Consider the following 72,089-nt stretch of genomic DNA (forward strand, 5'->3'; position numbering starts at 1 on the left):
TGGTTGCAAAGGAAGAGACAACAAGATTCACACGCGGCCTCTCTTCTCGTATCTCTCTTTGCTTAAAAGCTTTTTCTCTCTTGTATATGTTGGCACTTGCACTCGTTTGTATCTTTGGTGGCACGTGGACACTTGTATGTATGGGCGTATAGATGTATGGTGTTACTCACACTCTTTTTGTGTTTTTGGGGCTTTTTCACACACTATGTTAGCGTTAGCCTCGCTTTTGCTATCTTGCCACACGAGTGTTTGCTTGGGTGCTTTACTCAACGCGACACACACACCTCACAATGCGGGGCCACGTGCAATGTCTCGCAACACTAAACAAGCAATGCTCGGGAAGGTTGGATCGCAAAAGGAGTGAAGAGTTGCAAGTTATACCTCGATGTGTCGTAGGCGGTGATGATCACACAACTTGCAATATGGTGGAAGGATCAAGAGTACGTTTGCAAGTCGGGGTGCCGAGAGTGTCGTCGCTTGCGTCGTAGCTGCGGGTTAGATTTACACACAAGGCACTCAAACCAGAACAAGCAAACACAAAGGTTAAGACGTGGTCGAAAAGTGGCTGGTGGGCTTGGCTGGTCTCTGCGGCCGATGCCGGCCTGAATCGGGCGCGATGCCGGCCTGGGCGCGATGCCGGCCTGGATGCGGCAGTGCCGGCCTGGGCGGCGATGCCGGCCTGATGAAGCGGCGGTGCCGGTCCACGACGAACGACTCGAGCTGTTCTTCGCGAAAGCGGCCCAAATTCGACCAAAACGTCAGAAATCGATGGAATTAAGGTCTAGAAAGTGGGGAAAACGTAGATCAACCAGAGGGGCACGAGATCCATGGATCAAAACCACTCAAAACGCAACCAAATCACAGATCGGTCAAAAGGCAATTTGGGGCTATTTTTGGGGATTTTTGGAAAATTTTCTAGGGACGAAATCGGGTGGGTGGAAGGTCAAATCCGCGGTAACCAAGAGCTGCTGATACCATATGATGAGGTCTAAGACCCCGTGTGTGGCCCGATCTCGCGGATTGACTTCGAAACCAAGGGGGGGGAGATGGGAAAACGCGAGGAACACGAAGAACACGGCGATGAACACGAGGAACTCCGAGACTCACGCACACACACACCCCGATACACCCGATGCTTACCTCCGTGGCTCGATGGACCACGCCAATAGAATCACCCGGAAGAGGCACGCGGCGAGAATTCCCGGTGAGAGATTGGGATTGGAGAAGAAGAGCTTGGTGAGGGAGAGAGTATCTTGTACTAGAATCTCACTCAACAAGTTCCAAATCAACAACCAAGGTGCCTTGATTACGGAGGGATGATACCCAAGGGAGACTAAGCTCAAATTTAGGTTTGAGTTCAAAACAAGTCTAACCCTAATGCGGAGGAAGGGGTGAGGTACTTATAGGTCCAGATTCGTACAGGGGTAAAATCGGCATTACATAAATTATCCTGGTCCATAGATGCGAAATCAACGGTTGAGATGAAGTCAACAGGGGTTTGACCGGCAGTGCCGGTGATGGTTGGCCGGCAGTGCCGGTGGGGCCGGCAGTGCCGCTGGTCCGAGGCCGGCAGTGCCGCTGGTCACGTCTACCGCTGGAGGGGCCGGCAGTGCCGGTGTCCTGAGGCCGGCAGTGCCGGTGCGAGTAGGCCGGCAGTGCCGGTTGCTTTGGGGCAGTGCCGGGTGAGCAAGCCGGCGCGGTCTGCCGGTGCCTGGAAGGCCGGCGATGCCGGCCTGAGCGTCCTTCGGCGGCCATTCTTCTCCTCCTCCTTCCTTGTCCATCTCCGGGTCTGCTGCGACGTCCTTCTCTCGAGGTTTATATCTGATAACACAAAGCATATCGGCCTGAGGTAGCAGTCCGTCCAATGGGGTATCAAGATCAAGGGTAGTGAGGAGTGAGTTCACCTTATCATGTAGCGCTTTGACTCGGGCTCGTGTCATCGGTCCACTTGGGAGACTTGTTGGTCTTGGTGTAGCGACGTCGGTGACCGGGGCTACATCAGAAGGCCTCACCCTCTTCCTCGAGAGAGCTCCACGGAGGTGCTCTCCCTCTTCCACTAAGGCACCGGTCGAGGCGGTGATTCCTTCACAAGGTTGGGGCGAGCTCCACACACAAGGATGCTCCCAACACCCTATGGAGCTAGTACATCACCAAGCTAGACTCCATAGCTGCACATCTCCAATGCTCCACCATAGGAACCCATCTCCAATGCTCCACCAAAGGAACCCTTCCAATACTCCACCAATAAGCTCTTCTAGTGCTCCACCAAGAAGCTCTTCCAGTGCTCCACCAAGAAGCTCTTCCAGTGCTCCACCAAGAAGCTCTTCCAGTGCTCCATCAAGAAGCTCTTCCACCAAGGAACCCTAACAACAAGATCCACTAAGGACTACCACGAATTGGTGAACTTTCTCTCGGTAGAATGATAGATCGGGGTCTCCTCCACCACCTCACAAAGTATGAGCAAGATTGGTTGGGTGGATGAGGAGATCCCCTCAATTTTGAGCTCAGCAACAATGGAGGACAGAGAGAGAGAAGAGCTAAGGCTGGCTGGAGAAGAAGGGTCCTTTATATAGTTCCCTCCAAATCCAACCGTTGCTCACTGTTTTTGCCTAAGCGGTACTACCGCTTCTAGAAGCGGTACTACCGCTCTGAGTTCGAATCCCCACTGAACTTGTCCACGTGGACACATTGCGGTACTACCGCTCGCGGTACCGCTTGCGGTACCGCAATAGGGTCCAGACCTTACTGGATCCCAAGCGGTACCAGAGCGGCACTACCGTAACGCGTTACGGTACTTAGCGCGGTACCGTGGGCGGTACTACCGCCCTCAAGCGGTACTACCGCTCAAGGTACCGTGAAGGTACCGCATCGTGTTCTGTGGGACGCTTCCATGTGCAAGCCTCAGAGCGGTATCACGGGCGGTACCAGTAGGGGTAGCGGTACTACCGCTCCTGGTACCGGTAGTACCGCTATGGCTAAAACAGCTTTTCCTCTCTTCCTCTCCTACCATGTTACCTTACGACACACACACAAAACCAGAAACCCTAAGAACTACGCTTCGGTCTTCTGATCATAATGTGCTCAGCGAGGGTACCGTGCATCTTGCAAACCTATCAATGACAAACTTTGTGCACGGTTAGAATTGTTCGAGTGTTGTTATCAAACACACAAAACACGGGATATGGATCTTGCTCTTACAATCTCACCCTTTTTGGTGTTTGATGACAACACACGAATTTGCAATAATTCATAGGATATTATGATAAGATATTTTGGTTTGCAAGTATAGGCAAAGCTCCCCCTAGATGTGTGCACATTTAAAATATGCATTTGTATACAAATGCACACCTCCTAGAGAGAACTCCCCCTAAATTTCACAAACCAAGCACAAGTGCTAAGATGATCATATGACAATATTATGTAGCACAAGTACACTATAGAGGCAAGAAAACTTGTATATAGGGGAGTTTGGGTGAACCTTTTCATACCTTTGCCTTGAGAAAACCCAAACTCACCATAATAATAGGTGCCTCCATAGGAATGATATGGCCAAACAAAGAATAAATAATGGAGACCATTGACCATTAAGCTACGCACGATTAAGTCTTAATACAAACGGGGGGATCGGGAGATCCACGAATAGAGTAGCAAACACACATACGTATAAAGTTCCGAATAACTAGGGAAAAGGTTTGATGCCAAGGCCGAAAGAACCAAAACGAAGCCACCAAGCCCTTGGCATCCCCATGCAAATTCCCGTCCTAATAGACCAACTTCTCCCCCTTTGGCATCGAGACACCAAAAAGGGAGAAGGAGCATACTAGCGTCCCAAGGGAATCACTCGTCGTTGTCATCCTCCTCGTCATCATCATCCTCGTTGTCATCACCTTCATCCTCAATGTCCTCCTCCTCTTCATCATCATACTCATCATCTTGGGCAAGGCCTTTGCCATGAGGTGGCTCGGGGATGGATTCCTCGGAGCTAGACCAAACAAGCTTTGACTTCCACTCAACGGGAGGAGTGATGTTGTCCTCGGAGCCCTCGGAGACCGGGAGTTGCATATGCCTCATCATCTCCTTTTGGCGTTGGCGGATCTTCTTGTTGTCATGATGATCTTGGTACATCCTATCTTCGAGGTCCCTCTTGAAGCAAAAGGACTTCTTGAGGCGAGCGGTGAGCTTGGCGAAGAGGCCCTTTCGCTTGATGGAGTTGGGCACATAGTCGGAGTCGTCGCTGTCGGCTTCGACTTCGTCCTTGTCCTTGGGAGCTCCTTTGCCAAACCTTGGAAGGTCATGGTCCTTGACAAGAGGACTCTTCTCCTTGTGAATGGTGACGTTGGGGCCGCATTGCTCCAGAAGATCTCCGTGGCCTTCTTGATCCCACTTGAGACAAATGAGCCTCATGAGATAGTGAGCGTACTGAGGAAGCTTGCGGAGGAAGGCACAATCACGCATCCCATGCCAAATGCAGTACATGATGTCGAGTTGCTTGCCGCGGCCCCTCAACTCATGTGTGCGCACAAGGAGATTCACAAGGAATCCATGCACCTCATCGTGGTTGGTATGCTTGGGGTTGATGGTGCTGCGGTAGATGCTGTTCATGATATCATAGACAGGTAGGAGTCCCTTGGTGCTTCCACACAACATCCTCCCTCGAATGTAGAGGTCGGCCATCTTCTCCTTGGCCATGGGCTTGGCTTGGAGATGAATGCGGAAGTGGTTGGAGTTGTCTTCGGGAAGCTCATAACCAAGGCATCGAGAAAAGTCTTGCCATGAGGCCTCCATCACATGCTCCTTGGTCATCCACTTCAAAGAGCGATAGCCTCCTTCATCCTCAAGAAAGACCACGGTGACATAGAATTGGCAAATTACCTCCCGGGAGAAATCATGAGAAAAGGTCATTATAGGAATAAGACCTTGTTCTTCACATATCTCAAGTGCTTCTCCAAAGTAGTCGAGGTCGGAGTGGAGCTTGTCCATGCTTATGGAGTATTGGGGGCAACACTTGAACTCTTTGGCCCCATAGACCTCAGTGTAGATCTTCTCTTGATTGATGTGATCAAAGTAGGTATTGGGGCATTGGCGAGCATTTCTTGGGAGCAAATAAGGATTGGCTCCCCGCACCTCCAAGAACTGGCCTTTCTTTACATCGAGCATTGATTTTTGAGGTCCCCTTGCCCCTGCTGCTGCGTCTCTCTGTCTCTTGGTGGTCCTTGTTGGCATGATCTCCTCTTGCTCTTCATCGCGATGACGATGAGAGGATGGCTTGACCTTGCCACCACGGGTCTTTGGTGCACCTGTGAACAGCAGAGGTTTGGGAGGGAATAGGGGATAAGTGCACAAGCCGAGAAATTAGAGATCAAATTGGACACTAACAAGCAACATTGGTGACTCTATACATGGCGGTAGTACCGCAATTTCAACCGGTAGTGCCGCTTTGACCGGTAGTACCGCCCAAGAATGAGCGGTACTACCGCTCAAGCTCGCACAGCCAAATCGAGATTGGGTCATGGCAAGATCGACCCTAGAGTCACACATTGTTGCTAGCTAGTATCCTTACACATGAATAGCTTCCAAGAGAGCTTCTCCACCACAAAACTCCAACAAACCCTAGCATATGCATCTAGGGAGATCAACTCACCCTAGAGAGAGAATTTATGGTTCATACCGGAGGACATGGCGGAGAAGAGGTTGGGGAAGCTTCTCCATGCAGGAGATTGGGCCGATGGCGGCTGGAAAAGGAGATCAGGGCCGATCTCCTCGAGCTCTTGAGCTTGGGGATGCCTTTTGACTTGAGGTGGAAGAGGAGAAGTGGTGAGTTGGGGATGACCCGACCCCAACCGGTACCTCTTGTCAAAAGGAGCAAGCGGTAGTACCGCTCCTAAAAGCGGTAGTACCGCTTTACCGGTACTAGCCCGGTACTTAGAGCGTTAGTACCGTTCTGGGGATAACTTTCAGTTTCGTCACAGAACTGCCCCAGAGCGGTAGTACCGCCCCAAGAAGCGGTAGTACCGTCCACAAATTCAAAAAGAGCTCAGATTTTGGTGTAGACTTGTGCTTTTAGACGGAGTTGGCTCAAGAGGTAGATGATGGCTTAGGATTAGATAACGGAACTGTTAAGGTACTACCCAACCAAGCTTGCAAGAATCAAAGCTAGAAAAACCAAGCTTGGGTGAATCTCCCGAGAAGAAACAAAGAGGAAAGAGGAAACGACAAACAAAAACAAAAAGAGAAAAGAAAACAAAAAGAACAACAACTCCTCGAAGAGGAGGTTTGGTGGCCGAGGCCACCGTGTAAGAGTTTGGTAGTGTGAGGTCGCGTAGAGACCTAGGACTCACGACTACTACTCAACATGAAGCTCATAGTCACTTGATTGACGAACGGCATATGCTTTGTATTTCTTTGTGCATCATGGGGGGAGGGATAGCTCAATAATTTAAACCGCACTCCCCCTATGTTCATGCGTGCTTTACATCTAGACATATGGCACAAGAGTGGTATAGGTATCCACTTATGACACAATGTCCAAATGAGAAGCACAAAGGTAGAGAGGCAAACCTTGACGATAAACGATAGAGAGTGAGTCCATTGTTTTGTTGGGCACATTTGGGAAGAATAGATCCTTGGGATTGCTATACCGTTGGATCCCATCACATCTTGTTCTTGAGAATATCTTGTGCTTTGCTTGGATTATGAAGGAGTCTTGATGCATAAGCACCCCGGCGAGAGAAGATCAAACGGATAGGTTCGTGTGAGATTCCTTGACCATCATCAAGATTTGGGTCCTCGCCTTGACGTCATTGATGTTGATGCCGAACTTGGGGTTGTGGAAGAGATGACTTAGCACTTGGTTGTCCAATGGAAGAGACTTGGCCTTGTGGTGTAGATGGCTCCATATAGATGGAACTTCGTCCTTCCCCGGTACTCATAGAAGGTAGCATTTGAGATTGGCGAGTGCCAACACTCATCCTTCCTATGGTAACCGGGGGAATTACATCTCCTTTCTCACAAGAAGCACTTCGCCTTCTCCCAAGAACTATCATATCCATCGAAAAGTCTCATCACTCAATACCACAAGCCTCTCAATAGACTCATACTCCATCATTATGCTTGAGTGTCGTCTTAGATTTATCTCTTACTTCCGGCAACCCTATGAGGTTAGGGTAAGAGTATGGCTAGGAGCAAAAGGTGGATTCCTTCTTTGCCAATGAAGAAATCCAAGATCTTGAGAACAAACTCCGTTCCATTGTTGCTTCTTCTTGCAAGGATTATGTCATAGAACTTGTATTGAGCTTGTTTCAGAAGCTTCATCATGATTCATTTCCTTTCAACACAATTCCTACAAAACACAATCTCTACACAAAGAAGAAAATTCCATTAGTCCTAGACCGTGGCCTCTTGAAGAGACTAGCTCCACAAGAGGACCACAACATGTTCATAATAGTAGGTACAAAGACCCAAGAGTGTAGAGCAATGAACAAGGAGTACATATGTAAGAGTCTTGACAAGATAGGACTTTGATCACCACCTTGTCAAGGCTCCAATACCTTTAAGCTTGTTTGTGTCGTCGTCATGAGAGAGATAGATATAAGGACTTGATGACAACAACGAATTCCTTGCTTCCGGACATAAGACTTGTGGCTTCAAGATAACCACCAAATAAGCACCTCCGAAAGCAAGGCCCTTCATGGATCAAGAGTTGGAAATAGGAGCCCACTTTTCAACGGGCTCTACCTTCATATTCTTTGCTTCATTGATCCTTCCTTCTCTCTCAATCTTCTTTGGCATAATTGCCACTTCTCCTTCATTGCATAAGTCCTTGTGGGCTTCAATGACTCCTTCCAAGAATTGGACTTGAATTTGGAGACTCTCAATCTCGAACCTCAAGTCATTAGCTTCATCTTCTCGGTCCACTAGAGCTTCCTCAAGGATAGAATTCCTTCTCACGAGTGAATGCTTGTGTCTCTCCAAGGTGGCAATGTCATCCTCATGATTGCGACAAATGTAGTCTTTGCTTGAGCGTTTGTATTCTTCTATGGCTTCATCTTGCATAAGCTTGATCACCATAGGTTTGTCCTTGCTCCTCTTAAGATAAGCAATTTCATCCTCATGGTTACAACAAGTGGCCTTTTCTTTGCTCAAACGGATCCACTCCAACAAGGACTCATTTCGCCTCTCATTCACTTCAACTAGCTTGGCCTTGTGTTTCTTTAGAGTGGCAATCTCTTCCTCATGATCACAACATCGCACCTTCTCTTTACTCAAGTGATAGTATTCATCTAAGGCCTCCTTTTGAGTTGAGATGACATCCAAGAACTTTGCATTGTGTTTTTTCAAGAAGCATACTTCGTCAAGGAGCTTGTCACAACATGAATTAGGACCTTCATCCTCTTTCTTCTTGGCAAAGGTTGCAACATCCTCAATTGACCCTTCATGATCTTCTTCAAGATAATCCTTCTTTGTCTTGAGCTTGTCCAACCAACCAAGAGCATAATCTCGATCCTTGAGTTGGGAGATGAGAGAGTTGTTGTAGTCTTCAAGAATAAGAGCACTAGTTTCAAGAGTCATACGCATGCACACTTCTTCCTCATAAGCTTGGGTGAGAGAGATAAGCTCCGATTCCTTCTTCTTTTCAAGTCCTTCATTTTCCACCATATGGTCTTCATCTTGAAGCATGTTAGTTCTAGGCTTGTCGGTGAAGGATACCTTGGTGATGTGGTTGTTGGGGAGCCGTTTGGGAAGGGGTAGAAACTTGCTCTTACGAATGAGGTATCCACCATATAAGTCCCTTGGCTTGTAGAGACAATCCGCAACGAAGTGACTTTTGTCGCGACTGTAGAAAGGGATGCAACTCACAATGTATTGATTGGGTGCATATGGCATTACATATATAGGCCACGTCCTCGACTATACAAGGAAGGAGACGGGCCCAATAATAAATACAAAGATATGTATCGCTATACATAACTACAGAAGGTACACATCCGGATATGCAAAGATATGTATCTCAACACCCCCCCGCAGTCGAAGCCTCGCCTGGTCGAACACATAGACTGGAACGGAACTCCTCAAATGATGCCGTAGGTAGACCCTTGGTCATGATATCCGCAAATTGTTGGGAGGTGGGCACATGAAGTACTCGAATGTGTCCAAGGGCCACCTGTTCCCGAACAAAGTGGATGTCCAGCTCAATATGCTTGGTGCGGCGATGGTGGACCGGGTTGGCGGAGAGGTAGACGGCGGAGACGTTGTCGCAATAGACCACGGTGGCTTTGGCAACAGGACATGAGAGCTCAACAAGGAGTTGCCGCAGCCAAGAGACCTCGGCAACCGCGTTAGCAACAGCCCGGTACTTCGCTTCGGCGCTGGAGCGAGAGACCGTGGGTTGTCGCTTAGATGACCAGGAGATGAGCGAAGGTCCGAAGTAGACGCAGTAGCCCGACGTGGAGCGACGCGTGTCGGGGCAGCCTGCCCAATCGGCGTCCGAGTAGGCGACGATGTCCGTGGCGATGGAGGCGTGGAGGGAGAGGCCGAAGTCCATGGTGCCACGAATGTAGCGGAGGATCCGCTTGACCGCAGCCCAATGAGGATCCCGCGGAGCATGCATGTGAAGGCACACCTGCTGGACAGCGTACTGCAGCTCGGGGCGAGTTAAGGTGAGGTACTGCAGGGCACCGATGATGGAGCGATAAAATGACGCGTCTGTGGCCAACGAACCATCCGTGGCGGATAGCTTGGACTTCGTGTCGACAGGCGTGGCCGCGGGTTTGCAATTAAGCATACCGGCGCGGTCCAGGAGCTCGTGGGCGTACTTGCGCCGATGAAGGAAGAAGCCATCGGTGCGACGTACGACCTCGATGCCGAGGAAGTAGTGCAGGGGCCCCAAGTCCTTGAGGGCAAACTCAGCGCGAAGACGCTCAGTGATCTGTCGCAGGAGGTCCGTCGAGCTAGCCGTCAAGATGATGTCGTCGACGTAGAGCAGCAGGTACGCGGTGGTGGTGCCATTGTTGTACACAAATAGCGGGGCATCAGAGCGGGTGGAGCGGAAGCCGAGTTGGTGAAGAAACTCTGCGACGCGCTGGTACCAGGCGCGTGGGGCCTGCTTGAGCCCATATAACGAGCGCGAGAGGAGGCACACATGGTCGGGGTGGGCGCTGTCGATGAATCCCGTGGGCTGCTGGCAGAAGACCTGCTCCTCGAGATGGCCGTGAAGGAAGGCGTTGGAGACGTCCATCTGGTGCACGGGCCACGCACGGGAGACCGCGAGCTGAAGGACGGTGCGGATCGTCCCGGGCTTGACAACCGGGGCGAACGTGTCGGTGAAGTCGACGCCGGCACGCTGGCGAAAGCCACGAACCACCCACCGCGCCTTGTGACGGTCGAGAGTACCGTCCGGATGGAACTTGTGCTTGAAGACCCACTTCCCGGTGATGATGTTGGCGTGAGGGGGTCGGGGAACAAGTGTCCATGTCTGGTTCCGCTGCAGGGCATCGAACTCGTCCTGCATGGCCGCAAGCCACTGCGGGTCGCGGAGAGCAGCCCGGGCAGAGGCGGGCAGGGGCGATGGCGTGGATGGTGAAGGCGCGGAAGTCGACGCGGTGCAGACGTACTCGTCCGAGGGGTACCGCGTGCTCGGGACGCGAATCCCTGCACGGGCACGTGTGAGGGGCCCTGTGGCCGGCGGCGGAGGAGGCGGAGCCGGAGGCGAGGCGTCGCCCGGCGAAGACGGCGTGGCGCCCGAGCTGAGGCTCGAGGGAGACACAAGCGGCGTCGAGGCGGATGAACCCGGCGAAGGGGCGTCGCCCGGCGAAGACGGCGCGGCGCCCGAGCTGATGCTCGAGGGCGACGCAGGCAGCGTCGAGGCGGGCGTCGGCGTAGGTGTCGGCGCGGGTGTCGGCATGGGGTCACACGAGACATGGCTCGAGGGTGACCCAGAGGGTGGTGAGGCAGCGCCCGAGCCAGAGCTGAAGGGCGCGGCGGAGAACGACGAGGCAGTGCCCGAGTCCGAGCTCGAGGGCACTGCAGCCGGCGGACCTGCAGGGGGTCGACGCCGGGGACCATCAGTAGTCGAAGGAGGAGTGGCGACCACCTGACTCTGTGCAAAAGGAAAGCAATGCTCATCAAAGTACACATGTCGGGAGGTGATGACGCGGTGAGAGACTGATGGGGATATGCCCATAGGGGGTGGGTCGCCAGTCCCACTCGCCACAAGGACGAAGGCCCAGCAAAGACCGCGCCTAGCCGACTGGACCCGAAGGCGATTGGGCCGAAGACCCAAGGAGATGATCTGCTCGGCTGGATAAGAAGATTACTTGTAGAAGGGTGTTGTATCCCGGATTAATAGCAACTGATACGATTCGGGGTTATCCCCTTGTAACCCTAGGCCGGGGGTGGATATATAAACCCCCGGGCTAAACCTGGGTAAAACCTTGCGTCCCTTGCACCTCGACCCTTAGATGGCGATGTTCCCTTGCCCTCGCATCAACGAAGTGCTACCCCCTGTAGCATCTGCCGTGGTCATATCCACGACAGTGGCGCCCACCGTGGGGCATGGGACATCAAGCCTCCGAGCTACGGCGAGGCCCTACTCGCCAGTACGGTGGCCGGTCACTTCCGGCAGGATGATCGCCACCGGCAATTTCTTCCACATCCAGCCAAGCACCTACCGGCCCGCCTCGTCACCTCTCAAGCACGCCTGGATGGTGCCGATCGGCTCAATCAACCTCTTCGTTGGGCTCGCCGGCGTCAGCGACCCCACCGAGCCCCGCCCCGGTCAATCGCACGACCCCTTCGCGCCGGGTCAACTCCTCACCGCCACTCGCCCAGTTACTGGCGAGGTGTACGCAGAGGCCGAGTCGGCCCTGGAGGACGACGCCGACTCGGCGGCCGTGACGCCGATCGCCAATCCCATCATCACCGCGCCAGCCGTCGACTCCGTCGACATCATCCCAGCCGCTGACTCCGGTATCGCGGCGTTCGACGATGACTCCATCGCCACGGCATCGTTCAAAGACTCCATCTCCTTGGTCTCTCACCTAAGCGACTTCGAGGATGACTCCGTCCTCCCCCTCTTCGGCAGCGACTTCGACTCGGACTCCGTCGAGGCCCCACGCTATCGCTACCCGACCGCCGTCTTCATGGAAGGAGGCGAGGAGGAGCCTCCGGTCGACGCCTTCACCACCCCCCTCCCTGCAACGGCCACCGCGACCGAGATCGAGGCGCACCGGGCGGCCCTCGAAGAGCAGAGGAAAAAGGAGCTCGCCGAATGGCAGAAATTTCGTCTCGAGCAAGACGAAGTGAGAGCGTATCTCACTATCGCCAGCAGCGCAATCGCCTGCGCATGGAGCGTGCCCGCGCGAACGACTTCCCCAGCGCGCGCCTTAACTTCGACGATCCGGATGGAGAAATTCGGATCGCCCGAGTCCAGAACCCCGACGTCCCGGAAGGAAGTCGGGCCGCCGCCGATAGAGCGGCACACGGAGCACCGCCACCACCACCACCCGAAGTTCCTCGGGCGGAAGTTGACGCCAATGGCCTACCATTGCACTCATCTCCAGCCGACAACGTCGCGGCCGCCCAAGCCGTCCTCGCGAGGCTCCCCGAAACGGGAGACGGCGCGATCCTCGTCCAGCACGCCAAGGCCCTGGTTGCCAAGGCATTGGAGCAACAACACGCCGCCGCCGACTCGCAAGGGCGACTTTATTCGCGCACATCCGCCAGTCGCGTGGCGTCGTCGGGCGCGGCAAATCGCGCAGTCGTCAACGCCAACAACGGTCCGCCGCCAGCACCGCGTGCGGCCCACTCGACCAACAACCGAATCGAGCCGCGCCCTGCGCGAGTGATGGTCGCCGCCAACGGACAGCCCGTTGATGCGCGAACCCATATCGTCAACAATCAAGAATGGCGGGCGCGAAACCGGCTGAACGACCGCTACGCTGATGAAGCCCCGCGCCAAAGCGCGTTCACTCGAGTTGGCCCCGCCTGCTTCGGGCCAATGATCAGAGGCGAGCCGTACCCAGCTGGATTCAAGGGGCCCCGCGACATCGAGAAGTACGATACACATATCGACCCCACAGTCTGGATCGATTCGTACGCCATGGCAATGGGGATCCAAGGCCACTCTGAGTTACTCGCGGCACGCTACTTGCCTCTCATGATGGACGGCGTCAATCGCCACTGGTTCAACACCCTCACCGCCAACAGCATCGATTCTTGGGAAGAAGCCCGTGCCGCATTTATCCAGCACTTTGCCAGCGTGTACACTCGCGCGACAACTATAGAAGACCTGGATCGCTGTGTCCAGGGCCCGCGCGAGTCGACTCGTCGGTGGGTGCAGCGCTGGCAAGACATGTGGACAACCTCCAGCGGCATCAGCACGGATACGGCAATCTACTGCTTCCGGCGGTGCTGCCGGTACGAACCGCTAAGCGCCAAGCTCCGTCGCGTCAGCAGAGATAACATCTCAATCTCCGAGCTCTTCGACATCGCCACCCGCTACGCCGACGAAGACCCTACAGTCGACTCGGACGACGAGTACGGCCAGCGACGGAATCGCCGCCCCGTTCACACGGAGCCCCGACGCGGCGACTACCGATTCAGCGGCCGATCTAACAACGGCAAACGTCGCGCCGACGGAGGACACAATGAGCTCGTCGCCAACATCGACTACGAGCAGCGCGAGCCAAAATCCTTCCGACGCGACAACCGTGCGCCACGGGTGGATCAGCCTCAGCCTAAGCGCTTTGACGCCCGCAGCCTCCTAGACGCCCCGTGCATCTATCACAGCAGGGAGGGCAAGCCCTCAACGCACACGACGAGAAACTGCTACTCCCTGAAGCAGATAGAGAAGGCCCGCCGCGCCAAGGAAAACGACGGCGGCAATCAGCACAAAGACCGCGCCAAGGACCCAGACCAGCACAAGGGAGAAGGCTTCGGTCGCAGCGCCGGCTCGCTCCACACCTTCACCGGGGTCGGCGATCGTCGGGACAGGAAGGTCCTCGCAAGGGCAGTGGCAGTACACGCGGTCATCCTTGACGTACACCGGTGGCTCAACTGGTCCGAGCAGAGCATTACCTGGAGCCGCGAAGACCACGCCCCCGCATCGAGTACCCCGGCCGAGTGGCGCTGGTCGTCAGGCCCAAGGTAGCCGACTACTGGCTGCCGAAAACCCTGATGGACGGAGGAAGCTCCATCAACATCCTGTATTACGAAACCTTCCAGCGACTCGGTTTACCAGACTCACGCCTCGAGAACACCAAGGTTACGTTCCATTGCATCGTCCCCGGGCGGAAGGCCTTCCCGATTGGCAAGGTTACGTTGCCAGTCACCTTCGGCACGCCCGTGAACTACCGCACCGAGCGGATAACATTCGAGGTGGTGAACTTCCGCAGCTCCTACCATTGCGTGCTCGGCCGGCAGGCGTTCGCCCGGTTCATGGCGGCACCTCATTACACATACAACATGATGAAGATGCCAGGGCCTCGTGGCGTCATCACCGTCCACGGCGACCCGGAGATGGCACTGGAGTGCGAGGACGTCAGCGCCAAGCTTGCCGACGTCGTCATTGCCGACGAACAAGACAACTCCGCCGAGCTCGCCAAGTACCCAGTCGATCGCAACGACCCCGCCATCCTGGAGAAACCAACCGAGCTCGACTCGTCCGCCGCAACTTTCAAGCCTGCAACCGACACTCGCCAAGTAGATCTTGTAGAGGATGATCCAAGTAGGAAAATTACCATTGGGACGGGCCTGTCCGCCCAATAGGAAAGCGCGCTCATCAAGTTCCTCCGTGAGAATCGAGATATCTTTGCATGGAAACCGTCTGACATGCCGGGTGTCCCGAGAGAACTTGCGGAGCACAAATTACACGTCGACCCCTCCGCACGCCCCGTTAGGCAGGCAATGCGCCCCGTAGGAGAAGAGCGACGGCGTGCAATCGCCGAAGAAGTGAACCGACTGCTCGCTGCCGGTTTCATCATTGAAATCAAGCACCCCAAGTGGCTGGCAAACCCAGTCCTGGTGCTAAAGAAGAACAAGACATGGCGAATGTGTATCGATTACACCAGCCTCAATAGCGCATGCCCCAAGGACCCATTCGTCCTACCGCGAATCGACCAGATTATCGACGCGGTCGCCGGGTCCGAGTCGCTGTGCTTCCTCGATGCTTATTCCGGGTACAATCAAATAAAGATGGCCAAGGAAGACCAAGAGAAGACAGCATTCATCACGCCCTTGGGTGCCTACTTCTACACATCCATGACCTTCGGCCTCAAAAACGCCGGAGCGACATACCAACGGTGCATGAACAGCTTCCTGGAAAGCCAAATCGGCCGCAACGTACATGTCTACATCGACGACGTGGTAGTCAAGTCGACTCACCAGGCCGACCTCATCACTGACCTCGCTGAGACATTCGCCAACTTACGGCGATACAAGATCAAGCTCAATCCTCTGAAGTGCACCTTCGGGGTCCCTTCTGGACAGCTGCTCGGCTACGTCGTCTCCAAACGAGGCATCGAGCCCAACCCAGAGAAGACACTGGCGGTCATGAGAACCAAGCAACCAACCTGCCTGGTCGATGCACAAAAACTCGCCGGCCGGGTCGCAGCCCTCAGTCGCTTCATACCCGGCTCGGTGACAAGGCCATGCCACTCTACCGCCTGCTCAAGAAGTCAGAATCATTCAGGTGGACAGAAGAAGCGCAACGGGCTCTGGAAGAGCTCCAACACGCCCTTCAGAACGCCCCTATCCTCGTGGCCCCGCTACCGAAAGAGACTATGCTATTATATGTCGCCGCGTCGAACCGCGCGATAAGCGCGGTCATGGTCGTCGAACGCAAGGAAGAAGGGAAGGAGCAACTGGTACAGCGCCCGGTCTACTACATCAGCGAAGCCCTAATTGAATCCAAGCAACGGTACCCGCATTATCAAAAGCTGGTGTACACAGTCCTCAGGGCCCAGAGGCGACTGGCCCCCTACTTCCACGAGCACCCCATCAAGGTAGTCGCCTCAACACCACTCGCCGACATCATCCGTAACCGCGATGCAACTGGCCGGATCGCCAAGTGGGCAGTCGAACTTGGCGTCCACAACATCACCTACGAGTCGCGCCACGCCATCAAGTCTCAGGCACTCGCCGACTTCCTCGCCGATTGGGAAGAGGCCCAACAACCGAGCTCCCCCGCGGACCTCAAGCATTGGACACTGCACTTCGACGGTTCCAAGAACCTCGAGGGGGCAGGCGCGGGAGTCATCCTCACATCGCCAAAAGGCGACACCGTGAAATACGTCCTGCAACTCAGGTTCGAGCCCTGCACCAACAACATGGCTGAATACGAGGCGCTCCTACACGGCATGCGAGTAGCAAAAGAGATGGGCGCAACACGGCTGCGCTGTCTCGGTGATTCCGACCTGGTCGCCAGCCAGACTTCCGGCACCTGCGACGCCACCGACGCCAACATGATTGCATACAAGCGCGCGGTCGATCGAGCCGGCGCTAGCTTCGCCGGCCACGTCATCGAATGGGTCGACAGGCGCAAGAATGAGGAAGCTGATGCGCTAGCCAGACTCGGGTCCAAGCGACTCCAACCTCCTCCAGGTGTCGTCCTGGATATCCTCAGCCACCCCTCGGTGCGCGCACCTCGCGAGCTGGACATTGCTGAACCTCCCGCTCCCGACTCCACCCTAGTCGCACTCGCCTCCGACAGCGTCGACTGGACGGAGCCATACCTGAGCTACCTCGAACGCCAGATACTGCCAATGGACGAAGCCAAAGCACGAGCTATCCTACGCAGGTGCAAGTCTTTCACCATTATCAATAAAGAGCTATACAAGCGCAGCGTCTCGGGAGTGTTCCAGCGATGCGTCGCCACCGACGAAGGGCGCAAAATCCTGTGCGACATCCACGCAGGGGACTGCGGCCACCACGCAGGCGCGCGTTCCATAGTCGCCAAAGCTTTCCGTCACGGCTTCTATTGGCCGACAGCCCATGAAGATGCAATCGCGCTCGTCCGCTCGTGCGCCGGATGCCAAAAGTATGCAAGCCAGTCGCACATGCCGGGATCAGCACTGAAGACCATCCCCTTACCTGGCCATTCGCCGTCTGGGGTCTGGACATGGTAGGGAAATTCAAAACGGCCCCCGGCGGGTACACTCACCTCCTGGTCGCGGTGGACAAATTCACCAAATGGGTAGAAGCAAAACCCATCAAGAAGTGCGACGGAAAGACAGCCACAAAGTTCCTACGCGAGCTTATCTATCGATATGGCTACCCTCACAGCATCATAACCGACAATGGCACCAATTTCGCCAAAGGGGAGATGGCCGACTTCTGCGAGGAAAAAGGCATCCGACTCGACCTCGCGTTAGTCGCACACCCCGAGTCGAACGGCCAAGCAGAAAGAGCGAACCAGAGCATCCTCCACGGACTCAAGCCGCGCCTGGTCGTGCCCCTGGAACGCGCAGCCGGTTGCTGGGCAGACGAGCTCCCCTCAGTGTTGTGGGGCATCCGCACAACACCAAAAAGATCGACCGGCTTCACGCCTTTCTTCCTGTTATATGGCGCCGAGGCAGTCATGCCCACGGATATCGCCTACGACTCGCCACGGGTCGCTAACTACGCCGAAGAAGACAACGAGCGAGCTCGCCAAGATGACATCGACCTCCTTGACGAGGCTAGGGACCTCGCACTCTCCAGGACCGCCATCTACCAGCAAGATCTCCGCCGCTACCACAGCCGTCGCGTTCGGAGTCGCTCCTTCCAAGTCGGAGATCTCGTGCTCCGGCTAATTCAAGACAAGAAAGGCATGCACAAGCTATCCCCGCCTTGGGAAGGACCATTCGCCATCAGCCGCGTACTCGGCAACGACTCCTACTACCTCACAGACGTCCGCAAGGACGACAAAGGCGAACCGCTCACCCGAGAGGTGGAGCGCCCCTGGAACGTCAACCTCCTCCGACGGTTTTACACTTAAGGAAAATGTGTAACCCACAAATTCAGAGATTAATCAAAGTCGCCGATTGCATCAATCTCCAACTCCGATTGCCTCTCCATCACCCGCTAGCTATCTGCATCTCTCATCTCGGTAAACACCGGCCCAATCGCCATGCCAAGCGACTTGGTACTGAGAGACCTTCGGTCGCCGCTGCTGGAAGAGTGAAGTCCACGATCGGCCAATTAGCCGGGCTAACAAGGGCACGACGGGTCTCCCGGGCGCAACACCAGGCCCGGTTACCTACCACCTCTTACGCCGTCAGGTGAAAACGGCGACTGGAACCCACAGCAGGGTCGCATGCCCGACCAGCCCCCCGGGCCACGGCGATCGTCTCGTGCTACGCTATACATAACACCAATGCCCTCCTCTACCTTAGGCTGGTGACTTGAATGGCCAAGTACTTCGACCAGGGACCCCGCAAAACGGACCCGCGGCTCGCCAAGGAACAACGCCCGCAAGAACCCCCTTTGGAGTCGCCTAGCGACTGGCTCACCTAGCCACGACGAGTGGCGCGCTACATACAAACAGCGCAACTATAAACCAACCCGCTACTCCACCCATGAGGCTACTATTCGCACTATAATGACTACGTACTGCGACTGGGGACGCCCAGCTCGACAAGGAAAACAGTCAAGTCGATAGCCTTCATCGGGGTCGCATGGCGACTGGCCTGTTGGCCATGGAGAGTCAGACCCAACTCCAATAGGAAAACATCACCGTCACACTCACATAATTCAAAAGCGGTCACCAAGTTATACTTAAGCAAAAAATGACACTTTATTTACAACTAACACCCGCTCGCGGGAATTTGAGCTACATCATCCACAGGGGTCCAAGAATCTACTGCGACGGCCCCGGAGCTTCCTCTACAACAGGCTCGGCGCCGCCGTTGCCATGACAAAACTTCGGAGTATACAACACGACCGGGTACGTGGACAGGGAGTCGGTGGCCGCGGCGTGGAATAGACGCTACGCGGGGAAATCCACCGGGCCGGCCTCCTTCTCCGCGTCCCCAGGTGCAGACTGGCTGGGAATGTGCGTCTCCAAGTCAGCAGTCGCCAACACCCGGTCGGCGTAGGGGCGCACTGCCTCCATCAAGCGCAGCACCTCGGCGACGTCAAATTCGCCAGTCTCCGAGGGGAAGCCAGCAGTGACCTCCTCCACGTCAAAACCCTCCGAATAGTGCGCCAGTACCATGCTCAGCGCCATGGTAATACCAACGCGGCAGGAGGAGCGGCGAAGCCAGTCGACGACAGCCGGGATGTTGGAGATAGCCCTGAAGACAGACGGCGTGTCCCGCGGAATAACCTCCCGCGGACTTAGGTACTGGAGCGCCGCCAGGATCTCCCCCGCGCAGGCAATGATGCGCGCGGTCGCGGTCGACAGGCACTCCCGCGGGGTCGCCATCTCCGTGAAGTCGCTCGTACCTACCACCAACAACAAGAAGGAATTGAAGTGAGAACTCGCCCTCGAAACCGACTCGCCATGCTCGGGGACTGGGCCCCGAAGCCGACTCGCCACGCTCGGGGACTGGCCCCCGAGGCCGACTCGCCATGCTCGGGGACTGGCCCCCAACGCCGACTCGCCACGCTCGGGGACTGGCCCCCGACGCCGACTCGCCACACTCGGGGACTTGCCGTCACGGCAATCGACAATAAAATAATGGAGGGATACGGAAACCTACCAAGGAGCTGCCGCGACATCTCGTGGACAAACGCCTCGAAGTTGGTCTTCTCGGCTTGCACCGCCAGGACGATGCCCTCGGACGCCTCCTTCTCCGCGGCCAACTCCTTGGCGTGTTGCAGCTTCAAGGCCGCGACTTCTTCTCGCACGGCTACGGCAGCCCCCCGCGCGGTATTCCGCGCCTCTGTCGCGGCCTCCAGCTTCCCCTTGTACTCCGCGATGACGTCCTCCAGCTCCCGGCCCTTTTCCTCCAGGACCTTCGTCAGGTTCGCCACTTCCGCTTTCTCCTTCTTCCGGGCCTCTTCGGCCTGCTTCGCCCGGAACTCGGCTTCACGGTAGAAGGATTCCTTGACGAATCCTTCCCGAGCCTCGGCGAGCGCCTTCGCCTGCGCCTCTGCTACAAAAAAAGGGGACAGTGAGAACAAAAATACAACCGCACGAGCGCGACTAAGAGGGGAAAGCGCGTGGGTGTGACTTACTGCCCAGAGCGATGAGCTTCCGGTTCTTCTGCGCCGCCTCCTCCACGAGCGCCGTCAGTCGCTTAACCTCCGCCTGCATAAAAAACGGCGCGAAGATCAATAAAAGCACTACAGGCAGAAAGAAGAGACTCGACTCGCCCCTCCAGGCCAAGTCGACCCTCGGGGACTGGGGGGCGACTGGACTGCGAGTACAGAAGTACTTACCATGTGCACTTCACCGAGCGCTGTGTGGAGCTCAGTGAAGGTCAAAGTCGAAGGCGGAGGACGGCGCGACTCGGCCGCCTCACCTGCCTGCATCACCGCGGCGGTCGACGGCGCCCCATCCGTTCGCGTCTCGGGGGCGCTAGGGTGGACTTGGTCCCTAGCGGCCTTGGACCGGCGCTCCCTCATCGGCACCGAGAGACCGCCCTACTCGGCGGTGTCATCTTCGACTTCGGGCGCCCTCTGGCCTTTAGTCGATCCAACGCCCGCCGACTCCTCCTCAACCACGGGGGGAGCGGTGCTTGGTCCCATCGCTCGCCGCGCCCCCGCGACCCACACTAGGCAGGGGGAAATCCTCAGCGGTGGGCTCGGCACGGCCGGCGCTCGCGTCCTCAGCCTGGCTCGCAGCGACAGGCTCTTCCCGAGCCGACCCCGTGCCCGCAAGGTCGGAAGGCGCCGTCTTCTTTTCCGCGGCCTTCTTCAGCTCGGCCGCCTTCTTCGCCTCGGCCGCCCTTGTGGCCGCCGCTCCAGTCGTAGCAGGTCTTGCCAAGACCTTCCTCTTGGACCTGCGGGGGAGTGGAGCGGGTCATTAGCAAATCCCGCCAGAAAAGAAGCAAGCTCGACAAGAGGTACTTACTTCACCGTGGGGATCGCCTTTACGCCCGGACCGGCTCGGGCTCCAGCGTCGATGGCGTCCTTCAGGGGGCGCTGAAGCTTTATGGAACCCTCCAGGATAGTCGGGCGCAGCCGCTTGGGCTGCGGCTCGGCCCCTTCCTTTGAGGGCTCCCCCTCCTCCGGGTGAGAGGTCGCCTCTTCATCCCCCTCGCCTTCCTGCGGCTTCGGAGCGCCCTGCGATGAAGATGCGGCGCCTCTCTTCAGTTCACGCGGGAGTCGGACGAGGTCTCTCGCTTCGGAGTCCGACTCGATGCGCTCCTCCTCGTCGTCAACCTCCTCCTCCTCGCCTTCGGTCATTTCCGGAGGCTCTTTCCCAGCGAGGGGGGGAGATGATCGGCGATCTTCTGCCACCGCTGCATTCGGATCAAGGAAATGAGTTAGAAAGGGAGAAGCGCGACCTAGGCATCTGGGGTCGCAGCACCGAACAAATCAATACCTGAGGCGCCGGGTTGTCTTCGGAGAAGGGCTGTCGGCCGTCCTCGAATGAAGTAAAGGCGGCCGTGGTGATCTTGGCGGGTGCCTTCCGGTACTCGCCCTCGTCCCACTCGGTCGCCGTCGATCGGGTGCAGTCGTTTTGCCCCCGGTACTCCCACATAGAGTGGGCTCGACACCGCAGGGGGATCAGTCGGCGGCCGAGCCATCAGTTGTACATGTTGGCCGCCGTCAGGCCCTTGTCCTTCAAAGCCTGGATCGCCTGGCGCATCCCCTTCACCACCTCCTCCTGCTCGCGCGGTAGCGACCGGACGTTGAGACGTCGCGGGACGCTGGGCTCGGGGTCGTACTGAGGGATGCATACCTCGCCAGGGGGAGTGTACTCCTTGGCGTAGAACCAGAATTGGCGCCATTGTGACTGCGCCTTCTTGGGGAGCGCCATGTTGATGAAGCTCTCCCCGGACTTCACCTGGAAGGTGATCCCGCCATTCGGGATGAGCGCCTCGCTGCTCTTACTGGCCCGAGTCGCCCGCCCATGGAAGATTGATACCCACAGCGGGAAGTATGGCGGGCAACCCAGGTAGCACTCGCACAGTGCCACGAACAGAGAAATCTGCTGCACACTGTGCGGCCCAAGGTCGCATATCTTAATGCCATAGAAGGCCAGCAGTTGCCGGATGAAGTCGGAGGAGGGGAGCGCGAATCCGCGGTCCAAGAAGCTGAGGAAGAGCACGAACTCGCCCGGCCTCGGGAGCGGCTCCACCTCGTTCGGCGCCGGGACCCGCCAACGCTCCTGCTTGAATTCGGGGATGACCCCGGAGGTGACTTACGGGAGGAGAGACTCGCGCGTGACCTTGGACTTGCCCCAGCCTCTCGCCGCCATGGTTGCGCTCAGGAGCTCTTGGCAGGAAGCAGATGGAATGAGAAGGGGGGAAGAATGCGGCGGAGTGATAAGCCCTAACCCCCAGGCCCGACCTTTTATATCGCTGCACTCGATCAAGATAAGCATCAAATCCGTCCGTTGATTCATCGCGAGATTGTCGCCCCGCAGTTAACGGCCGAGATCAGCGACGGGATCGGCGGAACGGGCGTTAAGCTAGCCGTTAACGGTCACATCAGGCCCAACGGTCAACTTCGTGCGAACGGCTCATGCCTCGGTCAACGTGAAATCTAGCCGTTGGCTCCTTCACGTGTCTGCACCCGGGACTTACGCCGACCGCCCTGCGACGACTGGCACATACCGACTGTCATATGACGACTGGCTTACGCCGACTGTCAGGCGCCGACTGGCTAATTAAGTTCAGGCGATTGAAGACTGGCGGCCAGCTGATGTTTCCTTCTTTGGGGAGCCCGGTGCCGATTCATCTCAATCCGCCCCTGTGCCTCTTCGCGACCCGCGCCGGATCTACGCTTCGTCACCACCGCGCTCGGGGACTACTGATGGGGATATGCCCATAGGGGGTGGGTCGCCAGTCCCACTCGCCACAAGGACGAAGGCCCAGCAAAGACCGCCAGTCGCCTAGCCGACTGGACCCGAAGGCGATTGGGCCGAAGACCCAAGGAGATTATCTGCTCGGCTGGATAAGAAGATTACTTGTAGAAGGGTGTTGTATCCCGGATTAATAGCAACTGATACGATTCGGGGTTATCCCCTTGTAACCCTAGGCCGGGGGTGGATATATAAACCCCCGGGCTAAACCCTAGAGGGCACATCATCTGAGATCGGATCTCCCCTGTAAGCTCTTGGCTCAACGCCGACTGACCCCCCCATTGTAATTCTCCACTGAGCAATAAGATCTAGCAGGACGTAGGACTTTTACTCTCCGGAGGGGCTAAACCTGGGTAAAACCTTGCGTCCCTTGCACCTCGACCCGTAGATGGCGATGTTCCCTTGCCCTCGCATCAACGAAGTGCTACCCCCTGTAACATCTGCCGTGGTCATATCCACGACAGAAACCGGATCATAGCAGTGGTAGCCTTTGGTGTTAGCCGGGTAACCGAGGAAAACACACGGAACGGAACGAGGGGCGAGTTTATGAGGAGTGGTGGCGGCGATACTAGGATAACAACGACAACCGAAAATCCGAAGACCGTCGTAGGATGGAGGGGAACCGTAAAGGAGGTGATGAGGTGCATAGTTCCAGCGGGGACGACACGGACGAAGGTTAACAAGGAGGGTGGCGGTGGCTAAGGCGTCAGGCCAAAAGGTGGGGGGAACATGGCTGTGGAATAGGAGTGTGCGGACGCAGTCGTTGAGGGTGCGGAGGATACGCTCGGCGCGGCCGTTTTGTTGGGACGTGTATGGACAGGTTAGACGTAAAATAGTGCCGTGAGAGGAGAGTAGGGTGCGGACGGCGACATTGTCAAACTCTTTTCCGTTGTCAGTTTGTAGGGCGTGGATGGGGCGACGTAACTGGGTGGAAACATAGGCGTAGAAGGCTGTGAGAGTGGTGGCGACATCGGACTTTTTACGGAGGGGAAACGTCCACACAAAATGAGAAAAATCATCAAGAATAACTAGGTAATAAAGAAGACCAGAATTACTCGGGATTGGAGAGGTCCATACATCACTATGAATTAACTCAAAAGGAAAAGACACAACGGTGGAAGACTGACTAAAAGGAAGACGGACGTGTTTACCAAGACGACATGCTTCGCAACTATGTGAAGACTGTTTAGTAGATGAAAACGAAAAACCCCTCATTATTTGGTGAAGCATGTTGGCATTGGGATGTCCAAGACGAGCATGCCAAAGATCAACGCCTGCGAAGAGAGCACGAGGTGCGGCGCCAGGGGTGGAAGGCGACATCACCGGATACAAATCGTCGGAGCTCTCACATCGATGGAGGACCATCCGGGTGCGGGCGTCCTTAACAGAAAAACCAAACGCGTCAAATTCAACAGTCACAGAGTTGTCACGAGAAAGAGTTTTAACAGAGACTAAATTCTGAATAAGCTGGGGAGACACAAGGAAATTATTAAGAGACAGTGGTTTATAAGTAGAAGGAAAATTAGCAGAACCAATGTGAGAAATAGGAAGACCGGCGCCGTTACCGACAATGATGCGAGACCCGGGTGAGCGGCCATGTGAGATGAGGCGCCCGTGTCCATAAACCAGTTGCCGCCACCGGCGTAAGAGCCAGGTGCGGGCGCGGCGTGGTAGGCCGGGGCGTAGGACGGCGGCGTGGCGGTGAAGGCCGAGGCGTAGGGCGTTGTCGCGGTGAAGTGCGCCTGGTGAGTCGGCGGGCGCGGCACCGGCATGCTGTAGGCGTAGATGACCCCCGTCCATGGGTTGTAGGCGAAGGGGTTGCTGCCGTTGGAGACCGACGACATGATGACGCGCGCGCAGGGGACGACGACGGCGCGAGGTTGGGGAGGGAGGCGCGGCGGCGGCTGCAGGTGCGGCGGCGGCGCGGCGTGAGGAGGAGCACAGGCAGCGGCGGCACAAGGGCGGCGGCGCTAGGGTTGGATGGTGGGGCGACGCGCGCGGGGAGAGAGGGGTGGGGCGGCTAGGTTAGGAACGGTAGGTGTCTGATACCATGTAAAAAGGGATGCAACTCACAATGTATTGATTGGGTGCATATGGCGTTACATATATAGGCCATGTCCTCGACTATACAAGGAAGGAGACGGGCCCAATAATAAATACAAAGATATGTATCGCTATACATAACTACAGAAGATACACATCCGGATATGCAAAGATATGTATCTCAACAGCGACAATTGAAGCAATAGTTCCTTGATCTCGAGTTTGGTTTCTTGTTTCCACTCCAAGGAAGTAGAGCATTGTAGAACTTTTTCTCGATCCAACGGTCATTCACAAAAGTAGCTCCAAGATCTTGCATTTGGATGGCGAAAGCAATAAGGCGTTGGTACATCTCTTCGGGCGATTCTCCCTATATCATGACAAAGTCATTTGCCATTGCTTCACTAAGATGAGAGCATTGGATGTCCCCATTTCCAAGGAAGAGCTTGTCAAGTTCGTCCCAAGCTTCCTTGGCGGTCTTGAGCGATTGGATATGAGCGTGTTCCTTGGGAGTAATGACCAAATGAATCATGTCGATGGCGATGGCGTTGAGTTGGTGGTCCACCATTTCCCTTCTTGTCAAGTTCATTGGGTCTTTTGGTGAAAATCCTTCTTTAATGATCCGCCAAAGCTCGATAGAGGTGCTGCGCACATGAGAATGCATTAATAGTTTCCAATCACCAAAGCTATTAGATTCAAGTAATGGTGGTGGACCATGAGTCATGATGCAAGGCATGGACATTTGATCATTTGAGTCATAATCACTTGATGGAGATGCATCCTTCCCCTTTGATGAGGTGTCAACATCCTCAAGATCCTTTTCCCGATGTGAATTTGTTGATTGCTCAACAATCTCAACACAAGGAAAAGAGTCGACTTGTGATGGGGAAGCATTCACACCTCTATTAGTATCTATGATGGGGTTAGGTTTTGGAGTAATCAACTCCATCATCATAGCCTTCAATTGAGATACAATGGATGACTCCAATTTCTTGAGGTCATACAAAGTAGCCGGAGTATTATCGGCACTTGATGATGGAGATGATTGCTCACGGGGAAGAACTCCACTCACAACCACCTCTTGTACGGCCATTTCTTAGGCGGTAAAGCCCGAACAAGAAAACCTTGCTCTGATACCACTTGAATGGATCGTAGCGAACAAGAGGGGGGGGGGGGGGAATGGCGCTACGGCAAGTTTTAACCTTTTTGAGTTTTAGCGCAACGGAAGGTAAAGGTGATAACTTTTGCAATAGCGGTGTTCCTACAATGATGCTAGAGCATGTGCAACAAGTAAAGGAATCAACAAGGTAGTAAGAATAAGAGCGAGAAAACCGGAGGGCGCGGAGGCGAGGCGAGGTTTGTTTACCGCAGTTCCTTCCACAACAGGAAGTACGTCTGTGTTGAGGAGGTGCTAGTCTCACACAAGAGACTAGACGGCCACACCAGGAAGGAAGGCCTCACCCTCTTCCTCGAGAGAGCTCCACGGAGGTGCTCTCCCTCTTCCACTAAGGCACCGGTCGAGGCGGTGATTCCTTCACAAGGTTGGGGCGAGCTCCACACACAAGGATGCTCCCAACACCCTATGGAGCTAGTACATCACCAAGCTAGACTCCATAGCTGCGCATCTCCAATGCTCCACCATAGGAACCCATCTCCAATGCTCCACCAAAGGAACCCTTCCAATACTCCACCAAGAAGCTCTTCCAGTGCTCCACCAAGAAGCTCTTCCAGTGCTCCACCAAGAAGCTCTTCCAGTGCTCCACCAAGAAGCTCTTCCACCAAGGAACCCTAACAACAAGATCCACTAAGGACTACCACGAATTGGTGAACTTTCTCTCGGTAGAATGATAGATCGGGGTCTCCTCCACCACCTCACAAAGTATGAGCAAGATTGGTTGGGTGGATGAGGAGATCCCCTCAATTTTGAGCTCAGCAACAATGGAGGAGAGAGAGAGAGAAGAGCTAAGGCTGGCTGGAGAAGAAGGGTCCTTTATATAGGTCCCTCCAAATCCAACCGTTGCTCACTGTTTTTGCCTAAGCGTTACTACCACTCTGAGTTCGAATCCCCACTGAACTTGTCCACGTGGACACATTGCGGTACTACCGATCGCAGTACCGCTTGCGGTACCGCAATAGGGTCCAGACCTTACTAGATCCCAAGCGGTACCCGAGTGGTACCAGAGCGGCACTACCGTAACGCGTTATGGTACTTAGCGCGGTACCGTGGGCGGTACTACCGCCCTCAAGCGGTACTACCGCTCAAGGTACCGTGAAGGTACCGCATCGTGTTCTGTGGGACGCTTCCATGTGCAAGCCTCAGAGCGGTATCACGGGCGGTACCAGTAGGGGTAGCGGTACTAGCGCTCCTGGTACCGGTAGTACCGCTATGGCTAAAACAGCTTTTCCTCTCTTCCTCTCCTACCATGTTACCTCACGACACACACACAAAACCAGAAACCTGAAGAACTACACTTCGGTCTTCTGATCATAATGTGCTCAGCGAGGGTACCGTGCATCTTGCAAACCTATCAATGACAAACTTTGTGCACGGTTAGAATTGTTTGAGTATTGTTATCAAACACACAAAACACGGGATATGGATCTTGCTCTTACAACATCAGCTACTCCCAAGTCCTTCATCTCAAAACATCGAGATAGGAACTCCTTGACCTCCTTAATCACAGTAAGGTTGGTCCCGAATATCAATATGTCATCGACATAGAGACAAAGAATAACTCCCTCGACCCCACCATGGCGATAGCATACACACTTATCAGCTTCGTTTACAACAAAGCCTTCAGCGGTTAAAGTTCTTTCAAACTTCTCATGCCACTACTTAGGGGCTTGCTTAAGCCCATACAAAGACTTCAACAACTTACACACCTTTCCTTCTTGACCATCTACTGCAAATCCATCAGGTTGTTCCATATAAATTTCCTCATCGAGCTCTCCATTTAGGAAAGCTGCCTTAACATCCATTTGATGAACAGAAGACCATGGGAGGCAGACAAGGAAAGTAGTACTCGAATAGTGGTCAGTCGAGCTACAGGTGAGTATGTATCAAAGAAGTCTTCGCCTTCTTTCTGAGTATAACCCTTGGCCACAAGTCGTGCCTTGTACTTTTCAATAGTACCATCGGGCCTAAGCTTTTTCTTGAACACCCACTTGCATCCTACAGGTTTGCACCCATAAGGACGATCAGTAAACTCCCAAGTTCCATTAGCTAAGATGGAATCCATCTCGCTACGGACAGCTTCCTTCCAGTAGTCAGCATCCTGAGATGCGTAGGCTTCTGAAATAGAAGTGGGAGTATCATCCACGAGGTACACAATGAAATCATGACCAAAGGACTTTGCAGTCCTCTGTGATAAGGGCTAAGCCCAAGGGTGTGCCCGATCTTCACGGATTTGGGTGGAATTCATGGGGGAGATGGAAGAACGCGATGAACCCAAAGAACGCGAGGGGAATCGTGGGATACAAACACACACACACACACACACACACACACACACACACACACACAAATCAGTTTGTCCTCATTGGCCCGAACCACCAACTCGATAGAAGTTGCAGAAAAAGACCTTTCAGTAGAAGTCCAGCAAAAAGATCGACGAATCGAAATCCTATAGATCTAGAAGGGTGAAAAGACAAAAATCGATAGAAGTGCAAGCAAAAGACCCAGAAGGTAGAAGTGCAAGCAAAAGTGCAAGCAAAAGACCAAGATTGGTAGAAGTCACCAAAGAGATACAATAGGATTCCATAAGGAGCCCGGGTGGTACAAGATCTAGGATCTATGGTAGGTTCTCCCCAAGGGGCAAGAGCAAAGCTCAGGTTTAATTTCACATCAAGTCTAATCCCAGATCTGAGCTAACAAGACTATTTCTAGTTGGTGGGGCGAAGAGGTAAGTTACAGAAAGTGCGATTTGAGCTGGCAGTCGAGTAGGCGGAAGTTCCGGTCGTCATGGCCGGAAGTTCCGGCTGGATTCTCTTCACAGGGCATCTGGCCGGAAGTTCCGGTCCTGGGGGGCGGAAGTTCCGGTCGGGGCAGATTTACTTCCGGCCAACTTCCGGTCTAGTTCCGAAAATGGTCTTTTTCCTTACAGCACTATCCAGTGTTGTTTTGGCGCAATTTCGGAACTAGAGCGGAACTTGGGCAGAAGTTCCGGTGGCCGGAAGTTCCGGTCGCTCGGGGCGGAAGTTCCGGTCGCTCGGGGCGGAAGTTCCGGCTGGATTCCTTCAGCATGAGCAGCTTCATTCTTGGATGGTATCTGGCCAGAAGTTCCGGCTGTAGCGGGCGGAAGTTCTGGCCTGGAGCGTCCAGCACTTCTTCCGCCTTCTCTTCCATGCTTCCGTGACATCGGCCTTGCGTCCTCGGGTCTCCAAGGCATCCTCTCTTCCCTCCGTACTTGTCGTCGAGTTCCTATCATCAAGACATGACGGAGTATGAAGTAGTATATTTTTTCAAATTTGTGATCTGAGGCACGCTTAAAGGAGAAGATTCACCTTGGCGTGCCGTCTTGGCAATGAAGCACATGATGCGGTGAAGACCGAAGGTCGGGCTGCATCATCTCCCCCCACGTGAAAAAGAGTCGTCCTCAACGATAAATCTTCATGAACGTGTAGAGGAGGTAGATGACACCAACGCTTGAATGTCGCTTCACTTGTCAAGAGCCCTATCAATAGCACAAGAAAAGCCAAGCAACACTCAAAGCATAGCCAATGTTCCACGGGTTTATCAACATAGCGCAAGTAGAAGGAGGTCACCTTAGCAAGATGTCGGTGTGCTCTCATTGAGAGATCTTGTGCAGTAGATGTATGGGGTTGAACCAATTCGTTGACGCTCATCCATATGTCACGTGTACCTTCACACAACAAAGACCAAGCAAAGTATATGTGTGCGTGATAGAAGAACATATCATCAACGACGTGCCCCTTCATGTTCACGACACCGTTAGCATAACACAAATATATCAAGAATAATGCATATGCAAGGTCAATGTGTAAGAACTCTGTATGAACATCTTCCAAATGCGGTAACACAAAAACTCCAAATTGTGAGATGACCATGGTGTCCATCTCATGTAGAAACTCATGTGCATTATTGCACTCAAGGCATCGGAAAGAGAAATTGTTCAACATCCTTGAAGCAATAAGTGGAGAGTTTGGAAAAAACACATACGGAAGAGTGTCCAAAATATCATCAACATGTGTGCACACAAACCATTGGAAAGAGAAATTTGTCCTCATATTTGGTGCAACACACAACATATCGTCCAAAAAGTTCACCAAAACCACATTTACACAACCGTGTGTGCCAACAAACCAAATGAAAGAGGAATTTGTCAACTTGTTTGAGGCAACACCAACGGTAAGAATCATATCATCATGCTTGCAAAAGAACCAAGAGAAAGAGAGGCATGTTCAATGCAAAGCATGGGAAGGGTATTAGAGCCGGGTTTGATCTTGAACTCACTTGTATTATGCTCTCAAGAGCTTGTTTGGTCAACTCGTGCTCAATCGAGGTTGACCGTGTCTTCCGTGTACCTACACACACAGTAGGAAAAGCAAAGAACGTGTCTACATGGTATATGAACACATCATCCATCATGATGGTCCATTTCTTTTGCACATCACCATTAGCGTTAAGCAAAGCATCATAATAGATATGGTGAATATGCGGGGTAAACACATGAACATGCTCATCATGGATATAGGCAAAGTCTCCAAAATTTGAGAGAGCTATGGGGGCAATCTCATTTACAAACATATTAACATTATGGCAAACCAAGCATTGGAAAGAACAATTGTTGAACATTTTGGTTGCATTAATGGAAGAGTATTGCAAGCATCTAGCACAAAACATGTTCAACATTTGATCATTGTTGTTGACAAACCTAGGGAAAGAGCAATTGTTCATCAAGGGTGTCACAACACAAGCATTAGCATCATCTTTTTCATTGCAAGCAATAGATGGGAAAGAGCAATTGTTCAACATATTGCAAGCAATAGGAGAGAAAGTTAAACTCTCATAGAATGGCATGACCATATTGTCACAAGCAAGTAATTCCACATGATCAACAATGTTATCAAGCAAAGCATCACATGGAGGAATGAACGAAGCATATGACAGAGCACTTGTATCATCAAGATCATGCATGCACTCACAAATCATCATGTCCACTAGTGGGATCATGGCATCATCAACACCCATATAGGTACCTTTGTAGTCCGACTCATTTGAGGTAGGTGTTGTGGAAGTGGTAGGCTTCATGTGGCCTCCATGCTCATCTTCAATCAAGCATGGTGTGGTAGCATCATCTTCATGCACCATGTACATCTTCTCCATGATCGGGAACTCGTCCTCCATGGAACCTATTGCAACATGAGAAAACACACTAGATGTAGAGGTTAAGTTGTTAGAATGTGAAACGGCCTCCATGGACCTATCAACTACCTCTCTCAACTCACTTGGTGTATCACTCATGTCCTCCAAATGGAAGCACTCAAACTCACATATGGGGTGGGAGTCACTCAACTCACTATTACTCTCACTCAAGTGGGCTAAGTGGCTCTCATGCTCACATGGGATTGGTACCATCTCCTCCTTCAAGCATATAGGAGTAGGCTCAATTTTCTCATATCTATGCGCCTCCATTGGTGAAGGGATCATCCCATGCTCACCATTCTCAACTCCATTCGCCTCCTTGGTTGAAGGGGGAATCCCATGCTCAACCTTCTCAACTCCATCGCCTCCCATGTTGACACCATTTGAGGGCGCTATGGTGTTGTTGAGAGCTAGGCTCGAATCAACGTCACTCTTGTCTTGGCCTTCTTGTGCTCCATCTTGAAGTGTGGTCTTCATAGTCGTCATCTTGTCCATTTCCTTGCACCATTCTTTGAACACGATGGTATCTTGAAGTGTCATGTTGGCGAATTCGGCATCTAATTGGGCGAAGTAGAGCTTCTGGGCTTGTGGTGTGTTGCACTCCCATGTCATGTGCTTGTTGGATGTGCACACATCACAATGGAGATTGGGTCATTCCCAAAGATGATTACCGTCTTGTGTGCAACGAAAGCACTGGGAGCTATGTGGTCTTGGAGGACGAACCATTGTCATGTTGGCATAAAGATGGGTACATCGTCCTTCATCTTGAAGTGTAGACTCCACGGTCTTCATCTTGGGGCTTAAGCTTCTTGTAGGCACCATTGTGGTGGTGGTGGTAGGAGGGGGGCGCACCATGAGATGTGGTTCCTCTTTCTTTGCAATTGGCACCATCTTGCTTGTTGGTGTAGCGCCTTGTCTCGCTCCATTGGAGATCTTCTCATGTGTAGGCGGTCTTAGAGATGCTATTGTGGTGGTGGCGCTAGGCTTTGTAGACACCCTATGGTTGGTGTTGTTGATCTTTGTAGCCTTGGCCGCTTCATGTCGAGGCTCTCATCTTCTTGCATCATCACCATGTCTTGGAGGGTGTCGTCGAAGATCCTTGGGAGGTATTGGTCGGTGGCGAACATGAGGTGACTTGTGTCGGCGACGGTCATGTGGTGATGCATGTCGATGGTGGTCATGAGGTGGTGATGGTCGACGACGATCATGAGGTGACTTGTGTCGACGACGGTCATGTGGTGATGCATGGAGATGGTGGTCATGTGGTGGTGATGGTTGACGACGATCATGAGGTGACTTGTGTCGGCGACGGTCATGTGGTGATGCATGTCGATGGTGGTCATGTGGGGGTGATGGTCGATGACGATCATGAGGCGACGTGTGTTGATGACGATCCTCGGCATGCCTAGATGATGGTTGATGTGGCTTGCACTTTGCTTGTGGCGCATTCTTGAGCTCGGAGGAGAGTGTCGATGGCGATCATGGTGGTGGCTCTCTTGATGTTCCATAGGATGAGCTCGATGTAGATGATCATGTGCATAAGCACTCTCATGGTTGCGCCGTCTTGAAGGTCCTCTGTCTTCATATGTAGTTCCATTGGCCAAGATGGGGAACTTGTAGGCACCGGTCTTGTTTAAGGTGGAGTCAAAGCTAGGTTCCACCATGGTGTCGATGTCATGCTCGAGGTAGTGCTCGGTGTGGTGCTCCATCATGGTGTCGTAGTCATGGTCGAGGTAGTGCTCCACCATGTCGTCGTAGTCGTAGTCGTGGTCGAGGTGGTGCTCCACCATGTCGTCGATGTTGCAGTCGAGCTCGGAGTGGTGGTCCACCATGTTGTCCAGGCTTGGCGAGTCATGGTCGGTGTAGAGATGCTCGATGTCAGTCACGTCGCCAATGCTTGCGGAGCCGTAGTCGGTGTCAGGTTCCACATGGTCCTCCATATCCGCGGCTCTTGCGGAGCTATCACCCTCATCGTACTCCATGTCGTCCTCCATAGGTTCATCCTCACTATCCATGTTAGTCTCTAGGATTGGTGTATATATGGTGGAAAGAAAACTACCAAAAGGTCAAAATTCGCAAACCAAAATCGAAAAGGTGTTTCAAGTCAGAGGACAACCGATATGTATGCACACACAAAAAACCAAAAACTCTATATAGTGTTATGTATGGATGTGGAAAGCCAAATGGAAGAACCAAACGAAAAGTCTATTGTCAAAAGTGGGTAATATCCAAAAGTCACAAGTCAAAAGCGGTGATCACAAAAGGCATACACAATGTGGAACACACGCGTGGGACAAAATGGGGTTAGCGCGACTTATGAAAATGAGCACGAACAAAAATGGTCCTAACGAAGACTACTAGCTCGGTGTCACGCTAACACAAGAGAGACCGTGGCTTGGTTGCAAAATTGAGAAGCAACAAGATTTGCGAAGACTCCTCTCTTCTCTTTTCTCTCTTTTGCTTATAAGCTTTGGACTCTTTTGTGTATAGGTGTCACTCACACTCTTTTTCTTTTTCTTTTTGTATTTTTCTTTCATTTTCTCACTATGTAAGGATACTACTATCTATGTAAGTATGTCACACTTCTTTTGCTTATCTTTTCACAACAAGCTTGGTTCTTAGCTTTTCTCAACACACGCACACCCTCACGGTCGGGACACTTGCGCAATGCTTCGCAACACTAGAAAGCCACTCTTGATGGGAAAGGTACGCAAAAGAGGCTAGGGCTACAAGTTAGGGGGCAAGTTATACCACTTGATGATGGTGGCCGAAGATCTTGAACTTGATATGGTGGTGGAGGTGTCAAATGAACCGCTTGGATCCTCGGGGTGCCGTCGTCGTTGTTGATGTTGCGGAAGCTTTGTGGTAGCTGAAATAGCACGCAAAACAAAGTCCAAACACAAGGGGTTAGTGCCAAAACGAAAAACGAAGGTAGCTGTCAAAATTTCGGCTGGCCGGAACTTCCGGTCACTGGGGGCGGAACTTCCGGTCCCCGGCCGAACTTCTGTTCCTGCTGGGCGGAACTTCCGGTCGCAATCAAATCTGCGGGCTGTTTGTCGATTTGGGCGGAAATCCGGTCTGAAATCCTTCGAATTCGAGGAAAATTTGGCACTAAAAGTTGTGGGAAGGTGGGGGAATTGTAGATCAACACCAAAGACAAGTTTCTATTGGAGCAAAACCACCAAAAACTCAACAAATCGAGAGATCCAACCAAGGCCAATTTGAGGATATATTTTGGGATTTTCGAAAAATTTCTCAAGAAAAATTTTGGGGGTGTGGGGGTCAAATTTGTGGCAACCAAGGAGCTCTTGATACCATATGATAAGGGGTAAGCCCAAGGGTGTGCCCGATCTTCATGGATTTGGGTTGAATTCGTGGGGGAGATGGAAGAACGCGATGAACACGAAGAACATGTGATGCGGGGTGTCTTTCGGACACCTCCACCTCAAGACCGTCAAGTGCAGCCCTGCCTATCGTCGACGCTACACCATGGCCAAGGAGTCCCCCAAGTGGACCAACAACACAAACCCCCGCCATATATGTCAAGGTGAACTCTTTCCTCTCTATGGTCGACCTCAACACCAACTTGAATGGTATGCTACCTCATGCCTATCATCATTGTGTCTATAGGTGCCGACATCGACAAGGACCAAGAGAGAAGGAACTCCCATGGTGCAAGGAAGAGAGAAGAAGAAGAAGGAAAGAAGAGAAGAAGGAAGAGGAAGAAGAGGCGGGAGGAAGAGGCCCAGCCGGCCCAGAGGCCGGCCAAACCGGGCTCCAGGCGGGCCAGGCCGATCCCATGGCCGGTCAGACCGGGCCCCAGACCGGATCCACCCCGGCGACAACCGGCGTCGTACCGACACCAAACCGGGAAACGTTTGCGAACTTCCCGGTCTGGCGCCTGGTTGACCGGCCCTGGCGCCAGGCCGTCCGGTCCCAGGCCCGGTTGGCGCCCGGTTGACCGGATTTCACGGGATAGACTCGACCGGAAACGGCCCGTGTCAATCCACCGCGTACCTTTTCGACCCAAGTCGCCTTGTACCTCTATATAAGCACCTAGGTCATCCCCTTTACTCCTTAGACAAGATTTAGGCTTATACATGGATTTGAGCTTTGTCTCCCTAGGGTTTCATCCCCTTTGTATCAAGGCTACCCTTGTTGGATGATGGGATTTGGTGTGTGAGATTCTAGTGCTACCCACTCTCTCTCCCACTCCTAGATTCATCTCCCTCACCAATCTCTCCACTCGGAATTCTACCGCGTGTCTCTTCCGGGTTGATTCTATTGGCGTGGTCCATCGAGCCATGGGGGTAAGTATCGATTTTATCGGGTTGGTGTGCGTGCGTGAGTTCCTTGTGTTCTTCGTGTTCATCGTGTTCTTCGAGCTCTCCCTCTCTTTCCCCTTTGGATTTCGGGTCAATCGCGAGATCGGGCCACAAGCGGGGTCTTAGACCTCATCATATGGTATCAGCAGCCTTTGGTTTCCGCGGATTTGACCCCCCACCCACCCAATTTCATCTCTGAATATTTTTCCCCAAAAAATCCCCAAAAATAGCCCTAAATTGCCTTTTGATGGATCTGCGATTTCGTTTCGTTTTGAATGGTTTTGGTCCATGGATTTGGTGTTATTGTGCTTGATCTACTATTTCCCCAACTTTTAGCCCCCAATCCCATCGTTTTCCTTCGATTTGGGTCGATTTGGTTTGGTTTGGCTCAAGAACAGGAGTGAGAAACGACCGGTCGGTTGAGAAAACCGGTTGACCGGGTGGCAGACTGGCCAGGCCGGCCCAGGACCCGGCCAACCGGGCGCCAGACCGGGGCAGACGGCCCCAGGCCCGGCCAGACCGGCCCCTGCACCGGGCGCCACCCCATCCACCTCCACCGCCGACCACCACCACCGCTCTCCACCGCCGGCAAGCATTGCCACCCTCCCAAACCACCGGTAAACAACACCGCGGCTCCACAACCACCACCGCAACCGCAAGGGCATCGACACCACCCACCACCGGCTTACCACCGCCTCCACCGCCAAGCTACTTTGACCCTTTTTCTTCCGCTAACTTGTGTTTGCTTGTTCCGGTTTGAGTGCCTTGTTTGTGAAACTAACCCGCATCTCCGAAGCAAGCGACGACATCCTCGGCACCCCGAACTTGCAACCGTACTCTTGACATCACCGCCTTCATCGCAAGTTGTGTGTTCATCACCGCCTAACATCTTAGGTATAACTTGCATTCCCCTTGTAACCCCTCTTCTTTTGCGATCTATCCTATCGAGCATTTCTTACCAAGTGTTGCGAGACATTGCACGTGGCCCCGATTGTGAGGTGTGTGTGTAGTGTGAAGTCAAGCTTCTAAGCAAAACTCGTGTGGCAAAATAGCAAAAGTGAGCTAACGCTAACATAGAGCGTGAAAAGGAAAGAAAAGCACAAAAAGAGTGCAAGTGCCATCATACATACAAAAGTGTACAAAGTGCCACCATAGATACAAAAGAGTGCAAGTGCCACCATATACAAAAGAGAAAAAGCTTTTAAGCAAAAGAGAGATAAGAGAAGATAGGCCGCGTGTGAATCTTGTTGTCTCTTCGTTTGCAACCAAAGCTTTGATCTCTTCTTGTGTTAGTGTGACACCGAGCACCCTTGCTTAAGGGCTTCTTACACTTTTCCGCTCATTCCTTGGTCGCACTAACCCCGTTCATCTCGTGTGTGCGTTCCATATCTTTCCGTGTTTATAGTGATCATCGCTTTGACATTTGAATTTTTGGATTTCACCCACTCTTGACAATACACTTGATTTCGGATTTCGTCTTTTGGCTTTCCACCATCCTCACCTAACACCATATTTGCTAGCTTTTGCGTGTGCTTTTGTGTGAGTACCCGATACAATTAATCTAACTCTCGGTTTTGTTGGATCACCCCAATCTTGTCATACCACGGTAAGGTTGCGGGGTAGTGTTCTTCCACTAACATACACCATATAGATATTGTCGTGCTAACATGTATAGCAACGAAGAAGATACGGAGGAGTACACGGAGCACTTCGAGGAGGATTCCTCTTCAAGCACCGTGGATGTGGAGGAACATGTGGAGCTCGACACCGACTATGGCTCCGCGAGCATCACCGACATGACCGACATCGAGGAGCTCTACATCGACAATGGCTCCTCAAGCATGGACGACATGGTGGAGCAACGCCACGAGTACGACATCGACGACATGGTGGAGCAACACCACGAGTACGACATCGACACTATGGCGAAGCCTCACTTACGCTCCACGATGAGCAAAGACGATGCTTCCACGTACACCTACGTCGCCAATGGAGCTACATATGAAGATGAGGACCTCCAATATGGCACCATCATATGGAGCATCAAGAGCGTCCCCAACATGATCGCCATCGACACACTTCTCCGAGCTCTACACGGCGCCACCATGAGAGTGCTTATGCACAAGATCATCGACATCAAGGACATCATATGGAGCATCAAGAGCGTACCCAACATGATCGTCATCGACACTCTTCTCCAAGCTCCTCAAGGCGCCGCAAGCAACATGCCAAGTCGCATGAGCCATCATCTAGGCATGGAAAGGACCGTCATCGACTCACACCATCTCATGATAGTCGTCGACCACTACCACCTCATGGTCTACATCGACATACGTCACTACATGAGCTTCGCCGCCACAAGCCACTTCATGATCGCCATCAACCAACATCCCCCAAGGATCTTCGACGACACTCATCAAGACATGGTGATGAAGCACGACTACGAGAGCCTCGACATGAAGGCGACAAACACCATCATAGGGTGTCTACCTCTCCAAGGATGGAGAGAGCACATCAAGAGGACCTTCCTCATAAGGCGACTTCTCCCTCTTGTGCCACCACCACAATGGCCCCTACCTCGTCACATGCCTATGGACTCCGATGCTACAAGTGCAAGCAACAAGGCCACCCTCCACGGGAATGTCCCAATCTCCTATGTGAGGTGTGCAAGGCCAAGGGTCACGTGGCATGGCAATGCACAAAGCCAAGCGCCGACATACTCTACTTCGACGAGCTACAAGCCCAAGCCACCAAGAAGCCTATGGCACCCACACTTCAAGATGAAGACCTACAAGGCCAACGCAAGGATGATGTGGATCCGAGCCTAGCTCTCCACAACACTACGGCGCTACCAATGGAGGACGACTTGGAAGGCGATGGAGTTGAGATGGTTGAGCATGGGAATTTCCCTTCAACCAAGGAGGCGCATGGAGATGAGAAAGTCGAGCCTACTCCCCTAGGCTTCGTTGATGAGTTGGTACCAATCCCATGTGAGCATGAGAGCCACTTAGCCCACTTGAGTGAGAGTGATAGTGAGTTGAGTGACTTCCACCCCATATGTGAGTTTGAGTGCTTCCATTTTGATGAGGTCTAAGACCCCGTGTGTGGCCCGATCTTGCGGTTGACCCGAAATCCAAAGGAGGGAGAGAGGGAGAACGCGAAGAACACGATGAACACGAAGAACACGATGAACTCACGCACGCACACCAACCCGATACAATCGATACTTACCCCGTGGCTCGATGGACCACGCCAATAGAATCAACCCGGAAGAGACACGCGGTAGAATTCCGAGCGGAGAGATTGGTGAGGGAGATGAATCTAGGAGTGGGAGAGAGAGTGGGTAACACTAGAATCTCACACACCAAATCCAATCATCCAACATAGGTAGCCTTGATACAAAGGGGATGAAACCCTAGGGAGACAAAGCTCATCTTCATGTTTAAGCTATCATCTTGTCTAAGGGGTAAAGGAGGGGTCCAAGCTACTTATATAGGCACACATGGCCAGCAAGGGCGAACAGGTACGCGAATGGATAAGTTAAGGCAGTTTGGGGGGGTCATTCCCGTCAGATCCGGTTTGGGTCCGGTCTGACCGGGCCTGTGACCGGGCTGTCCGGTCATGGGTCCGGTCGACCGGGCGCAAACCGGGAATCTGTGAAGATTCCGGTTTCCTTCCGGTACGATGGAGCTGCGCCCGGTTGGGCGCCCGGTTGACCGGGCCTGGGACCGGGTCGTCCGGTCGTGGGGCCGGTCTGACCGGGTCCTGGACCAGGTCGGCTGGGCCTCTTCCTCCAGCCTCTTCTTCCTCTTCCTTCTTCTCTCATTCTTCTTCTTCTTCCTTCTTCTTCTTCCTTCTTCCTTGCACCATGATGAATGGCTCCTCTTCCCTTCCCTCGCTTCCTTGCACCATGGGTGTTCCTCCTCTCCGGTCCTCGATGACTCTTGTACCTAATGACAAATAACATGCCGACATGAGGTAGCATTCCATTCAAGGTATCTACGAGGTCGAGTATCGAGAGGAAGGAGTTCACCTTGTCGCGTGTAGCGTGGGTTAGGGTTGAAGGTCCACTTGGGGAACTCTTTGGCCATGGTGTAGCGTCGACGATAGGCGGGGCTGCACTTGATGGTCTTGGTGTAGCGACGTCGGTGACCGGGGCTACATCATCTCCCCCCCCTTGGGGAAGAGTCGTCCTCGACTCTTGTTCCTCCTCACCGAAGAGGTAGTCCATGACGGTTGTCCCATGTAGAGTTGGGTAGTCGCGGTCGAAGAAGAACTTGGAGAAAAACCACTTGCGAAGGGAAAGCTCCAAGAGACATTTGGCAAAAATGGAAACCAAAATAGTGTGGGTGTATCCAACATGTGGAAGGGCAAAAATTTGTGCATGTAAGAGTTGTATGGTGTCAAAAATGTGTGGTGTAGTATTGTCCCAAACAAATGGAACAAACAAAAGGCAAGTATTGGCGGCAAAATTTGGGGCAAAATTGTTATATGCAATGGCAAAGCTATGGAGACTTCTAGCTTGGGGAGGTATGGTTGGCGTGAGCCGAGTATGGGTATCCTCAAGTGTCGAAGAATCCAATGCAATTGCCATAGATGAAATGTGAAATCCAAAGAAGAGCAACTTTATGAGTGACATGTGGCACAAGATGCATAAGGTGTCTCTCACATGTATGACATGGTCCTTGAGATTCTTGGATTGTATGATGATAACATCAAGACATACAACAACCATTGTGCCAACAAGATGTGTCAAGATATGTTGCATAAGAAGCAAAAGAGGTGACGAGGCATTGGTCCAAACCGGAAACTCGACAAGGCAAGCCGGAAACACACGAGGGCGAAGGCGTTTGGGAACATACCCTTTGGCGTGATTCCCGCGGTTTAGGTCCTTGTTGGGGTAGCTCTCAATTGCGCGTTTCGTGAGCTCATGCTCCGTGGCGGTGGAAGTTGTCGTGCGGGTACCTATACACACAATAGAGAGAACAAAAAGCGTGTGTGCATGGTAGAGGAACACATCATCCATCATGATGTTCCAAGACTTGTGCACATCACCATGAGTGTCAAGCAAAATAGGATGAAATGCATGGCGATGGTGCAAATGGCATGAAGGTGCATGTGTGGTATGTGGTAACTCATGATCATCAAAAATAGAGAAGGCTATGGGGGCCATCTCATGGACAATGAAATAAGCATTCTTGCATACCAAGCATAAGAAAGAGCAATTGTTCACAATCTTGGATGCAAGGATCATGGAATGGTGCAAACATTTGGGGCAAAGCATGCGGAAGCTAATGTCATCCTTGTCACATGGTAAAGAGCAAATGGTCGACATATTGCAAGCAATGGTGGAAAAATTGAAGCTCTCATAGCATGGCATGGTCATGGTATCACAAGCAATCAATTTCACATGATCAACAATGTTATCAAGCAAAGCATCACATGGGAAAGTGAAAGTAGCATGTGAAGGAGCAAATGTATCATCAAGATCATGCATGCACTCATAAGTCATCATGTCCACTAGTGGGATCATGGCATCATCAACACCTATGTTGTTACCTTTGAAGGTCGACTCATTTGATGTAGGTGTTGTGGTAGTAGGAGGATCCATGTGGTCGACATATCCATCTTGGAGCAAGCATGGTGGGATATCATCATCTTCATGCACCATGTACATCTTCTCCATAATCGGGAACTCGTCCTCCGTGGAATCTAGTGCAACATAAGAAGACACAAGCAAGGGAGAGGTTAATGTGTTAGCAAATGCGATGTCCTCCATGGACCTATCATCTCCCTCTCTCAACTCACTTTGTGTATCACTCATGTCCTCCAAATGGAAGCACTCAAACTCACATATGGGGTGGAAGTCACTCAACTCACTATCACTCAAGTGGGCTAAGTGGCTCTCATGCTCACATGGGATTGGTACCAACTCATCAATGAAGCATAGGGGAGTAGGCTCGACTTTCTCATCTCCATGCGCCTCCTTGGTTGAAGGGAAATTCCCATGCTCAACCATCTCAACTCCATGCGCCTCCATAGGTGAAGGGAGAATTCCATGGTCACCATGCTCAACTCCATCGCCTCCCAAGTCATCCTCAAGCGGTGGCACCGTAGTGTTGATGAGAGCTAGGCTCGGCTCAATGTCCTTGAGTTCACCTTGGCGATCTTCATCTTGAAGTGTTGGCGCAATAGGCATCTTGGGGACTTGTGCTTGAAGCTTGTCGAAGTAGAGCATCTTGGCACTTGGCGTTGTGCATTGCCATGCCACATGACCCTTGGCCTTGCACACCTCACATAGGAGATTGGGACATTCCCGTGGAGGGTGGCCTTGTTGCTTGCACTTGTAGCATCGGAGTCCATAGGCACGTGACGAGGTAGAGGCCATTGTGGTGGTGGCACAAGAGGTGGAAGTCGCCTTATGAGGAAGGTATGCTCGATGTGCACTTGCTATCCTTGGAGTGGTAGGCACTCTATCATGGTGTTTGTCACCTTCATGTCGAGGCTCTCGTCTTCGTGCATCATCACCATGGCTTGAGTGGTGTTGTCGAAGACTCGTGGAAGATGTTGGTCGATGGCGATCATGAAGTGGCTTGTGGCGGCGAAGCTCATGTGGTGACGTATGTCGATGACGGTCCTTGCCATGCCTAGATGATGGCTCATGCGACTTGGCATGTTGCTTGCGGCGCCTTGTGGAGCTTGGAGAAGAGTGTCGATGACGCTCATGATGGGGACGCTCTTGATGCTCCAAATGGTGTACTTGAAGTCGACGATCTTGTGCATAAGCACTCTCATGGTGGCGCCTTGTGGAGCTCGTAGACGAGTGTCGATGACGATCATGATGAGGACGCTCTTGATGATCCATATGATGGTGCCATCGTGGAGGTCCTCCATCTTCATATGTAGCTCCAATGGCCAAGTGGTGGTACTTGGGAGCATCGTTGTTGCTCCTTGTGGAGACTAGGTGAGGTTCCGCCATGGTGCCGATGTCGTAGACGTGGTGTTGCTCCACCAAGTCGTCGATGTCGTACTCGTGGTGTTGCTCCACCATGTCGTCGATGTCGTAGTCGTGGTGTTGCTCCACCATGTCGTCCATGAGTGGTGAGTCATTGTCGATGTAGAGCTCGTCGATGTCGTCCTCAAGGTTGTGCTCCACCATGTTGTCCGTGCTTGAGGAGCCATTGTCGATGTAGGGCTCGTCGAAGTTGTCCTCAAGGTGGTGCTCCACCATGTCGTCCATGTCGATGGTGCTTGGGGAGCTAAGGTCGTTGTCGAGCTCCTCGATGTCGGAGATGTCGGTGACGCTTTCGAAGCCATAGTCGGTGTCGAGCTCCACATGTTCCTCCACATCCGCGGTGCTTGAGGAGGTGTCCTCCTCGGAGTGCTCCGCGTACTCCTCCGTATCCTCTTCGTCGCTATACATGTTAGCACGACAATATCTATATGGTGTATGTTAGTGGAAGAACACTACCCCGCAAACTTACCGTGGTATGACAAGATTGGGGTGATCCAACAAAACTGAGAGTTAGAACAATTGTATCGGGTACTCACACAAAAGCACACGCAAAAGCTAGCAAATATGGTGTTAGGTGAGTATGGTGGAAAGCCAAAAGACGAAATCCAAGATCAAGTATGTTGTCAAGAGTGGGTAAGGTCCAAAAATCCAAATGTCAAAGCGATGATCACTATAAACACGGAAAAGATATGGAACGCACACACGAGATGAACGGGGTTAGTGCGACCAAGGAATGAGCGGAAAAGTGTAAGAAGCCCTTAAGCAAGGGTGCTCGGTGTCACACTAACACAAGAAGAGATCAAAGCTTCGGTTGCAAAGGAAGAGACAACAAGATTCACACGTGGCCTCTCTTCTCTTCTCTCTCTTTTGCTTAAAAGCTTTTTCTCTTTTGTATATGGTGGCACTTGCACTCTTTTGTATCTATGGTGGCACTTTGTACACTTTTGTATGTATGATGGCACTTGCACTCTTTTGGTGCTTTTCTTTCTTTTTCACGCTCTATGTTAGCGTTAGCTCGCTCTTGCTATCTTGCCACACGAGTTTTGCTTAGAAGCTTGACTCCACACTACACACACACCTCACAATCGGGGCCACGTGCAATGTCTCACAACACTCAATAAGCAATGCTCGATAGGATAGATCGCAAAAGAAGAGGGGTTACAAGGGAAATGCAAGTTATACCTAAGATGTTAGGCGGTGATGAACACACAACTTGCGATGAAGGTGGTGGTGTCAAGAGTACGGTTGCAAGTCCGGGGTGCCGAGGATGTCGTCGCTTGCTTCGTAGCTGCGGATTAGTTGTACAAACAAGGCACTCAAACCGGAACAAGCAAACACAAGTTAGCGGAAGAAATGGGTCAAAGTAGCTTGGCGGTGGTGGCGGTGGTAAGCCGGTGGTGGTGGTGTCGATGCCCTTGCGGTTGCGGCGGAGGTTATGGGGCCGCGGTGATGTTTCCCGGTGGTTTGGGGAGGGTGGCGGTGCTTGCCGACGGCGGAGAGGGTGGCGGTGGTTGGCGGAGGTGGTGGTGGAGGTGGCGCCCGGTTGGCGCCCGGTTGACCAGGCCCTGGACCGGCCTGCCCGGTCTACAGCCCGGTTGACCGGGTTCTGGCCCGGTTGGCGCCCGGTTGGCGCCCGGTCTGGCGCCCGGTTGACCGGCCCTGGCGCCAGGCTGTCCGGTCACTGGCCCGGTTGGCGCCCGGTCGACCGGATTTCGCGGGGCACAGTTTTTCTCTTTCCTGTTCTTGAGCGAAATCAAGCCAAATCGACCAAAACCAAGGGAAATGATGGAATTGGGGGCTAAAAGTTTGGGAGATAGTAGATCAAGCACTCCAACACCAAATCCATGGACCAAAACCACTCAAAACGCAACCAAATCGCAGATCGGTCAAGAGGCAAATTAGGGCTATTTTTTGGGGATTTTTGGGGAAAAATTTTAGAGACGAAATTGGATGGGTGGGGGGTCAAATCCGCGGAAACCAAAGGCTCTGATACCATATGATGAGGTCTAAGACCCCGTGTGTGGCCCGATCTTGCGGTTGACCCGAAATCCAAAGGAGGGAGAGAGGGAGAACGCGAAGAATACGATGAACACGAAGAACACGATGAACTCACGCACGCACACCAACCCGATACAATCGATACTTACCCCGTGGCTCGATGGACCACGCCAATAGAATCAACCCGGAAGAGACACGCGGTAGAATTCCGAGCGGAGAGATTGGTGAGGGAGATGAATCTAGGAGTGGGAGAGAGAGTGGGTAACACTAGAATCTCACACACCAAATCCAATCATCCAACATAGGTAGCCTTGATACAAAGGGGATGAAACCCTAGGGAGACAAAGCTCATCTTCATGTTTAAGCTATCATCTTGTCTAAGGGGTAAAGGAGGGGTCCAAGCTACTTATATAGGCACACATGGCCAGCAAGGGCGAACAGGTACGCGAATGGATAAGTTAAGGCAGTTTGGGGGGGTCATTCCCGTCAGATCCGGTTTGGGTCCGGTCTGACCGGGCCTGTGACCGGGCTGTCCGGTCATGGGTCCGGTCGACCGGGCGCAAACCGGGAATCTGTGAAGATTCCGGTTTCCTTCCGGTACGATGGAGCTGCGCCCGGTTGGGCGCCCGGTTGACCGGGCCTGGGACCGGGTCGTTCGATCGTGGGGCCGGTCTGACCGGGTCCTGGACCAGGTCGGCTGGGCCTCTTCCTCCAGCCTCTTCTTCCTCTTCCTTCTTCTCTCATTCTTCTTCTTCTTCCTTCTTCTTCTTCCTTCTTCCTTGCACCATGATGAATGGCTCCACTTCCCTTCCCTCGCTTCCTTGCACCATGGGTGTTCCTCCTCTCCGGTCCTCGATGACTCTTGTACCTAATGACAAATAACATGCCGACATGAGGTAGCATTCCATTCAAGGTATCTACGAGGTCGAGTATCGAGAGGAAGGAGTTCACCTTGTCGCGTGTAGCGTGGGTTAGGGTTGAAGGTCCACTTGGGGAACTCTTTGGCCATGGTGTAGCGTCGACGATAGGCGGGGCTGCACTTGATGGTCTTGGTGTAGCGACGTCGGTGACCGGGGCTACATCACATTTGGAGGACATGAGTGATACACTAAGTGAGTTGAGAGAGGTAGATGATAGGTCCATGGAGGACATCGCATTTGCTAACACATTAACCTCTCCCTCATTTGTGTCTTCTTATGTTGCACTAGGTTCCACGGAGGACGAGTTCCCGCTCATGGAGACGATGTACATGGATAGATTTGAAGTGGATGAGACAACAAAGTAAGAACTTTCAAACATTTTTATGAAGCGGAGAGATAAGAATTTAGAAGTTTTGAAGAAATAAGAGGAGTAGAAGCTATGCTTCCGACTAAAGAAAGAATTTGTTTTGTATATAGTTTTGTCCAAGTAATTGTTTCCTAACTAACGTCCATGCTAACTAAGGTCTCCTACAGTCAGGATAGCTCTGATACCAGCTCTGTGGGGATCCCGGACTAACTGTCCGAAATACCCTGTTATGTATACAGTTCACGATCCCATGATCAGTGCGCCGTGAACACATAACCGAACTGATATCAAATTACACCATCCATTACAAAGCGGAATAAGAAAATTACAATAAGGTCTCATGACCATTACTTACATAATAGCCTCAAATGGCCTAACTAAACATCAGAGTAGCATCATCACTTCAACAGCGCGGAGCCCAAGTCATCTGCCATAAACCCTACAGGCAACTGACTAGGAAGACGTTCCTAGCTCGCATAGACGTCACCAACTTCTTCTTCATCCGTCGTGTTCCTCCAAGTCTGGCCAAGTAAATAGCTAGGGACAAAGCCGTGAGTACATTTGGAATTGTACTCGCCAACCATCACGACGATACTAACAAGAGCTAACTAAAGAGACAAGAGAGGAAGAGTAGTTTCTCTTGTGGATATAGCATGCATAAGAGAATTAGTTTCTCTTGTGAATATAGCATCTAGGAGAGATGTAATTTCTTTGGTGGAGATAGCTCTTTCCAATGCTTGGTTTGCCATGATGTTAATATGCTTGTAAATGAGATTGCCCCATAGCTCTCTCAAATTTTGGAGACTTTGCCTATATCCATGATGAGCATGTTCATGTGTTTACCCCGCATATTCACCATATCTATTATGATGCTTTGCTTAACGCTAATGGTGATGTGCAAAAGAAATGGACCATCATGATGGATGATGTGTTCATATACCATGCACACACGTTCTTTGCTTTGCCTATTGTGTGTGTAGGTACAAGAAAGACAAGGTCAACCTCGATTGAACACGAGTTGACAAAGAGAGCTCTAGAGAGCATAATACACGTAAGTTCAAGATCAAACCCGACTCTAATACCTTTCCCATGCTTTGCATTGAACATGACGAACAATTTCTCTTTCTTATGGTTCTTTTGCAAGCATGATGATGTGATTCTTACCGTTGGTGTTGCCTCAAACAAGTTGACCAATTCCTATTTCATTTGGTTTGTTGGCACACACGGTTGTGTAATTGTTGTTTTGGTGAACATTTTGGAAGATATGTTGTGTGTTGCACCAAATATGAGGACCAATTTCTCTTTCCAATGGTTTGTGTGCACACATATTGATGATATTTTGGACACTCTTCCGTATGTGTTTTTGCCAAATTCTCCACTTGTTGCTTCAAGGATGTTGAACAATTTCTCTTTCCGATGCCTTGAGTGCAATAATGCACATGAGTTTCTACATGAGATGGACACCATGGTCGTCTCACAATTTGGAGTTTTTGTGTGCCCGCATTTGGAAGATGTTCCTACAGAGTTCTTACACATTGACCTTGAACATGCCTTATTCTTGATAAACTTGTGTTGTGCTAACGGTGTTGTGAACATGAATGGACATGTCGTTGATGATATGCTCCTCTATCACGCACACATATACTTTGCTTGGTCTTTGTTGTGTGAAGGTACATGTGACTTGTGGATGAGCGTCAATGAGTGGTTCCGCCCACATACTTCGACGACCCAAGATCTATCGATGAGAGCACACCGACATTATGCAAAGGTGACCTCCTTCTACTTGCGCTCTCTTGCTAAACCCGTGGACCATTGGCTATGCTTTGAGTGTTGCTTGGCTTTTCTTGTGCTATTGATAGGGCTCTTGACAAGTGAAGCGACATTCAAGCGTTGGTGTCATCTACCTCCTCTACACATTCATGAAGATTTATCGTCGAGGACAAAATGCATGTTATGGTATCTATATCATTTCTTGCCATCCTTTTTCTCATACTCAATTTTAAGACAATATCCCTTGCCCCATAAAGTGGGAAGATTATTTTAGAATCTTATGTACTGCCTAGCTTATCTCAACCTTTCAAAAACTAATCTCTTTCAAATGAGCCCTATGCATAGGTAGTGATCCAAATCAAATCCTTATAGGTTCAAGATCAAGTGATAAGTCTTGGGAATCCTTTGTACCTCTCCTACAAAATCACCACCATCTCCTAGCACCTCTATATTTCTCTTTTTAAATAACACTCTACCCAAAATTTAGTCAACCCTCATATAGTATTGAAGGCCATCTCTTTTAATTTCTAAATTTAGAGTTTCAACTTATATTCTTCCACCACATCTCACTCTAGCATTCTTCATCTTAAACACATTCACCTCATGAAGTGAGGAGTATGTCACCATGTCCATCCTTGGTATAATATTGATGGTCTCATCTCTACCTCTCTAAGCCTTGGACCATCATCATCTTTGACCACCATAATGGCACACCATCACCATCACCACCACCACTCTCTTCCTTTTCTATTCTTGTTTCTTTCCAAACCTTGCAGGCTTGTGCATTCTCTTGCCATTTCTTGACCAACTAAATTCCAACACACTCACCAACCTCTCTTTCCTCCCTCTTTCTTCCCAAAAAGCCTAGTTAGAGAAGCACCCCCTCTCTTCTTGCTTATACATGACCGGGCCATGTTGCTCTTGTGCCCCAACCTGTGCACCCCTTCTGGCCCGACCTCAGCCCAGCTAAACCCTACCCCTGGACTCCCTCCCTCTCTTCCCAAGCCCAGCAGCAGGCCAAGCCCATCCAGCACCGAAACCCTAGCACCCCTGGGAGAAACCCACACGCACAGGACATCCCTCCCGCTCGTTTTTCTCTTGCCCCGCACGTCTGCTGACGTCCTCCTGTGGACATCACCGCCCCTACGTCACCACCAGCACCCCCATTGGTCGCTGCCACCGCTCGCCCTGTCAGCCATTGGCCGTGGCCACCACCCCCGCTCCTCCATCCGGCTATAAAACCCCCACCCTGCCTCTCCCTTCCCTCAAACCACTCCCACTCCATCATCTCCACACTCCCAGCTCTCCCCCAGAAGCGCCAACGCACCCTGCTATGCTGCTGCTCGCCGGCAAAAGCTCCACGGCCATGGTCACCGCGAGGTGGCCGGCGTAGGACGCGCTCGCCCAGCCTCGTTTTCTCCTCCCTTTTCCCCTTCCTCGACGCTCACCATGCCCTGATCGTCCTAACCTAACCCTCTGCACTGCCCAGGACCGCCGGAGCTCGCCGCTGGCATCATTGCCCGGGGGCACCTGAGGAGGAAAACGCCCGGGAGGAGCTGCTGCAGGACGGTGTGGCGCCCTGGACGCGCCCCTTGGCGCGGCCTCGACCCGCCGTCGACCACCACAGCCCCACCAGGACCTCGCCGATGTCCGCCGCGATCTCCCGGTGAGTCCCCGCGCCGCCCCTTCCCTTTTCCCGTCCGCCATCAGGCGTGCATGGCCGCAGGAGGGAGACGCCTCCCGAGCGAGCGCATGCATGGCCACGTCGTCCCATGCATGGCCTGGCCCGCCTGGGGCCCTCCCATTCTTTTTTTTTCTTTCCTCCTCCCTCCACCTGGATAACTTCCTGGGCTGGCCCAAGTCCTCAAACCCGCACAGCCCAGGCTTTCCCGCCCCTTTTAATTTTTTTTTTGAAATTTCTGTTAATTTGTGCTGAAAACCAGTGGCACTAAAATTTGAATAACTCGAGATATACAGACTCAAATCAATTGAAACCAATTGCACTGGATCAAAAATTTAAATACCTTTCCATTGCCACTGACCTCATATTTTTAGGATTTTTGTACGATTTTTAATTTATTAAACATGATCACTGGTTATTGTTTAGTATCTCTAATTTCTAAATTTGAAAAATTAACCTTTTTGAGTGAATCCAATTCTGTTAGCCTTGTTTTAGTACTGACCATCTAGAATAATTAGTGTTAGACCATTTTCATAACTTTTTGGCTACTATTTGTGCTAAGTGTGTGTCACATGAAATGTTGTACCAAAACTTTTGCTTATTTAAAATTCTTGACCACCTCTTCTTTTTAAAAATGGTCAACCTATGTTTCATTCTTGCAAAACAAAACTCTCTGAGACTTAAACCAAGTTTCTTGTGTTTTTTTTAGATTTCAACTGTTGGGGTATATGGTTTACTTTCTATTTTTAGTGTAGTGTTTAAGAATAAAAGAGACAAATGTTTTCTACCTCTTCAAAAATGTTTTGAAAATAAAGGATGAATGTTTTTGAGGGCAAAGCATTGCGCTAGTATTCTTGATAGTGTTATCTATTAGGGGATGTTTAATTCATACCTTGGTTATAACCATGAAGGCAATTTCTCTTTTGTAAAGCTCTCATGCCTTTATTTAGGAGGAATAAATTGGGTGTTCTTAAAATCAAATTTAAAGTTGAGTGGTTAGTTTCTGATTGTTGCATTTTGTGTTTGTTGGTGCAATGTGTTGATTGTGTTCCTTTTATATTTTCCGTCGATTGATGCGAACAGTTCCGGAGAAGAAGAAGAAGTGGAATGAGGATTTTATTTATATTGTTGGAATTCTTAATTGATGGAGTTGAAGAAGTCCAGGGACAAATAAGCCAAGGCAAGCCATTTTCCTTGATCCCTTGTTAATATATCCTTGTTGTGATTCTTTTAGTATCTTGTTCCCGCGTGTACCTTGGGTTTATTGGGTTCTCCTCCCTTGCATACTTGTCTTCAAGTATGAAATTTTCACCTTGACACTTACATGCTCACCCCCAAGCATGTGAGTCTCCAAATTTTCCCCCTTTGACACCACCCCTTTTAGTGAAGAAGGGTTTGTTACCTTGAACTTGTTAATCTCATGATTATTTTCCATACATGCTCAATTCGAGTATGTGGGCCACTTGACACCCTTGGTAGTATGATGGCTTCCATTATGCTATTGAATATCTTAGTTTCTCACATAAAACTATAGGTTGGGAAACCCTCAAGGTTTTGCCTTGTTGTAAAAGTTTTTGGATAAAACCTTGGGTAAATTGACATTACCCAAGTGAGGTTTTAAGAATGAGTTGTTTTAAATGGAAGTGGCAAATGTGGTTGTGGTGGAAAGGCTAAGGTGGTTATAACTTGGGTTTTTTGGAAAAACGACACAGATTCTATGTTTTCGCTCGGAACAACCAACCCGTGCAACCATAGCTACTCCAACGTGGGCACGGGGCTTAACTTGACGTTTGTTCTTCTTAGCATGAGGCACCGCACAACTATACAAGGGTACGGTTACCCCCGAGTCCGGGTTGTCATGGTTGGGACAATAGTATAACGGGAGGCCTTCGGGGCTGACCCGTCCGGAAGACACTATGGGTCTCCTGGCTTGGCGGTGGAGCCACGCTCAAAAGGAGGTGAGCTGCCACGGTGCCGGGGAGGTACATACTCCATAGGGTAGGACCTCGTGTTAAGTCGAATGGGCGAAGGGTTATGTCCGGGTATCCGTCGTGGTATATGTCGTTATGCGGGGATGATGCCCACACGATAGGTATCCGGATAGTTGTGGGAAAAGTGCGCACACTCTGCAGAGTTAAATCTATTCGAATAGCCGAGTCCGCGGTCATGGACAGTTGGGATGGCCGTTACTTAGCTGTGTTGAGTTTTGTTTTGACAAAGTTTTACAAAGCAAAGGAAAGTGTTTTTGGAGTACCGTAGTGGTACTGGTGGTGACCATGTGAGGTTGATCGGAAAAGAAAAACAAAAATGGGCGTACCCTTCCTAGTGTTTTATGTGTAGTCCCTCTTGGAGATTTTTCCTTCTATAGAAATGTCTTAGTTAAACTCCTAAGTATCCCCTTCGACCGAGAAGTCGAGATACTATCTCCACCAAAGAAATTACATCTCTCCTAGATGCTATATTCACAAGAGAAACTGATTCTCTTATGCATGCTATATCCACAAGAGAAACTACTCTTCCTCTCTTGTCTCTTTAGTTAGCTCTTGTTAGTATCATCGTGATGGTTTGCGAGTACAATTCCAAATGTACTCACGGCTTTGTCCCTGGCTATTTACTTGGCCAGACTTGGAGGAACACGACGGATGAAGAAGAAGTTGGTGACATCTATGCGAGCTAGGAACGTCTTCCCAGTCAGTTGCCTGTAGGGTTTATGGTAGATGACTTGGGCTCCGCGCTGTTAAAGTGATGATGCTACTCTGATGTTTAGTTAGGCCATTCGAGGCTATTATGTAAGTAATGGTCATGAGACCTTATTGTAATTTTCTTATTCCGCTTTGTAATGGATGGTGTAATTTGATATCAGTTCGGTTATGTGTTCACGGTGCACTGATCATGGGATCGTGAACTGTATACATAACAGGGTATTTCGGACAGTTAGTCCGGGGTCCCCACAAACACGCAGCGGAAATTGGCTCACAAATTCGTCGATTCCGAGAGATTTAGAAGGAATTTGACCGCGAAATTTGGAGGGGATGTAGATCAGCACCAAAGACAACAGATCTGTGGATCAAAACCACAAAAAACTCAACAAATCCAGAGATCCAAATTCGAGCTATTTTTTGGGGCAAAATTTTTGGGGAATTTTTTTTTGGGTGAAATTGGTGGAATTGGAGGGTCAAATTCGTGGCAACCTTTGCTCTGATACCATATGATGCGGGATAAGCCCGTGTGGGTTGCCCGATCTCACGAATTGACCCGGGTGAGTGTGATTGCGGAGGGGGATTCGCGGGGAAGTGGATGAACGCGAAGAACTCGATACAAACACACGCACACAACACAATCGGTTTGTTCTCGTTGGCCCGAACCACCAACTCGATAGAAGTTGCAAGGAAAAGACCTTTCGGTAGAAGTCCCGCAAAAAGATCGACAAATCGAAGATCCTATGAATCTAGAAGGGCGAACAGAACAAACTCAATAGAAGTGCAAGCAAAAGACCAAATTGGTAGAAGTGCAAGCAAAAGATCAAGATTGGTAGAAGTCACCAAAGAGATACAATAGGATTCGATAAGGAGCCCGGCTGGTACAATAGGAATTAACCTAAGGTGGGGGTTTCCCAAATCCACAAAGGGATAATAGAGGCATAAGCCAATTCATCTAAACATCATCTCTCCCTCATGAAGGTGGGGGTGGAGGTCTATTTATAGGGAACCACTAAGGAGGGGTAGTTTGGGGAAACTAAGATACAAGCACAGCCATACATGTGGCATATTAGGGTTCAGATTGTGAGTGGTCACGACATCGGCGGCAGTGCCAGCGTGGGGAGGGCGGCAGTGCCGGCCCAGGCGGCAGTGCCGGCCTGTGTAGAGCGGCAGTGCTGGCCCTGGAGCTTCTAGTTCCTCTTCCTCCTTCTCTTCCAAGCTTCCGTGACATCGGTGATAGGGCAAAGGTGTCAGATCTTTCGATGAGATGGGGATAAATCGATTTGTTGGTGGAGTTCGTGCTTGACGATCCGACTACACGTGCAAAGCTCGTGCGCCAATGCAATCGCTAGGACAATCTCCGGGAGTTACTGATCTTGCGGGAGCACGATCAGCCTGACCAGCAAGGGTCTTAATTCCTACCTCCCGCAAGATCAGCCTGACCAGCAAGGGTCTTAATTCCTACCTGAAATCGAGAACAAGTAAGAACTAAAGATGCAATCAGAATATTGCGAATAGGGATGAAAGCTTTATTGAAAATGGTGGGATTCTGCATAGTCGGTCTTGTTCTGGGCGTTGGCCTCAAAAGAAGTACACGAGAGTTGCAGCGATGGCTAACTTTTAATCTAATCAAAATCCAAGTTCTAATGACGGCTACAGAGGGATATATATGTGGGAAGTGAAGGGATTTTCGTCCAACCAACTAGGGTTGGCCAAAAACACCCCTAAATGGGCCTTCCTCCACTTATATGGCCTCTTAAAATCCCCTATAATACCTAATCCGAAAATACATGGGCCTGGCCCATTAAATAAGGTGACACGGCACCAAAAATAATTCTTTGGACGAATTTTATGATGGAGTAACTTGTATAATTCATCCAAGCATCGTTGCTGCACTATGGTGGCTTCAATGTTCTGAAATCCTCGCTTGCAACGCCATCCGGAATCCTTGCAGATCTGCTACCATCTCCGTGCACGTTCCTAATCCAATGCCTGGCGTCCATGCTAGATCCATTCCTAAATAATATAAATACATTTGATTTAGGCAGCATCATATTCTCATATATATCAGCAAGCATTCCTAGTAACGAATGTACCTGAGATGTGGTTGTAGGAGTATTGGTTGTATCTATCATAGAGATGTCCTCATCATCCTCCCCTACTTGAATTGAAGTCGTCCTCGACGTAGTCTCATCTTTTTCACCAAGATATGCCTTCAAATCAGAGGTAATCATGTCCTCATCATCCTCCCTTTCTTGAAAGAAAAGCCGACTCGGTGATGTTTATTCTGTAAACATGCTAACAAAAGAGACAAGGTATATGCATGGTATATGTATATGTCATCCGTTTTAACAGCTCTTTCATGTTTCCCATTTAAGTTTGTACATATACCAGTATTGTAGTAGCGTAGAAGCTCATTAGTCTCCATTAAACATTTATCACAACTCAGTTTGCACATATAAGTGAAGCACATATGAACTACTTTCAAATTATAATGCTCATCATTAAACCATCCAAAGTTGGTAAACCAAAATTTAAGGTCTCAAATTTACTAGCCATGTCATGTTGAATTAAACAATTTTGCAGCAAGTTATTTGGCATAGAATGAATACTAACATTGGAGGTCATATCAAAATGAGAAAGCATATATACAAATTCAGTTTTATAGGAACTAGCAGAATCATCACACATGATGCAAATCCTATGCACCATAAAAATATCCGCTATGTCATAACACCCAACCAAATTAAAAGTAAAATCAGGGGCATAAACACTTTTTAAACATTTTAATTCAGCAATCTTGTTTCTAGCATGTGACAAGGATATAGGTGGATCCATCACAACAGAAAATAAAGAATTAGCATAAGAAATCTTAGCCAACACTTCATTGTTCCTAACCAGTTTTATATAATCCATACTACAGTCATCTTTCAAATCACAAGGTGCATTATCAGGAGCAAGAATTTCAGTTTGTACACTCATAGATATGGAAGAATTAACTTGTACAGTAGGTGTACTCAACATAGTTGGTATATCAGTTCCACAATTTCCTAACACAAGGTCATCCTTGGAAACAAAAGTCTCTGTTGGTACACTCATATCAATGCATGAATTAGAATCAACAATAGGTGCACTTAAACCATCATCTATCTGAGTTGTTTGATCACATAACATCAAATTAGCAGCACAATCCTCTAATATAGGTGGTGTGACCAAATTATTTTCTACCTCATCACATGGTATATTTAAGATAACCTTGCATTCACCAATCTCATGTGGAGGGACAACATCGGTACCTTTAGTTTTACCTTGTGACTCCAACGTAGAAGATGTTCGCAGCGACGTGTCACAAGTCTGTGGCTGGGCAACTAGCACAACAATATTCATGCGTGGAACGTTGGATGAAACAACCGGTGCTAGTGTGCATGACTTGAAGGAGTTGGAATGGTCCAACGTTTTCTCCTGTATGTGTTTCTCAAAAGCACAAGCTCGAACATATATACCAATAGTAGAATGAGGAATATACTTAAACAAATCCTTAATATCAGGGTTCAAGCCATTGAAAAACATGTTTCTAGTACTTTCCTCAAATTCCTTTGTATCACAACGGTACATGTAAAATTTAAATTCCTGATAGTAAACATGCACAATATTACTACCTTGTTCTAATCGTTCAAGTTTGCGGAGTAGTTCACGTTGATGAGAAAGAGGCACAAATTTACGTCTCAAAACAGATTTTAAATCTACCCAAGTAGTAGGTGCATTATCCATATTTTCTTTATAATTCCAGTCCCACCAAATGGAAGCAAGATCAATAAAAGTTTGGGCGGCAATTCTTACTTTCGCATGTTCATTAAAATCATGGCATCCAAAAATATTGTCAACCTCAAACTCCCAATCAAAATAAGCATCTGTATTATATCTACCCTCATAAACTGGTAATGATATAACCTGATCATGATCTCCTGTAAATGGTTGCACATGCATCTCCGTAGTCGTCATGGTACTCGGGTCGATGGCTTGGTCCTCAATTCCTATCATGGTTAGTACCCAAAAAGCACAAATGCATATGCCTACAAACTACATAATATGGTGGTTCGCGCGCAATTCGTCAAGCAAAATACAAAGCTCTTACAACTTCTTACCAAACAGGAGGAAGGTGATATAATAACCAGCAAGAATCAGCGTCTCCAAAGATTGCCAAAGAGATTACCAGGTGTCGACACAGTGCACGTGGAGACAATATGTAGAGCTCTGGGAAGGCAAAGTATAGTAATATGGTGGCACAATAATCAAATCAGCGATGCAAATTGAGTAAACGCTCAACGAAGGTACTGTGCTGGTCCTAGGCTAGATCGTATTAGAGACGCGAGCCTAAATCACCAACGAGGTCACGACGCGGCACAAGATGCAAAGGACAGCGAAACTGGCGCTGAAGGATAGAGCAACCTAAGGGAAGGAGCAATTTTTTTTTCGGGGAATCTGCTGTGGCGCTAGACCACAGAGGTCTCTACGGTCGGGCGACCGAATTTTTTTTTTGGGAATCTACTGTGGCGCTAGACCACAGAGGTCTCTATGGTCGGGCGACCGGAATTTTTTTTTTTGCAGCTAGATTGCTTTCAGGATTCCGACGGAAAACGCGAAATTGACCAAGAAAACGGATCTAAAACCCGGAAAAACTCAGAAACAAAGATCAAGAAAGACCCTACGATGATGGGAACCAAAGGGGCTCAACAAAGAGTTGCTGGCAGATGTGGCGGAAGTATATGGTGGCGGTGATATGGCGAGGACTGCAAGCGGAGATGGTGCGGCGGCGACGCGACTACTATGACCAGAACTCGAAACTCTAACGACTCTAGACGCTAAGACTAGCATGCGACACAACGATTGCAGACAAAGACTCAAAAGGCAAAAACTGAAAAGATCATGCAATGGCTTGGCAGGGGCTAAGGGACGGATGATCTAAACCTAATATATTTTTGTGGGGCTTTTTCTGGGTTATAGGCAAAACAAATCTACACTAGGAAAACTGTAAATCTCACCGAGCAACCTGAAATCCGATACCACTTGATAGGGCAGAGGTGTCCGATCTTTCGATGAGATGGGGATAAATCGATTTGTTGGTGGAGTTCGTGCTTGACGATCCGACTACACGTGCAAAGCTCGTGCGCCAATGCAATCGCTAGGACAATCTCCGGGAGTTACTGATCTTGTGGGAGCACGATCAGCCTGACCAGCAAGGGTCTTAATTCCTACCTGAAATCGAGAACAAGTAAGAACTAAAGATGCAATCAGAATATTGCGAATAGGGATGAAAGCTTTATTGAAAAAGGTGGGATTCCGAATAGTCGGTCTTGTTCTGGGCGTTGGCCTCACAAGAAGTACACGAGAGTTGCAGCGATGGCTAACTTTTAATCTAATCAAAATCCAAGTTCTAATGATGGCTACAGAGGGATATATATGGGGGAAGTGAAGGGATTTTCGTCCAACCAACTAGGGTTGGCCAAAAACACCCCTAAATGGGCCTTCCTCCACTTATATGGCCTCTTAAAATCCCCTATAATACCTAATCCGAAAATACATGGGCCTGGCCCATTAAATAAGGTGACACAGCACCAAAAATAACTCTTTGGACGAATTTTATGATGGATTAACTTGTATAATTCATCCAAGCATCGTTGCTGCACTATGGTGGCTTCAATGTTCTGAAATCCTCGCTTGCAACTGAAGGAGATATGCCCTAGAGGCAATAATAAAGTGATTATTATTTATATCTTTATGTTTATGATAAATGTTTATATATCATGCTATAATTGTATTAACCGAAACATTAATACATGTGTGATATGTAGACAACAAAGAAGTCCCTAGTATGCCTCTTAAACTAGCTTGTTGATTAATGGATGATTAGTTTCATAATCATGAACATTGGATGTTATTAATAACAAGGTTATATCATTATATGAATGATGTAATGGACACACCCAATTAAGCGTAGCATAAGATCTCGTCATTAAGTTATTTGCTATAAGCTTTCGATACATAGTTACTTAGTCCTTATGACCATGAGATCATGTAAATCACTTATACCGGAAAGGTACTTTGATTACATCAAACGCCACTGCGTAAATGGGTGGTTATAAAGGTGGGATTAAGTATCCGGAAAGTATGAGTTGAGGCATATGGATCAACAGTGGGATTTGTCCATCCCGATGATGGATAGATATACTCTGGGCCCTCTCGGTGGAATGTCGTCTAATGTCTTGCAAGCATATGAATAAGTTCATAAGAGACCACATACCACGGTACGAGTAAAGAGTACTTGTCAAGAGACGAGGTTGAACAAGGTATAAGAGTGATACCGAAGATCAAACTTCGGACAAGTAAAATATCGTGTGACAAAGGGAATTGGTATCGTATGTGAATGGTTCATTCGATCACTAAAGTCATCGTTGAATATGTGGGAGCCATTATGGATCTCCAGATCCCGCTATTGGTTATTGGTCGGAGTGAGTACTCAACCATGTCCGCATAGTTCACGAACCGTAGGGTGACACACTTAAAGTTGGATGTTGAAATGGTAGAACTTGAATATGGAATGGAGTTCGAATATTTGTTCGGAGTCCTGGATGAGATCCCGGACATCACGAGGAGTTCCGGAATGGTCCGGAGAATAAGATTCATATATAGGAAGTCATATTCCAAATTTGGAAATGATCCGGTGCATTTATGGCAGGTTCTAGAAGGTTCTAGAAAAGTCCGGCAGAAATCACCATGGAAAGTAGAGTCCCGGAGGGACTCCACCTTGCATGACCAGCCAACCCTAAAGGAGGAGTCCCAGGTGGGCTCCACCTAGAGGTGGCCGGCCACCCCACCTCAAGGAAAGCTGGGAGTCCCACCTTGAGTGGGACTCCCTCCTTGAGTAGGTTTCCCACATATGGGAGGTTTTAGTGTTGGGGTCTTATTCGAAGACTTGGACTACAACTCTTGGGGCTTCCACCTATATAATGAGGAGGAGAGGGAGGGAGGCAGCCACTCTTTGGCTCAGCCTTGGCCGCACCCCTTAGAGGGCCGGCGCCCAACCCCTTCCTCTCCCCAAACCCTAGCGGTCTCTCTCCTCCACCACATCCCGCACGCTTAAGCGAAGCTCCGCCGGATTTCTCCACCACCACCGACACCACGCCGTCGTGATGTCGGATTCAAGAGGAGCTACTACTTCCGCTGCCCACTGGAACGGGGAGGTGGACGTCGTCTTCATCAACAACCGAACGTGTGACCGAGTACGGAGGTGCTGCCCGTTCGTGGCGCCGGAAGCGATCGTGATCAAGATCTTCTACGCGCTTTTGCAAGCGGCAAGTGAACGTCAACCGCAGCAACAAGAGCCTCATCTTGTAGGCTTTGGAATCTCTTCAAGGGTGAGACTCGATACCCTCTCGTTGCTACCGTCTTCTAGATTGCATCTTGGCTTGGATTGCATGTTCGCGGTAGGAAAATTTTTGTTTTCTATGCAACGTTATCCTACAGCAACGCCATCCGGAATCCTTGCAGATCTGCTGCCATCTCCATGCACGTTCCTAATCCAATGCCTGGCGTCCATGCTAGATCCATTCCTAAATAATATAAATACATTTCATTTAGGCAGCATCATATTTTCATATATATCAGCAAGCATTCCTAGTACCGAATGTATCTGAGATGTGGTTGTAGGATTATTGGTTGTATCTATCATAGAGATGTCCTCATCATCCTCCCCTACTTGAATTGAAGTCGTCCTCGACGTAGTCTCATCTTTTTCACCAAGATATGCCTTCAAATCAGAGGTAATCATGTCCTCATCAATCGGCCTTGCGTCCTCGGGTCTCTGTGGCGTCCTCTCTTCCCTCCGTACTTGTCGTCGAGTTCCTATCATCAAGATGTGATGGAGTATGAAGTAGTATATCGTTCCACATAGGCGATAGTAGGCACGCATAAAGGAGAAGATTCACCATTGCGTGTCGTCTTGGCGATGAAGCATATGATGCGGTGAAGACCGAAGGTCGGGCTGCATCAGGTTTGGTCCAATGCCTCGTCACCTCTTTTGCTTCTTTCGCAACATATCTTGACACATCTTGTTGGCAAAATGATTGTTGTATGTCTTGATGTTATCATCATACACTCCGAGAATCTCAAGGACCATGTCATACATATGAGAGACACCTTATGCATCTTGTGCCAATTGTCACTCATAAAGTTGCACTTCTTTGGATTTCTCATTTCACCTATGGCAATTGCAATGGATTCTTTGACACTTGAGGATACTCATACTCGGCTCACGCCAACCATACTTTCCAAAGCTAGAAGTCTCCATAGCTTTGCCATTGCACATAACAATTTTGCCCAAAATTTTGCCGCCGATACTTGCCTTTTGCTTGTTCCATTTGTGTGGGACAATGCTATACATCACATTTTTGACACTTTACAAACCAAACTTTTACATGCACAAACTTTTGCCCCACCAAATTTTGGATACATCGACACTCTTTTGGTTCCCATTTTTGCCAAATGCCTCTTGGAGAAACGACTGGATGCTTCGTATTTGATTGAGAGCCTCTTGTTCGCCGATCACCAAATTGGCATCCACAAGCTTTCCATTCGCAAGTTGTTTTTCCCCAAGTTCTTCTTCGACCGCGACTTTGTCCATCCATTACTACATGGGACAACCGTCATGGCCTACATCATCGTTGAGGAGGAACAAGAGTCGAGGACGACTGTTCCCCAAGGGGGGGAGATGATGCGGGGTGGCTTTCGGACACCTCCACCTCAAGACCGTCAAGTGCAGCCCCGCCTATCATCGACGCTACACCATGGACAAGGAGTCCCCCAAGTGGACCAACAACACAAACCCCCGCCATATATGTCAAGGTGAACTCTTTCCTCTCTATGGTCGACCTCAACACCAACTTGAATGGTATGCTACCTCATGCCTATCATCATTGTGTCTATAGGTGCCGACATCGACAAGGACCAAGAGAGAAGGAACTCCCATGGTGCAAGGAATAGAGAAGAAGAAGAAGGAAAGAAGAGAAGAAGGAAGAGGAAGAAGAGGCAGGAGGAAGAGGCCCAGCCGGCCCAGAGGCCGGCCAAACCGGGCCCCAGGCCGGCCAGGCCGGTCCCAGGGCCGGTCAGACCGGGCCCCAGACCGGATCCACCCTGGCGACAACCGGCGTCGTACCAACACAAAACCGGGAAACTTTTGCGAACTTCCCAGTCTGGCGTCCGGTTGACCGGCCCTGGCGCCAGGCCGTCCGGTCCCAGGCCCGGTTGGCGCGCGGTTGACCGGATTTCACGGGACAGACTTGACCGGAAACGGCCCGAGTCAATCCACCGCGTACCTTTTTGACCCAAGTCGCCTTGTACCTCTATATAAGCACCTAGGTCATCCCCTTTACTCCTTAGACAAGATTTAGGCTTAGACATGGATTTGAGCTTTATCTCCCTAGGGTTTCATCCCCTTTGTATCAAGGCTACCCTTGTTGGATGATTGGATTTGGTGTGTGAAATTCTAGTGCTACCCACTCTCTCTCCCACTCCTAGATTCATCTCCCTCACCAATCTCTCCGCTCGGAATTCTACCGCGTGTCTCTTCCGGGTTGATTCTATTGGCGTGGTCCATCGAGCCACGGGGGTAAGTATCGATTGTATCGGGTTGGTGTGCGTGCGTGAGTTCCTCGTGTTCTTCGTGTTCATCGTGTTCTTCGAGCTCTCCCTCTGTTTCCCCTTTGGATTTCGGGTCAATCGCGAGATCGGGCCACAAGCGGGGTCTTAGACCTCATCAACATGAGGGGAATCGTGGGATACAAACACACACACACACACACAAATCGGTTTTTCCTCGTTGGCCCGAACCACCAACTCGATAGAAGTTGCAGGAAAAGACCTTTCGGTAGAAGTCCCGCAAAAAGATCGACGAATCGAAATCCTATAGATCTAGAAGGGTGAAAAGACCAAAATCGATAGAAGTGCAAGCAAAAGACCCAGAAGGTAGAAGTGCAAGCAAAAGACCAAGATTGGTAGAAGTCACCAAAGAGATACAATAGGATTCGATAAGCAGCCCGGGTGGTACAAGATCTAGGATCTATGGTACATTTTCCCCAAGGGGCGAGAGCAAAGCTCAGTTTTAATTTCACATCAAGTCTAATCTCAGATCTGAGCCAACAAGGTTATTTATAGTTTGTGGGGCGAAGAGATAAGTTACAGATAGTGTTGTTTGAGCTGGCAGTCGAGTACGCGGAAGTTCCGATCATCATGGGCGGAAGTTCCGGCTGGATTCTCTTCACATGGCATCTGGCCGGAAGTTCCGGTCCTGGGGGGCGAAAGTTCCGGTCGGGGCAGATTTACTTCCGGCCAACTTCCGGTCTAGTTCCGAAAACGGTCATTTTCCTTACAGCACTATCCAGTGCTGTTTTGGCGCAATTTCGGATCTAGAGCGGAACTTGGGCGGAAGTTCCGGTGGCCGTAAGTTCCGGTCGCTCGGGGCGGAAGTTCCGGCTGGATTCCTTCAGCATGAGTATCTGGCTGGAAGTTCCGGCTCCCGGGGGCGGAAGTTCCGGCTGGATTCCTTCAGCATGAGCAGCTTCATTCTTGGATGATATCTGGCCGGAAGTTCCGGTTGTAGCGGGCGGAAGTTTCGGCCCGGAGCGTCCAGCACTACTTCCACCTCTCTTCCATGCTTCCGTGACATCGGCCTTGCGTCCTCGGGTCTCCAAGGCATCCTCTCTTCCCTCCATACTTGTCGCCAAGTTCCTATCATCAAGTCATGAAGGAGTATGAAGTAGTATGATGCAGCCCGACCTACGGTCTTCGCTTCATCATGTGCGTCAACGTCAAGAACCACAGTCAAGGCCGAGGTCACGGAGGCATGGAAGAGAAGAAGGAAGAAGAGCGTCCGAGGTCGCCAAGAAGAGAAGGCGCCCGCCACAAGTCAATTCGGGCCAAGGCCCATGTACCCCCTTGTTTCCCTAAACTACCCCTCCTTAGTGGCTCCCTATATATAGGCTCCCACCTCCCCCTTCATAGAAAAAGACATAACTTGAGTGAGAACCTAGGCTTATGCCTCCACCATCCCTTTGGGATTAGGAAACCCCCTCCTCTCTTAGACACAAATCTATGAGTTGTATCAAGGTACTCCTTATATGATTAGTCTCTCACACTTGTGATTCTACCACCGGTCTCTCACTCGTGTGATTCTACCGATCGTATACCGATCTTCCTCTCGGGGATTCTACCGCGTGTCTTTCTCTTGAGAGATTCTATCGGGATAGTGGTTCGGGCTATCGGGAGTAAACCGGAATTGTATCGGGTTGGTGTGTGTTTGCGTGTGTTCATCATGTTTATCGTCGTGTTCTTCGTGTTCTTCCTCTCCCCCTCCTTTCCCTCGGTCAATTCGTGAGATCGGGCAACCCACGTGGCCTTAGGCCGCATCATATGGTATCAGAGCAAAGATTGACACGAATTTGACCCTCGAATCTCTCCAATTTCGCCAAAAAAAAATTCCCAAAAAATTGCCCCAAAAAATAGCTCGAAATTTGATCTGCGAATGTGATGTAGCCCCGGTCACCGACGTCGCTACACCAAGACCAACAAGTCCCCCAAGTGGACCGATGACACGAGCCCGAGTCAAAGCGCTACATGATGAGGTGAACTCGCTCCTCACCACCCTTGATCTTGGTACACCTTTGGATGGATTGCTACCTCATGCCGACGTGTTATGTGTCATTAGGTACAAGGAGCATCAAGGTCACCAAGAGGAGGATACGCCATGGTCAAAGGGAGGAGAGGAGCAGCTGGACAAGAAGATGGACATGGAGCTGGACAGGAAGTCGCCCGAAGAGCGCAAGGAAGAGAAGACGGACGGCCGGTCCAGAACCCGGTCAGACCGGCCCCCTGACCGGATCACCCGGTCCACAGCCCGGTCTGACCGGCCTCCTGACCGGGCCGCCCGGTCAGAAACCGGGATTCGCGCTCGTGACATCCGGGCGCCATCCAGGGGACTTGGAGCCTCGTCCGGTCTCCGCCGGTCCACAGCCCGATGCTGAAACCGCCTGCCCGGTCACAAAGCCCGGCCCGACCGGCCTCGACCGGCCTGCACGACTTAAGTTATATTTTCGGCCCGAACTTACCTTTTCGGCCTGTGACGCCTTGTAAGACTATATAAGCACCCCAAGCACCCCTTTAGCTCTTTAGACTTGTTTTGAACTCAAACCTACCTTTGAGCTTAGTCTCCCTTGGGTATCATCCCTCTGTAATCAAGGCACCTTAGTTGTTGACTTTGAACTTGTTGAGTGAGATTCTAGTACAAGCTACTCTCTCTCCCTCACCAAGTTCTTCCTCTCCAACTCCAATCTCTCCCCGGGGAATTCTACCGCGTGTCTCTTCCTCGGAGATTCTATTGGCGTGGTCCATCGAGCCACGGAGGTAAGCATCGGGTGTATCGGGTTGTGTGTGTGCGTGAGTCTCGGAGTTCCTCGTGTTCATCGCGTTCTTCGTGTTCCTCGCGTTTTCCCATCTTCCCCCTTGGTTTCGAAGTCAATCCGCGAGATCGGGCCACACACGGGGTCTTAGACCTCATCATATGGTATCAGCAGCTCTTGGTTACCGCGGATTTGACCTCCCACCCACCCGATTTCGTCCCTAGAAAATTTTCCAAAAAATCCCCAAAAATAGCCCTAAATTGCCTCTTGACCGATCTGTGATTTGGTTGCGTTTTGAGTGGTTTTGGTCCGTGGATCTGGTGTTGTTGTGCTTGATCTACTATTTCCCCAACTTTTAGCCTCCAATTCCATCGTTTCCCTCCGATTTGGTCGATTTGGCTTGGTTTTCGTGAAGAACAGGAGAGAGAAATCGCGCGATCCGGTTGAGCACCGGTCAACCGGGACTCTGACCGGCCGGTCCGGTTCAGATCCGGTCGACCGGCCATACAACCGGCCGGGCCGGTCCAAAGACCGGTCCAACCGGGCCTCCGACCGGGCGACGCAACGCCACACCTTCGACCTCGTCTTCCGGCGATCTCCACCACCACCACCACCATCACCACCATCATCGCAGGTATAACTTGCAGGTCACCTTGTAACCCCTTTTCCTTTTGCGATCTATCCCATCGAGCATTGCTTGTTTAGTGTTGCGAGACATTGCACGTGGCCCCGCATTGTGAGGTGTGTGTGTCGCGTTGAGTAAGGCACCCAAGCAAACACTCGTGTGGCAAGATAGCAAAAGCGAGGCTAACGCTAACATAGTGCGTCAAAAAGCCCCAAAAACACAAAAAGCGTGCGAGTAGCACCACACATCCATACATCCATATATCCATACGCTCATACATACAAAGTGTCCACGTGCCACCAAAGATACAAACGAGTGCAAGTGCCGCCATATACAAAAGAGAAAAAGCTTTTAAGCAAAGAGAGATAGGAGAAGAGAGGCCACGTGTGAATCTTGTTGTCTCTTCCTTTGCAACCAAAGCTTTGGCTCTCCTTGTGTTAGTGTGACACCGAGCACTTATACATACACTTTTCCGCTCACTTTTGGTTGCACTAACCCCGCTTATCTCGTGTGTGTGTTCCACATCTTTTTCCGTGTTTATAGTGATCTTCACATTGACATTTGGATTTTTGGACCTCACCCACTTTTGACAACATACTCGATCTTGGATTTGTCTTTTGGCTTTCCACAACACTCGCCTAACACCATATTTGCTAGCTTGTGCGTGTGGTTTTGCGTGTGTCCCCGATACACTTGATCTTGCTTTCGGTTTGGTGGATTGCCTCAATACTATCTTACCTTGGTAAGAGTGCGAGGTAGTCTCCTTCCACTAACATACACAACATAGTTCTTGTCTTTCCATCATGGATAGGAACGGAGATACCAATTGGGATGAAGAGATCCTCCGCAACACCGAGAGGTTGGCTACTCAACACAACCTATGGACGCAACGACAAGAGTTCAAGGAGCAACTCTCACTCTTCGAGACCCGCATCGATGAGCAATACGATGAGGTGGCTCACAACTTCTCCACCGTGAACCAAGACTTGGCCCTTCTTCGTGAAGCTACGGACAACTTGAATGGCCAAATGGCGGCCAATGATGCCAACATGGAGCGGCGCATGGATAGCCTCGAGCGCGCCATCACCAACTTGGGTCGCCATCGTCGACACCGTTCTACTTCCTCTTCATCAAGCTCTTCCTCAAGGCATGAAGACCATTACTCTCATGGTGGCCTTTCGTCCCCAAGCTCTTCCTCAAGGCATGAAGACCATCGTCGACCTCATCGGTCACATGCTCGTCATGAAGACTCTCGCTCCAACTCTAGGCGTGGAGAAATACATCGCCACGCTCGTCCACATGAGCGTCCTCCACAAGCTCAAGACCTTCAACAAGATCGTCACCAAGCGGATCGCCATGCCCACCATGGGCGTGATGGCCATCCCCAAGACCAAGATCCTCAAGATCCACCTCGGCGAGATCTCCGTCGCCACCCTCGCCATGACCAACGTGGACGAGGAGAGCTTCACCATGATCAAGATGAGAGACCCAACATTGAGCATCGTCCTCAACCGCGACAAGATCTTCAACCACATCCTCACCGTGAACCAAGTGAAGCAAGTGTTCAACTCCAACGCCAACCCAATGCTATGGTTGGCCGTAGAAGACCTCCTATTCCACCTCTAGCCGCAAGAGATGAAGGCGCCCCTCCTCGTAGAAGAACCTTGGAGGATGAAGAGAACATGTTTGGAAGACTCAAGTTCACCATGCCAAAGTTCAAGGGAGAAGAAGATGCCGAGGCCTACCTCTCATGGGCACTCAAGGTGGACAAGATCTTCCGCATCCACAACTACTCCGGTGCCAAGAAAGTGGCTATGGCATCACTCGAGTTTGAAGACTACGCCAACACTTGGTGGGAGCAAGTCCTCACTCTTCGAGAAGAAAAGGGTGAACCTCCTATTGACACTTGGGAAGATATGAAGAAGGAGATGCATGCTCGCTTTGTCCCCGCACACTACATGACCGGCCTCTTCAACAAGCTCCAAAAGTTGAAGCAAGGCACCAAGACCGTTGAGGAGTTCTACAAGGAGATGGAGCTCACTATGATGCGAGCCAACATCCAAGAGTCCGAGGAACAAACAATTGCCCGCTTCTTCAATGGCCTTACTTATCCTATCAAGAGGATTGTCGAGTTCCAACCCTACTCCAACATGGTTGAGTTAGTCCACCAAGCATCGAAGGCCGAGCGCCAAGTGATTGAGGACATCAAGTACTCCAAGGCCAAGTCCTATTTCTCCTCCAAGCTCGCTACATCGACTCCTCCTACTTCATCAACTCCTTATGCTACAAGTGCCAAGGCCGACGCCTCCTCTACACCTTCCAAGAAACCGACTATCCAAAGTCGCATGAAGCAAACGGTCTCCTCAACCGCCTCCTCTAAGGCATCCACGGGACCCTCTAGTGTCACTTGCTTCAAGTGTGGCACCCAAGGTCACAAATCGTTTGAGTGCAAGAACACCAAGGTCATGATCACTATGGAGAATGGTGACATCGAAACTCTTGATGAGGATGAATATGAAGCCCTTGTGCAAGCCGCCGTGGCAAGTGAAGAAGCTTATGAGCAAGAAAGTGGAGAAGATCCTCTCTTATGTGAACATGACCCAAGTCCCTCACTTGTGGTCACAAGGGTGCTAACCACACAACCTCATGCTACGGAAGAACAACGGTGCAACATCTTCCAAACCCGTGCCGGAATTGGTGGCAAGTCGATCAAGGTCATCATAGATGGTGGAAGTTGCCATAACCTTGCGAGCACCGAGTTGTGTGAGAAACTCCACCTCACTCTCCGCAAGCATCCTCACCCTTACCATATCCAATGGTTGAGTGACAAGGGCAACGTCAAGATACAACATACCGTCACTGTCAACTTCAAGATCGGCCCTTATGAGGACACCATCGAGTGTGACGTGGTACCCATGACGGTGTGCCACATGTTGCTTGGCCGCCCTTGGCAATATGACAAGAAGGCTATACATGATGGACTCTCCAACACATACACCTTCAAGGTCAACGACAAGAAGTTCGAGTTGCGCCCGATGACTCCTAGCCAAATCATCGCGGATAATGCGAAGGCTTTAGCGAGGGCACAACTCCGCACCCACCATAGTGAGATGAGAGGAGAGGGAGCGACCCACCACAAAGATAGTGAGCGCCACAAGCCATATATGAGTGAGTCCAAGAGTGTCCTTCTAGCCACCAAGAGTGAGTGGAGAGAGCTCCAAGAGAACCCATCCACCATATTGCACTACGTGCTCATATGCAAGGGACCATCATCGGCGACTAACGACTTAACCAACATTCCTTCGTCTTTGTTGTCTCTTTTGAAGGAGTTTCAAGACGTCTTCCCCGACGAGCTTCCTCATGGACTACCACCACTCCGAGGCATAGAACACCGCATCGACCTCATACCCGGCGCTCCGCTTCCAAACCGTGCCGCCTACCGCACCAACCCCGAAGAGACCAAGGAGGTCCAACGCCAAATTCAAGATCTCCTCGCCAAAGGGTACGTCCGCGAAAGCCTTAGCCCTTGTGCGGTTCCCGTGATTCTTGTGCCTAAACCGGATGAGACGCAACGGATGTGTATGGATTGTCGCCCCATCAATGCCATTACCGTCCGTACTTGTCGCCAAGTTCCTATCATCAAGTCATGAAGGAGTATGAAGTAGTATGATGCAGCCCGACCTACGGTCTTCGCTTCATCATGTGCGTCAACGTCAAGAACCACAGTCAAGGCCGAGGTCACGGAGGCATGGAAGAGAAGAAGGAAGAAGAGCGTCCGAGGTCGCCAAGAAGAGAAGGCGCCCGCCACAAGTCAATTCGGGCCAAGGCCCATGTACCCCCTTGTTTCCCTAAACTACCCCTCCTTAGTGGCTCCCTATATATAGGCTCCCACCTCCCCCTTCATAGAAAAAGACATAACTTGAGTGAGAACCTAGGCTTATGCCTCCACCATCCCTTTGGGATTAGGAAACCCCCTCCTCTCTTAGACACAAATCTATGAGTTGTATCAAGGTACTCCTTATATGATTAGTCTCTCACACTTGTGATTCTACCACCGGTCTCTCACTCGTGTGATTCTACCGATCGTATACCGATCTTCCTCTCGGGGATTCTACCGCGTGTCTTTCTCTTGAGAGATTCTATCGGGATAGTGGTTCGGGCTATCGGGAGTAAACCGGAATTGTATCGGGTTGGTGTGTGTTTGCGTGTGTTCATCATGTTTATCGTCGTGTTCTTCGTGTTCTTCCACACCCCCTCCGTACCCTCGGTCAATTCGTCAGATCGGCCAACCCACGAGGCCTTAGGCCGCAACATAGGGTATCAGAGCAAAGATTGACACGAATTTGACCCTCGAATCTCTCCAATTTCGCCAAAAAAAAATTCCCAAAAAATTGCCCCAAAAAATAGCTCGAAATTTGATCTGCGAATGTGATGTAGCCCCGGTCACCGACGTCGCTACACCAAGACCAACAAGTCCCCCAAGTGGACCGATGACACGAGCCCGAGTCAAAGCGCTACATGATGAGGTGAACTCGCTCCTCACCACCCTTGATCTTGGTACACCTTTGGATGGATTGCTACCTCATGCCGACGTGTTATGTGTCATTAGGTACAAGGAGCATCAAGGTCACCAAGAGGAGGATACGCCATGGTCAAAGGGAGGAGAGGAGCAGCTGGACAAGAAGATGGACATGGAGCTGGACAGGAAGTCGCCCGAAGAGCGCAAGGAAGAGAAGACGGACGGCCGGTCCAGAACCCGGTCAGACTGCCCCCTCGACCGGATCACCCGGTCCACAGCCCGGTCTCGACCGGCCTCCTGACCGGCCGCCCGGTCGAAACCGGGATTCGCGCTCGTGACATCCGGCGCCATCCAGGGGACTTGGAGCCTCGTCCGGTCTCCGCCGGTCACAGCCCGGTCTGAAACCGGCCTGCCGGTCACAGCCCGGGCTCGACCGGCCCCCGACCGGCCTCGCACGACTTAAGTTATATTTTCGGCCCGAACTTACCTTTTCGGCCTGTGACGCCTTGTAAGACTATATAAGCACCCCAAGCACCCCTTTAGCTCTTTAGACTTGTTTTGAACTCAAACCTACCTTTGAGCTTAGTCTCCCTTGGGTATCATCCCTCTGTAATCAAGGCACCTTAGTTGTTGACTTTGAACTTGTTGAGTGAGATTCTAGTACAAGCTACTCTCTCTCCCTCACCAAGTTCTTCCTCTCCAACTCCAATCTCTCCCCGGGGAATTCTACCGCGTGTCTCTTCCTCGGAGATTCTATTGGCGTGGTCCATCGAGCCACGGAGGTAAGCATCGGGTGTATCGGGTTGTGTGTGTGCGTGAGTCTCGGAGTTCCTCGTGTTCATCGCGTTCTTCGTGTTCCTCGCGTTTTCCCATCTTCCCCCTTGGTTTCGAAGTCAATCCGCGAGATCGGGCCACACACGGGGTCTTAGACCTCATCATATGGTATCAGCAGCTCTTGGTTACCGCGGATTTGACCTCCCACCCACCCGATTTCGTCCCTAGAAAATTTTCCAAAAAATCCCCAAAAATAGCCCTAAATTGCCTCTTGACCGATCTGTGATTTGGTTGCGTTTTGAGTGGTTTTGGTCCGTGGATCTGGTGTTGTTGTGCTTGATCTACTATTTCCCCAACTTTTAGCCTCCAATTCCATCGTTTCCCTCCGATTTGGTCGATTTGGCTTGGTTTTCGTGAAGAACAGGAGAGAGAAATCGCGCGATCCGGTTGAGCACCGGTCAACCGGGCTACAGACCGGCCGGTCCGGTCCAGAATCCGGTCGACCGGCCATACAACCGGCCGGGCCGGTCCAGCAGCCGGTCCAACCGGGCCTCCGACCGGGCGACGCAACGCCACACCTTCGACCTCGTCTTCCGGCGATCTCCACCACCACCACCACCATCACCACCATCATCGCAGGTATAACTTGCAGGTCACCTTGTAACCCCTTTTCCTTTTGCGATCTATCCCATCGAGCATTGCTTGTTTAGTGTTGCGAGACATTGCACGTGGCCCCGCATTGTGAGGTGTGTGTGTCGCGTTGAGTAAGGCACCCAAGCAAACACTCGTGTGGCAAGATAGCAAAAGCGAGGCTAACGCTAACATAGTGCGTCAAAAAGCCCCAAAAACACAAAAAGCGTGCGAGTAGCACCACACATCCATACATCCATATATCCATACGCTCATACATACAAAGTGTCCACGTGCCACCAAAGATACAAACGAGTGCAAGTGCCGCCATATACAAAAGAGAAAAAGCTTTTAAGCAAAGAGAGATAGGAGAAGAGAGGCCACGTGTGAATCTTGTTGTCTCTTCCTTTGCAACCAAAGCTTTGGCTCTCCTTGTGTTAGTGTGACACCGAGCACTTATACATACACTTTTCCGCTCACTTTTGGTTGCACTAACCCCGCTTATCTCGTGTGTGTGTTCCACATCTTTTTCCGTGTTTATAGTGATCTTCACATTGACATTTGGATTTTTGGACCTCACCCACTTTTGACAACATACTCGATCTTGGATTTGTCTTTTGGCTTTCCACAACACTCGCCTAACACCATATTTGCTAGCTTGTGCGTGTGGTTTTGCGTGTGTCCCCGATACACTTGATCTTGCTTTCGGTTTGGTGGATTGCCTCAATACTATCTTACCTTGGTAAGAGTGCGAGGTAGTCTCCTTCCACTAACATACACAACATAGTTCTTGTCTTTCCATCATGGATAGGAACGGAGATACCAATTGGGATGAAGAGATCCTCCGCAACACCGAGAGGTTGGCTACTCAACACAACCTATGGACGCAACGACAAGAGTTCAAGGAGCAACTCTCACTCTTCGAGACCCGCATCGATGAG

General features: G+C 50.9%; 1 protein-coding gene across 1 annotated transcript; it reads left to right on the forward strand.

Moving 5' to 3' along the window:
- The first annotated feature begins 16,370 nt into the window (after positions 1-16,370).
- On the forward strand, positions 16,371-17,120 carry LOC139832478 (uncharacterized). Its single transcript, XM_071822252.1, has one exon. It carries the CDS (start codon positions 16,371-16,373, stop codon positions 17,118-17,120), a length of 750 nt encoding a protein of 249 aa, XP_071678353.1.
- Positions 17,121-72,089: the final 54,969 nt, after the last annotated feature.

Source organism: Lolium perenne, chromosome 6 (assembly GCF_019359855.2).
Source record: "Lolium perenne isolate Kyuss_39 chromosome 6, Kyuss_2.0, whole genome shotgun sequence".
NCBI classification, from domain to species: domain Eukaryota; kingdom Viridiplantae; phylum Streptophyta; class Magnoliopsida; order Poales; family Poaceae; genus Lolium; species Lolium perenne.

Bases quoted from the DNA above. Each gene is read 5' to 3' on its own strand.
- LOC139832478 (XM_071822252.1), top strand. From the start codon at position 16,371: ATGGGCGCAACACGGCTGCGCTGTCTCGGTGATTCCGACCTGGTCGCC.